Source organism: Carassius gibelio, chromosome B22 (assembly GCF_023724105.1).
Source record: "Carassius gibelio isolate Cgi1373 ecotype wild population from Czech Republic chromosome B22, carGib1.2-hapl.c, whole genome shotgun sequence".
In the NCBI taxonomy this organism is placed as follows: Eukaryota; Metazoa; Chordata; class Actinopteri; order Cypriniformes; family Cyprinidae; genus Carassius; species Carassius gibelio.
In genome coordinates, this window is record NC_068417.1 from 36,268,161 (window position 1) to 36,340,249 (window position 72,089).

Consider the following 72,089-nt stretch of genomic DNA (forward strand, 5'->3'; position numbering starts at 1 on the left):
ACAATGTAAAACAAAACACCACTTAACTAAATAAAACACAACACTAAACAAAATAAACCTCACAAAAAAAAAAAAACACACAAAAAACTAAAAATAATAATATTAATAAAAAGTAAGACAAACTACAAAAAACACAAGACAAAGAATGAAACAAAAACACAGCACCAAAGAAGTAAAACAAACCCAACACACACACAAAAATAAAAAATGAAACGTAAAGCACAACACAAAGCACAACATAATAATGCCTGTGATTTGTGACCATCCAACAGATGACTACTGAAGAAAAAAAACGTAAAACACTACTGAGACAGATATGTCACGCTTGTGTATTAAATTCAGCAGCATGTATTTTCTGCCCAGTCTTGGCATCGGCCTCAGCTGTGAACACAGTCCGCTGTCAGCTCCTCTGAACTGCACACATGAGCGCACAAACACCCCCATTCTTGTGGGAACCCTCTTCCAATTAAACATTGTGGCGCTGGGCCTGTAATTAGCGTTTCCAGTCAGTTGCTGTCTGCATGTTGCATAGCCCAGACAGGCCTGATGCTGAACGGCACACTATTTGTCCAACAATTATGTCAGGTCCCCGTGTCACGCCACAGACGTGACCAATTAGCCGAACCTCTGCACCGCGCGAGAGAAAGAAAAAAGGGATTAGTGCGGAGGAGATGGGCGAGGATGGAAACAGGGTGAGAGGGAGAGGAGTGGGTGGAGAACGAGCCGAAACTAATGGGAATAAGAGAAAAGAACACATAGAAAGGCTTCGCCGGGAGGGAGGTGCAAGGCTGCGCTCTCTCTCTGTACTCTCTGTATGTTCTGAGGCTGTACTGATCATTTCTTTAACCAAAACAGGGGCACAGTATTCATCAAAGCACGCTGGGTAAAGCTCGGTCTATTAAAATAGTCAGTGAAGCCTGCATGTATAATGCATTATGGAGGTTGATGTAATGCATCACCATGTATTCGAAAATGCATTTTAATACATCTTATAATCATTTTGTAGGTTCCCGTGCAAAAATATTGTAATGTGCACGAGAGAGTTTGATGTTAGCATGCTGCTAAGATAACGCAGTACTATAATTAGCATTAAACCAGCAAACACAAGTAGAGTCACTTTAAAAGTTAGTTTAATGATACTTATCAGTATTAAATGAAATACTCAAAATAAATAGATAATTACAAATAATATTAAATTTTTTAAATATTTTTGGTTGCCACTGAGATTGTCACAGAAGATTCTGAGATTGTTGTCCGCATAAAATATTTATTTATTTATTTGTTTAATTATTTGTTTTGTTTTATACATGCATGCATGTGTGTGTGTCATACACACACACACACACACACACACAGGCGCGTTGTAACATTATACATTTTATTATATTTGTTGTTTTTGTATTTAATGTGTTTATATGCAGTTTGCTTGTTTGTTTGTAAAATCATAAAATGTCAAATAAAACAAAATACATAATTGTAAATAAAACGATAAGTATTTATAATAAGATTATTATTATTATTATTATTATCATCATTTAAATAATAATAATAATAATAATAATAATAATGTGTGTGTGTTTGTGTGTGTGTGTGTGTGTGTACAGTGCTGTAAAAAGGTTTTTGCCCCCTTCCTGTTTTTGATTTTTTTTAATACTTTTTTATAATAATTGTCACACTTAAAAGGTTCAGATCAACAAACAAATTTTAATATTACACATATATAATGCAAGTTAATGCAAATGCAGTATTTAAATGATGATTTCATGTATTAAGAGAAAAAAAGCTGTCCAAACCTACCTGGACCTATGTGAAAAATGAATTGCCCCTTCCTGTTAAATCATGAAAGAACTGTGATTAACCACGTTATTTTAGAAAGCTGAGTTCAATTTCATTAGCCACAACCAGATGTGATTACTGACACACCTTTTGAATCAAGAAATATAATAAAGTGATAAAGTGAAGCTTGCTTAAAGAGCAACACATCATGCCGCGATCTAAAGAAACTCAAGAGCAGATGAGAAACAAAATAGTTGTCATGTACTAGTCTGAAAAGGGTTATAAAGTCATTTCTAAAGCTCTGGGACTCATGCGAACCACGGTCTGAGCCATTATCCACAAATGGAGAAAACTCTGAACAGTGGTGAACCTTCCCAAAATGAGTCAAAGAGCAGCATGATGATTCATCCAGGAGGTCATAAAAGAACCCAGAACAACATCTAAAAACTGCAGGCCTCCCTCGCCTCAATTAAGATCAGTGTTCATGATTCAACGATATGAAAGAGACTGGGCAAAAACGGCACCCATGGGAGCGCTCCAGGGCAAAACCAAATACTGACCAAAAAGAACACAAAGGCTCATCTCACATTTGGCAAAAAAATGATCTTGATTTGTCCCCAAGACTTTTGGGCTTTTGGAAGGTGTGTGTCCCGTTACATCTGGAGCAAAACCAACACAGCATTTCATAAAACGAGCATGTGCGATTGATTATGATAATAATAGTGAGGCCTGTTGAAACGATGCAAATGCAAATCTGTGCGAACGCTATCTCTTTGTCAACAGAGGTTTTCACATCAGCTGTTGTCAAAATATTTTGCCAAATAGGATGTGCGGTTGTCCCATCTAGAAGCACCTCTGTTTCCCTTTCCAATCTGACGACCGCTCTTGTGTGCACGCTAGCCACTGTAATGTCGCGGCTCTCACCGCGGAGACTGACAGCGACCGGTTGCCATCGCGAATCAAGAGATAGCACACAATACAAGCACTGTGTCATCACATTCCTGCCCCATAATATCTGTCAGGGCTTGCTTAACTCAATCTATTATCTGGCACATCCCAAGGAATGGTTGCAGACGTGGTTTGGTGTGGTAACATTTCCTTTGTATTCTATCTCTCCCTCTCTCCATTCTGTGCAGGCAACAGACGAGTAATCCTCCTTTTAAGGACCTCAGAGCGTATCGCTGCCGTCTTGAAGGAAGCATGCAACAGCACACAGATGCTTGGCAACAAGAGAATGAGAGAAGGGCTCATGCACAGGCTTAGTTATGCAAAACTAAAGAAATTGTTTGTATATTTTCCTAATTTTCTTTTCCCAAGAGCTAAAATCAAACTTGCATTATAATTTGTCTGCATAAACCAATCATTGTCATAATTGTTGTAGCGTTTGGAATCTAAATCAATGGCATGGCTTTGAAAGAAAGAAAAAAAAATGCATTCATTTCTGTATTTTAACATTTGCTTAATGCTCATCAATGTTTTACAGTCACATTTGCGTCTGTTAAATTGTAGAGTTCAACCAACAGGCAGAGATACAAAACAAAACAACAGGAAAAAACTAAACCAACATGCAGAAAAACACAACAAAACAATTACAAAACAATATGCAGAGAATAGGCAGAATAAATAAAACAAAAACAAAACTACAACAACAACAAAAAATAACACCAACATGCATAACTATAAACAAAATAAAAATAAATAAATTAAAACATAAAAAACTAATAGAAATAGAAAAAAAAACACACAAAACCAACATGCAGAAATATGAAAACATAATAAAAAAATAAAATGAAAGCACTAAATTAAATGCATAAATAAAGCACAAAACAAAAATGACAAAACTAACATGCAGAAATAGAAACAAAACACAAAATGAAGTGAAACGAACTGAAAAAAAAAAAACACAACATATACATATATATATATATATATATATATATATATATATATATATATATATATATATATATATATCTGGAGGCCATTTCACATTTTAAAATGTTTATAATATACCCCCCTATAGTTACGAGTGTTAAGCATATGAAGACTGTAAAGCCACATATTGCATAGATAAACAATAAAACATACGTAATAAAACATCAAGGCCAACATATCTCCAGTTAAGCCTGACCATGAAGATCCTCCATTTTGTAAAGTCCAGATCAGTCTGAACTCCACATACTTTCTCACAGTCCGTATCTGCAAGGCAGGTGCCCTGACCTGTAAAGATCAAAGCTTTCCCAACTCAAATACAGGCCAGAATGTTTTATAGATCTTAAAAATCCTCAGGCTTTTCAATTAAGCAAGAATCTGTGGCCCCAGCATGTCTGAGAAAAGCACATCAATTGAAAACTGAAACTGAACATGTCGATACACAAAAGAAATCAGACAGCAAACACAGGTATTTCTTAAATAATTTAATTGCAAAAGGGTTTTTTTAAAAATATTTCTACAAGAATGCATTATTTAATCGCATTTTTTTTTTTTTGTCTTCACCGTTAAATACATCTCAATGCTTTCCAAAACAAAAAGAACAAGGAAAATAAAAAGTCTTGAAATGTATCTTGCTTCTCTCAATATAAGTACAGCACTCAGCAGACATTTTGCTTTTGCACGTCAGTGATTTGTGATGTGATGAGAAGACTGCTCGGAAAGAAAAGAAAAAAAAAAAAAAACATTTTTTTTGCTTGATTCTTACTATAAAAAGAGTAACTTCAAAACTCAGGAAAACTATCACAGAGAGGAGTCGAGGAAAGAGAGAGAGAGAGAGAGAGAGAGAGAGAGAGAGAGAGAGACCATTGGCACAGTTATTGAACCAAAATCATGCAAGTTATGTTCTGAAACTGCTTTGATTTAAAAACAATGACAATAGCACCAAATACAGTCATACATACAAACATACACACACTAAAATCCAGTTATGAGAGAATATACCATCAGACATGTTGAATGTGACAAAAGCAGCTACGATTAGTTCCCGAACGACTCTGTAAGTTAGGAACTTTTCAGGAACAGGGTTCATATACATCGAGATCTGTCATTTAAGAAAAAGGATAAATCGCTTTAGCGTCTTATATTACATGGAGCTCTTGTAATTGTCAGATTAGCAATGAAACAAAACCACAAACAGAGAAGTACTGTGCAGAATATATGCAGTACCGTTTCCCATAGTGCGGTATATAAGCACTGAAACTAGTCTAGATAGAGAGTTTGGTTAAAAGAACATCCTTGTACTGGCTTCTTAACCCATCAAACATGCTATTGCTTTGCATATTCTATGTCTTTCGTGTTTGGCGAGGGGGAAACTAATCAGAGCAGACCGGAACAGAACCTATTCAAGAACTGAAGGCAAATAATCATCTGTTTCTGCCAGGCTGTAAACATTTGCCCACAGGATTAGCCTAGTGTTAATCAGACTGGCAGGCACTGATGACGGGCCCGAGCCCATGGAGTCGGCGGTGCAGTGTTTTATCGAGCCTACACGCAAGAAAAAGAGGTGAAGGATAAATAATATGGAAGACTACCCAACAGTTTCAGGAAGTACAACGCATCCTGCATAGCATTATCGTGAAGTACTATTGTGGTTCAAGAGCTCATTTGAAAACGCCCCCAAAAATCCGGTAATTCCGAAACATGATTGCGAGAACGAACACAACGGCTGGTGAGTGAGCTTTATAATTGGTACTAACAGTTCCTCTTTGTGGTGGTGACGGAAAGGCTTAGCTTTAGCATTGAAAAGATTTACTAGGGATCTGCCCAACATTGATGAGATGTTCAACACTTCTATTCATTTCTCTTAAACCTATTTCAATACACTTCCTCTGCATTTTGTCTTTCTCTTTTCATCATGATGGCATTCCAAAACTTTCTGTGCCATCTTTTTTGAATGTCAGCATTCGAATTCCTATCAGATCTTTAAATAAATGAATCGTTCCTTTTGGCCTCTAGGGATATGTTAAAATAAAATCCTAAAATAAACAATAAATCGCTATCTCTCCATATAATATTATTGATTCACATGTAACTGGAGCCCCTGGTCACAAATCCTTTCATGCATTGGTGCTCCACTGGGGAACACAACTGAAACGTTCATGTACAGAATGTGTGCATAATCCTTATACTCTGCCTTTGCTTCATACACATACACACACAGAAGCACACACACTACAACAAAGTCATACTGAGATTACACACACTCACTCACTCATTGTAGAGATGGCCAGTGTTTTTTACACTGAAAACATAAAATTAAATAAAAAAAGATAATTATGTATGTGTGTGTGCGTGTGTGTGTGTAAAATCAGTATTTTGTCAACTTTCTTAAAACAAGATGGAAATGTATTAAGCAAAACTGCATCAATCTGACTCATTCTATGTCAAAAACTGTGAGTTTTGTTGGAAAATTGCACAATATTGTAAACCTTGTTTTCCGAGAATATATCTCTGAAAACAAGGTTTACAACATTGTGCAATTTTACTTCTCAAAATGATCTTGTTTCAAGAATGTTGCGATACTTGTCTTGTAAAAAGACAAATTTACTGATTTAAAGATAATCATAATAAAAAACAAAAGATTTCTAGCAGTGTAGTACAGGTTATCACAGTCCTTTACTTTTCAAACTGCTAAAGAATCCTGATATAGTGACCGATGACGAGCTAAATGTCAACTCATCGTGGAACAGAAACTAAACAGGTTGAGGGAAAACAACAGAAGAGAATAAAAGGAAACATCGATTGAAATCGTGAAAACACGGCTGAGAATCCATTATTTGAAACTGTGAAAGCATCCTGAGTTCACCAGGTATATTCTAAGAAGTCCTTATGTCAGTTTAAACCTGGTGGACAAATGCAACTTCCTCAAATCCGGTCCTGCGACATGCGTGATCTTTCGCCCTCGGCTGAGCCTCTCCCCTCGGTCCGTTTGAGGCATGTGCCCTTAAATAAAACACCTTCAATATGAAGATGGGGAATAAGCACAACATCACACGCACAATAGAACATCTGCTAGAATTGGAGGGATTTCTGCGCAAAACGCTTCGTGAATTTATATTCACGTCTAGTTTTTGTCTTTTATATTCAAGTTATGTGTACTATTAGTGGAGTATCTCTTCCATAAACAATGTCCATCTGGGAGAGTCCATCCCTCAGAATCAGTTTCAGAGAGAAATGCATTATGGGAGGCTTCCCAGCCAGCCTCACGAAAGAAAATACCACACGCACGCATGCAATTGCCAACCCCACACTGGAGCCTCATGAGGAATGCATGGGATATAGGCTTTCCTCTCCGTTCTTAAAAATAAGTACAAAACAATCTTATCTAATCCTGTCGGGTGTAAAATAACGCAGTCTTTTTACAGGAAAACAGGAAAATGGAAAAGAAAAAGTTGTCCGAGGCACTGCGAAGCCAGTTTCATCTGATTAGTGGAGATGATCTGGGGTCGTCTGTTAGTTCGCTTTAGGACAGTCCTGCCCCGATCTCAGACCTGGACGGGCAGCGTTTGGTTCATTTGCAGTCTCATGTCTTGAATGCTGCCGAGAATCTTCTTTTGGTGGCCGGCTAATGTTACACCTATCCGTAACAGGTCTCTGTAGAAAACAACAAGAGGAAAAATCTTATTGCTACTGTTATACAATAAATAATGCAGTGGTTTCTAAAAAAAGAGGACAAAACTGATGTTATTGAAGCGATAAAATCCCATGGGAATGTAGCCAGGTGAGCAAATCAGTTAGCAAATTGTCGCTAGGTTGAGCAAATAAAACAACCCCACCCTTTGGCTACTGAGCTGAGACAAGTTTGTGGCGCAAAGCCGGTTCTCAAACTGGAGATAGGTCAAACGCTGGTCAATGATCTGCAAGGGTTTGCACCTAAAGCTACCAGATGTCAGATTTCACACAAAGAAAGTGCTATTAGTGTAACTACAGACGTGACTTGGAATAATATTTCACTGCACAACAGTCATTATACTTTAGAATGAGCGTAGTGTAAAGGTTAGCACAGGCTTTGTGATAAAAATGCTTCCTGTTGTTTCACTGGCTGAGGTAACCTAATCCCTTCATGAGGTTTTAGTTTACACAGCAACACATGTAGCTAAAAGCTAGCGCAGACTCTTGTCGTTTACTCTGGTTTTTTGTTTTTTTCACCTTCTGATAAGCAAAGAGGACGTTGTCAGGGAGCAAGCGCCCCGTGGCGGCCCCCAGTCTGTCTGCCCTTCTCATCTCTACAATCGCATGACATTAGCAGAGCAATTTCACACAGTGTAAAAGTGTTTTCTCTCTTTTTCCTCTGTTGTTCCCCATCAAGCCAACAGTGTTGGATAAAATGATAATAAATGGAGCCCATTAGGAGAATAACTAGTCATTAAGAGCACGAGAAAACCACCGACTGGTCCACCTGTCAAGTTGCCAAATTGAAACAAATTACCCCTGCCTCCATCCTTTATTACACTTTAATGGGCGTGATGAATTTATAATTCTTTTCTTTATTAGTTTATTTGATCCCGACTGCTCTCTTCACATCTGTCTAGACATTTAACATAGCGACAAATCGCGGATTTCTTTTCTAGATTGTGACCCATGCAAAATACTTTGTTCATGACATTTTCTGACAGTGGAATGTTGAAATAAATTACAGCAAGATAAGGGAATAATCGCATGCGCAAAAACTCTTTCAATAGCCTTTATTGTCTCTTTGATTCCCTGTTTTAGTTTGCTTGGTCCGAACCAGAGTTCGATTCTACACTATTGGTCCACACCACAAGCATCATTATGAAACTACCCTTACTTTTTACAATTCCCCTATTAGGAGTTACACAAATGTACGGTGCCTTAACTTCTAACTAATGTGGGACCACCAAAACAAAGACGTGCAATCCAACAAAAGAACCGGACACTCACTCTGCAGTCATCTGGGCCACCAAGTCAAAAGAAGCAAAGCCTGCATTAAGGAAGTTGTCTCGGTAGCGGCTCATCTTGATGGCGTCCAGCCAGTCGCCCACAGTGGTGAAGGTGGTGTAGTCAGGCACACAGCGGTCGAGGAGCGGCTGGGAGGCCCTACAGAGAAAGAGAGGAGTGGAGATAAAAAGAGAGAGAGAGAGGGTTAGGTCACGCCAGGCCTCCACCACCGAAACCTCACCCCCAAACCCCCACCACCTCTCCTGGCCTGTAGGGCCTGAACCTGCCACTGTGGCTTACTGGCTGGAGACGTGCAGGGGCCCGCCAGAGAGAACGGCAATGATGCTGTGGGTGTGGGTCCACATGAAGCAGCAAATGTCTGGACTTAAGATGTATCGATACTTGGCATGCTCCAATTCGACATTAATTCTACAAAGATAATGCTTATGCATGACTTGATTTATGCAAAGTAGGTTTACCACCTCCTTTATTGGTCCAAAAGAAACATTTCTTTTAGTTAAAACACCTTTGCCTGCATACACCCCAAAAGATCCTTCTTATAAACGCAACTAAATTTAATGTCATGCATAAAGGCAGGCAGCTTAAATTAAATCAGAGAAAACCAGCAGAGACCAGACTTGATCTATGAGTAGATTGGGGTCTTAATAACTAACAGTGAGGTCTGGGCAGTGGGGATAAGAAGGTAAAGTTTGAGAGCAAAGACACTTCTGTCTGCAAGCTCTCTGCTCTGCTGAACTTAGCTTTCTTTTGATGGCATTAGATTAATTAACAATTAAAAGCATGAGAAAAAAGAAGTTAATAAGAAAGGAACAGAGGCTCTATTGAGGACAGGGTCTGTAGATGGATGGGAAGAGTGATTTTTAATAAGCTCCTGCCTGGAGGGCTGAAGTTTTGTGGTCATTAACCTGGAAGGCAGCTCTTCTTAATGGGGCATTGTTAGAGCTGGTCTGACTCCCATATCTTAAGGACGTTGACTTTAAGTGTGAGACAGGGAAACTGTATGAGGAAACTAAAAGAACAAATGCATAACTAAACTACCACCTAACTCAGTATTGAGCGCAACTATTAACTAATTAAACTCTCATTAGTTTAGTTAAGGAATTGATTACTGAAGATCGTACACAGAGCACAAATGTTGCAACAACAGGAGCCCATCTCTCAGTCTTTCATTAGACTCAGCAGGCAAGCCACCTCTCAATTGACCCTTTTAAAGTCTTGTTACTTGCTAATTAAAATCATTCCCATCTCTGAACTAATGAGTCTTCCGTTATCCTCTGATCATTGCAGAGTAGACAAAGTGTCTCCCACTGTTTCCTGGTCGTTAGAGGCCCTCCCCCAGGAACTAGAGCCTAGAGGCAGGCACCCCAAGGTGGGTCAAAATCTTTTCCTGAAGCTGTTGGCTAACAATTAACTGAAACAGTCAAACATGTGCAAAAATGCTGATCAATGAGCAAAATTTGGTTATATGGTGAGTGACTTAATCTGGAAGGCAGCGGATGTTATTAAATATCTCAAAAAGAATAGGCTCTAGTAAGTGTGGACCAGAACAAGCATCCCAGGTTAAACAATCACTAGCCCTTGGTGCAATTAAACTGAATGTTTTATTGACTGAAGGTCATCGTAATTTCCATAACGTTCCTCAGCTTACAAAATTGTTTGTCAATTGAAAATGATCTGGAATCAATAGGCTCTTAATTTCAAATGCCTCTGTAACTTTGGCATAATTTTGAATTTAAAATGAGTGGACAAGTTTATTTGGTTAGTTGAGAGATGTCCATATATGCCCTTACCCAGAATGTGTGCTGGTGACCACCTTAAGGCTGGCGGCATTGCGAATGAGTTTGTCCAAAGTATTGACGATCTGGGAGAACTTGGGTCGCAAGTTTCTTTCTTTAACCCAGCAGTCTAGCATGAGCTGATGCAAGGCAGTAGGGCAGTCCATAGGTGGGGGCAGTCGGTAGTCCTGCTCGACTGCATTTATCACCTGTTGATGAAAAAAAAAAATGTTTTTTAATAATTATAATTGTGTGTTAGTTTACCCTCAAAATAAGTTGAACAGAGGTTAAGTAGAGAGGAAACCTACATCTTGGTTGCTCATGTCCCAGTATGGGCGCTCGCCGTATGACATCACCTCCCACATCACAATGCCGTAGCTCCAAACATCACTGGCTGAGGTGAACTTCCTGTAAGCAATAGCCTCTGGTGCTGTCCAGCGAATAGGGATCTTTCCTCCCTACAGATGCGAGAGCAAACAGTGTTTTTAATATCAAATGGGAGCTGGACATTGTCATATAAATATTAAAAGGATCAAGACTTGAATGCTGACCAATGAGCTGGTGTAGGTGGGGTCGGTGGGATCATCCTCCAAGAAACGAGAAAGACCAAAATCGGACACTTTACACACCAGGTTGCTGTTGACCAGAATGTTACGGGCAGCCAAATCACGGTGCACGTAGTTCATGTCAGACAGATATTTCATGCCAGCTGCAATGCCTCTCAACATACCAACGAGCTGGATGACTGTGAACTGTCCATCATTTAGCTGTTGGAGAGAGTGGGAAAAAATCACAGATCCATTCATAACAGAAATGTCCGCTGTCTAAGTGTTTTTAACTTTCCAGGATGTGACTCATCAGCCAGATGATTCATCTCTCAAAGTCACAGCCAGCAGCTATGCTATTTGTCATCGCTGTTTAGAAAGTTTAGGATGTTTTTCAAGGGGACAGTTGAGAACATCTCTTTTTAGAAAGAATATATATTTTAGAAAACTAATGGGGGGATAAAGTGTATGCTAGACTGCAACAATGATGGTATTATAGGTGAGTGGTCTCAAACTCAATTCCTAAAGGGGCCAAGGCTCTGCAGAGTTTTGTTCCAACTCACACCTGCTTGGAAGTTTCTAGTGATCCTGAAGACGATGATTAGCTGAATCAGGTGTGTTTGACCTTGATTAGCTGGATCAGCTGTAGCCTTTCAGGAATTGAGTTTGAGACCAGGGGCCGTTCTTCGTACGTCGTTAACTCAGTTAGCTGGATTTGAATGTTGACGATTTGGTATGATCTTGGATCATTTGGTTCTTCGAAGCTCATTCCGACATTGCTGTCAGAGCAACAGGTCCATAAGCAGGCTTATTTAATGTAAACAGGATTAGATTGCATCTTTTCAACCAGAACTGATACTCAAAATATGTCTTCTACCACCGCTACTTTATTACAAGAGTATCATACTGATCCAGGGACAATAGTTTAAAGTAATAATCATTTAAAAATGTATTCAAAAATATTATAAAAATGCCGTGTAGTCCATAACAGCCTATTATAGACAGCCAGTTTTACTGAAATATTTATTTGTCATAAAATTATTACTTCATAATTGTATTAGAGTCTTACACACATGCTATACAGGTAATAGAGTCATGCATAATTTTGAGTGATGACTGCTAATATAAGATACGTCATTTGATGTCACTTGGATGTGTAAATTGATCTCAGATGTAATAAGCGACGTACGTAGAACGGGCCCCAGGGCTTAAAGTATTACTTGCATTTCCATACATATACCACAACTAGAATCCATGCATCCCAAAAAAAAAGACATTAAGAATTAATTTTATTGTGGTAAGCATATCTAACCCGGAGAAAGGAATCCAGTGCTCCGTTCTCCATGAATTCAGTGACAATCATGACTGGCCGACTCTTTGTCACCACCCCTTCCAGGCGGATAATATTAGGATGATCGAACTGGCCCATGATGCTGGCCTCACTCAGGAAGTCTCTTCTTTGGCGCTCCGTGTAGCCTGCCTTCAGAGTCTTGATGGCCACAATGATCTCACGCCGTCCAGGGAGTTTCAGACGGCCACGGCACACCTCCCCAAACTCTCCTACATAGGTAGTGGACAGACGAGAGAGAGAGGAAGATAGGGTGGGGTGGAGAGAGGAGAGGGAACAGTGGAGGAGTGTGGGAGAGAAAGGGGAGAGGGAAAGTTACTGGTTTGAATCAAGGAGCCAAGGGGAAGCGGGGGGAGACAGCAAGAGAAGCCAGGGCTAAAGGTGATGATATTGGAGTATATCCAGGGGGCGAGGGAAGGGGTAGGGTGAGATCAGCAATGCTTCAATTGGAAAAGGTATTGGAGGGTTGTTGGGGGTTGGAGTACCAAAGAGGAAAAGGGAAAAGTAAGGTAACAGAGGAAGGGGTAAAGGGTACAATCAGAGAATGCTAGGGTCTGGAGGGAGTGAGGGTAGAAACATGGGAAGTAGGTGGGGACAGAAGCTTGGGAGGATTGGATGATTTGCGTCTGCAGTCTAGGCCAATGTGTAAGCAAGTGCAAGAGAAACAAAGGGGTCAAGGGAGGACATGGTAGGGGTTCATCACTTTAGAAAAAGCTAGGAAACAACAGGTTCAGGTAGTAGAGCAGCGTTAGATGTTAAAAGCCTTATTTGTTGGATACTGAGATGGGCCTCTTCAACTCATTACAAAATGGCTACAGTACAAGTCATACTGAATCAGAATCCTACTTCTTTTTGGTTTTGGCTTTTAGAAGCTAAACTGGTAATGTTAAGATGTATAACATTTACAAAACAAAGGGAAGTGGTCTCAAGGGCAGGAAGGAGCACCATGGACGGAGAAGTTGACAGGTCACAGGGTCAAGCGGACATTTAATTGTCCAACAGGTATCACCAGGTTCAGGACAGGCTTGGTAAGTTAGCAGGAATGGTAGCTCTATAGTTAGCTCTGAAGATAACCTCAGAAGCTCTGTTTTGTAAGTAAAGCTGTTAGAGACGTTGGTAAGGTGCTAAGGATTGGATTTTGGAGTGGGATGAGTTGATTGAAGTACCGCTTGGTGTGAAGTCCTCTAAAGGTATGGCCTGGGTGTGCCTAGCTGTCTTCCCCCTGTTGCTCAGGAGCTTGTGCTGTTGGTTACCTGCGCCAATGACTTCCTCGATTTTCACACAGGAAACGTCAATCTCTTTGGCAAACTCGCGGATGGCCTCATTCGGGTCCTCGTAGGTGAATGGGTCAATGTAGACCTTCATCCCTGGAGTGACTATAGGGGATTCAATAGCGCGAATAGCCGTATGAATCACACTGTTATATTACACAATATTTATAGCACTGTTAGTCATCAGATGGCAAGTAAATTTTGTAGAGACTTACTGTATTGTTGCAGTTTTTCTGTGTACTCTGATTCTGAGCCATTGCGTTGCTTCCTGTGAACCAAAGACAATACAGTCAGTTACAAAAGGTTGATGATTCCCTATCTTAATGAAGGAAAATATGTATTTTGAAAAGGACCTGTTTTTTCCCTGCCAGTCCCTTAAGGAATATAAATTGAGGTCGATTAAAGAACGGAGAATAATATGAAAATTAAGAGAACAACAGAATCAGCCTCAAGAGACCCCTTGTCACTTCACGATCGGAAGTCAAATCTGCATAAACACCGCTAAGAACAACAGTAACAACACTGGTTGTCTTGATTCTGTTACGTATTAAGGGATCTTTACTGATCTTTACTTAACATTGTTTAATTATCTCCTGTCGCTTAAATCCTTCCTTCACACGTTTTCCACTATCAGTCCATTAAATGCAATGCAATTTCAACAAACCCAACCCCCATCTAGTACATATTAATGCAATCCCTTTGTTGTCTAACTAGTAACCGGGCCAATAATACCCGCTGGTGATTTGTATCTCATTTCCAATTCAAATTCAGTTCCGGAATATGCCAAGGCCTACATTTTTTTCAGTCACAGACAAGTTAAGATACTAAGACACACTGTGCTGATTAGAACCAAAAAGAGTGCAAATTTAGACTTTTTGCTTGATGAGGCTTTAAATACACAGCTGCCTTACGCTCAACTGAGGAAATGGGAAGGTGGCCACGAGATGGAAAGTGCCAGTGCCAACGATCATCGGGACGCTGCAGAATTCCAATGTAGGGCACATGCACATTTGAGACCACTGGCTACAATTTACCAACTACAATATCTAAAATAACTGACAACCTAGAATGAATCTGTTTCTCAAACTACTTTCATTAACTGCTTTCATTAATTGTCAGAAAGGATCTAAGGAAGCATTGTGGGCAACTAAATAATATATGCACTCGAAACATTCGGTATACTTTGAGTTCTATTTTTTTCTGCTACTCTTTGTGAATGTCATTAGGGTAAGTGAAAATGTAACCATTTACCTGAGGCAGACGATGGCAATAACCACAACAACAATGATGAAGACCAGCCCTGCTGTCAGAGACCCCACAATGAGAGGTAACTGCTCCTGTATTGTCTTGTCTGCATCGGCTGTGCACAAAGGAGAGGCACAAAGAGAGATATCATGGGATGCATTCAAGAGAAATGTATTTCTCAGATCTATTTATACCTGCTCTTTTTCTAGAATAGGTATTTTTACTCTTAGATTCACACAATTCCTTGATATGCTTTGAAAGGAAATAGTTTTTATGTGATAACATAGGCTGTTTTACATACCCTGGTGGTTGGTGCTGAAGTCAGTAGGGCTGCTGTAGCGGCCATAGCCTGCCACCGTTCGGGCTCGAACCTGCACAACATACGGTGTGCCCGGCTTCAAACCCTCAATGCGTGCCGAGCTACGCTGGGCTGTCATGGTGTGGGCAATAGCTTCTCCCTGGTCCTGTGGGAACAGTGATAAAACAAGCCATATAAAACCAGCCAGCACCCAAAAGCAAGCGTCTGGCAGCTCTGGTTTAATCTGTCAGTACAACACATCAAACACGAAGCAGATATGTCTGGCTCTTTCTTCTCCTCTATGCAAATCCTCCTGCCTCCATCCCTGCCAAGCTCCAACTTCCTTGCAGTATCAGGGTTCAAAATAAGGGATGAATCATGGAAGGAGTTAGGGAGGAGTGTTAGGATACGAGAGAGAGAGAGAGAGAGAGAGAGGAAGGGTTGATGCTGTTGTCAGGATGAACGATTATGGATAGAGCAGAGGATGACAGTGGTGGAATTGTGATTGAATGCCCTTCGCTTCATTGATTTACACTGGCTCTTACCTTCTCATGGTATTTAATCTCGTAATCCAAGATGATGCCATTTGGTTTTTCAGGGGGGAGCCAGGAAAGACTCATGGTGTTGGCTGAGGCCCCCATCAGGTGGACGGTAGGAACTGCAGATGGAGCTGTGTGGGGAAAATGGGAGAAATCCTATTTTAATGAAAGCTGATTTTTTTTCTTTCTTTGTTCTCACATGTAGAGCATGCTCACATTCAGGATTATCAACAAGCTGCTTTGATGTGTAAGCATCAGACAGCTATTAGTCTTGGGCCCTTTCGGGGCCTCAGCCACTCAAACCGCTCGGACAGAATGCATTCTAAAGTCTCTTGTGAAAACTACCATGACAGAAAAACCGGAAAGGCTTAGTTTCTGTCATATCCAGTCCACACAACCTACAAAGACATGCAAATATATGTATGGGTGCACACCCCATTTGTCCACTCCCTATGTTCTTTGTTATGACCCATGACAACTTCTTACTGTCTGTCTTCCACAATGTCTCTCTCTCTCTTTTTTTTGGACAATTATGCTCTTTCTTTTTCAAATTACTGTTGTTGTATAAAATATTTATTATTGAAATTGTAAAGTAGTTTTTCTTTTTTTTTTTTTAGGAATAATCGCAACCTGGGTGTTAACACAACTTTTTCCATAGCTCCTTCCTTATCTTCGCACCCAGCTTTACATAATCTGTACCGTCCCCGTTTGTCCTCAGACCTGATGTTGCCGTCTCCGGTTTCTGATGTTATCAAGTTCTGTTCACACACTACAGTAGCACTCAGCATCCCCTACTTTCTTGCCTCTGTCTCTTTCTCCCTTACTCATTCTTTGTTAAAAGCGTTTTAATCCCCAGGTCCGGTTCTTTGATCCTTTCCCTAGTAGATCTTTATTATTCTGTCTGTCTCTTTGTCCACCTCCCCAAAAGCTCACTCTCCCCCAACCCAACACCATCAACCTCCTAACCCAGGCCTTGCTCAGAAAAGCCTCACCCTGAAGACAATGCTCCCTGGGCAGCCTGCTTGCTTACTTTCACCCCAGGATTAAGGGGCCTCATCTTTAGAAGACAGTGGAAGTAACCATGACGCCCCTTGAGCTTATGGCCCATATTTATTTTTCCTCTTAAAAGGCGGATGAATATTCAAGCAAAGTCCTGGGAGATAATGTGATCACACACCCTCCTGAATTTTTTTAACCATGGGGTGGGCTGCTGTGTGTGTATGCGTGTCACCCCGGGATTGACTCATGTGCAACAACTGCCCGGGTTATATGACAATGCCTGCGGTCAATCGCTTATAGCAAACAGAGGCATTCGTGGACCTGGGTGCTGGTATAGACTGCTAAAGAGAGGGTTATGCATATGCATAACTCTCCTGAGAAGTCCAGTGTCAATTCAAAACTTGAAATCACACAATAAGTGGCTTTTTTCACAAGGTTAATGCATCTCCTCTTCTCTCTAACCCAGCACACTCTAGCCTAGAGTAGCTTAGCTTTGCTACCGAGCCTCATAGCGCAGCTCTCTGGCATCGATGCATTCTGTGGGCTGAGCTCTTTGGGTAGAGTGCCGTGGGTTGGGAAATCTCTTAAGAGAGGCCATTACACTTCATTATTTCAAACTAGAACATGTGAAGAAAAACTTTTTTGTAACCTTCAAAGACACACATGGAAGATAACATTTGTAAACTGTTGGCGTCTCTAGAACTAAAACAGTTAAGGTAGTTTATGGACCATGACAAATGGAAAGAAATCACTGAACTCACCAGCCTGGTTGGTGGTGATGTTAACAGAGGCAAACTGGGGTGCATATGGACTCTTGTTGGAGACTCCATTGACGGCCTGAATCTCAAAGCTGTACTGGGTGTGAGCCTGGAGGTTTCTGACCGTCACATGTCTCTCAGTCAGCCCAAGGTGGCGGGGAGAGATATCCACGTTGTCATCACATCGTGTGCAGGTACCACGGTCAGGCAGACATTTCTTACAGATGACGTTGTAGAGAAGGTCCTCCCTTCCACCTTGGTCACGTGGCTCGCTCCACTCAAGTACAAGTGACGTCTCATTTACACTGGAGATGACGCTGCGTGGAGCTGAGGGCACGGCTGCAAAAACAAAATATTTTAGTTTTATTAGAAGGTTTAACCTTGGTTAGTAGCTTTCCCAGCAGGTCCCTTAGCAAAGCCGGTGTTCAGCTAGTTGAAGCCACAATGCTGGTTTGGCTGACCAATTGAATTCAGTTCCCTAAGCCCCAACAAAACATCCAAATAAGCAGCGCCTGAGCAGGGGAAACCAACCTGGTAAGCAGGTAGGACCAACAGACCAAATTAGTCTAGTTTAAAATGTTTTTTAAGCAGGGAATTTGAATAAAACTGGTTAAATGGGGCTTCACATACACTTAATGCAGAGCAAGTGCTTTCGTGTAACTAAAATTAAGCGCAACCTTGTCTTTTTCCCACTTGTGCTGTTCATTTTAACATCAAAAATGGCTAGAAATAGCTGTGGTGTTCACTTGGGAAATTGTTTTATTTTTTTGGATGTAACTGTTCAAAATGCTGACAATGAACACAAATGGAAAGGAGCTGATATAAAACAGGAGAAAGGGAAACGTTTTGAAACAATCCCAGTAGTCTTCTGCGTGTTGGACAGAGGGATTGCTTTACATATGGATGAACATATGGACATAAATATGGTGTTATATGGATCAATGTGGCTTTTGAGAGCAGAGAACATAAACAACACTCCTGATGTTTAGATAAGTTCACGGTGGGTGAAACGGCAGTTATTTGAGGACATTACTCACTGGTGCATCCTGAGTCAGGCGAGTCATTGTCCGCCCGATAGTAGCCGGTCCTGCAGGAACAGATGCTGGCGGCACCAGAACTAGTCCGGCTGTTGGGTGGGCACGGGGAGCAGAACCCTTCACCCTGTTTCGACTTAAATGTGCCCGGACTGCAAGCTAAAGAGAGAAAAGGGTTGTTTACTTCAACTGCCAGAGCTATAACAGCATATTTGCTTTTCTGCTACTCATTTTTGGTGTATGCTTCCATCTAGGTATCTTTTCGTTGCATTCAGCAGCAAAATCAATAGCAATTTCCTTTGTACAATTTGCATTTTGTGAGCCCTGCTTGCCTTAATTTAGTTTCTTACTTTTGTTTTCCTCGCCCACAGTATGCAGTCTAATCCTTTCCATCTTGGCATTGTAAAATATGAAGGCGCACAGGTTCTTGCTTACGTATTTGTTTGGCACCGTTAATTTGCTGTTGTTTTCCTCCAGGGAAATAACCCCCTCATGACTAGACGAGTTCCAACAACATACCCTGGCCTTGAAAAAACCCCATGTGCATATGCTAACCGTCGACTTCAATTACAAACACATGCCCGTTAGTCTCAAAACAAGAGCACTTTTCAAAATGAACTCTTTCAATCAATACTCAAACACAGGGCATGTCAATGTTGTACTGCAGGAAGTGTTCCTCTAAGACAAACAAAGCATATTAAAGACTACAAGGGAAAGTGTGAGCTGTTATCTTATGAAGACAAACATTAGCATGTCATTTAAAGGTCTTCGGCCTTTGTGGAGCTCTGACACCATTTGTGGAGATTGTGTACACATTTACGCATCTATGATAAAAGCAGAGGTGCTCTCCTGGCACACAATACCAGTGTGATATTTCTGCTCAAAACGTCACTCAACTGATCAAGTAGTCAGTTTATGTTTATAACAAACAAGGAAAGGAGTATGACGATAGTTCCCAACCTACCAAGCTGTTTTGACAGTAAGGCTAAGAAATGGTAAATAACGTTCTGTCGTTTCTGGTTTCTGGACAACACTGATGATGTTCCTGAGGTCACCTTCCAAGTTTCCCATCTCAAAATGTGCAATATTGACAAAAGAGGGTTCATAAGGGCAGGGATACTGTTAACTCGGGAGCTTATTGGTTTAACTATTATTAAGGGGAGGCCGGAGATAGAAGAAGGAACACCGAAAACAGTTCATGAAAGAGGGTAGGCCTTGTGAGTTTGGGGTTATCGCACATAACGTATCTGTTTGAAGATTAATGGGCCCTCAGTGTTTTGCCTCGCATTTCAGATGTACATAAATCAACCATAATCTTGAGAAGAGAAATGAGACCATCTAGCTCTAGCCCCCATGAAAGGCTGCTTGGAATCCCCCTTCAAAAAACTCGGGCTGTTTTCTGAAGGGTTTAAAGTGCTGATTAATCGCTTCCAAAAAGGTAAGAAGTCAGCCCTTTCCTTTCATCCTCATCCTTCCTCTAGCAGCTCTCCTGACAGAGCGAGAGAGAGAGGAGAGGTGAAAGAAAGCAAAGCAAATGCAAATCCTGTGGATTTCTTTTTCTCTTACTCGTACACTCTCTCCAGTACAGTCTATTGCTCACACTCTATTGCCCAAACCTTCTTTGCTCTCTCCCTCTCTCAATGAGAGCAGAACATAGGACTTAAGGGAGTGATTAGAATGTGTGGTGAAATTGAAAGCGAGGAGAAAGAACGGATAAGGGAAATATGGAGCGCTACGGAAAAAAAAAGGGTCTTGTCAATTTATATTAATGTGAATGTCCTAACTGTGCTCTGGCAGGGTATTAATTAGACCAACGGCCTTCAGATGAAGGCGGGCAATAGAGAGGTGACAGAGAGATTCATCCCTCCTTTAGATTCCGGTTGGCTTGATTAGAGAACATTTTGTCAGGGCACAGCCGCCAGGGCTTTCACCTTGAGCCACCACAAGCAAACAAATGCATTTTTAACAGTACATCAAGCAGCAGATTTCCAAAGGACTGTCCACTTCCCCAAACGGGGATACGCACGTTTGTGATTAACTTGGCAGTAGTATAAAAAGTCCTTAATTACTTTGACAAACACATATATTCTCTGAAGAAAAAAAAAATAAGTATGAGGGTGATGCAAAATTTGCTTTCATTATGCGAAGATGTTTTAAATGGTTGGTATGGCATTGCTATGTGATTCCTAACTTGTTAGGGTACAATGCGGTTAATAGGGTTTTGTGGTAGATTGTCAAGGAGTTGCAACACTATTTATAAGGCATTCTTTCTCGTTATTTTTGCATATTATATGGTTGCTAGCTTGTTTCTTACCATCTATGTGCCTACCCCAAGTGATATTTTAAGATTATCATCCCTAACCCTAATTTTAACCTTAACCCTAAATTTTGAAAATTGTAAGTAAATTGCTTAGTAGCAATTAGTATTATACAGTTTAAAGCAGCATTTATGCTGTTTAAGGTGAAATACATACTTAGGGTTAAGCATTTGTGTAAATCTCCAACCCTCTCTATGAACAATCATAACAGTTATGATGACCTCATACACCACAAATAATCTTCTTCTCTCTATACACAGATGATTTGCCGTTCAGTTCAATTCTTTACTCCAGAGGTTCACTGCTCAGTGGCTCTGTCTTTGTAGTTCTTTTAATGTGCTGGAACCAGCTGTCTCTTTGCGACCTTTCACTTCTGGTGCCTTGACTGTCAGGGTTACTTTTCTTTCTCCATCTCGCGCTCTTCATTAATGTTTCACTGCAGCCCTTGCCCTTGGTCCGCAAATCGATTCCGGTCTCCTCTCACTCCCAGCTCTCCATTTGACCCTTGACCTCCCGCTGTCTGCTCTGCTCACTTTCACTGCGGCTATGTTACACGCTGGCTTAATTTACCTCAGCCTGAACCTGATATGTTTTTCATCAAGACCGCTCCTTTCTCTCAGCAAAATGTTCCACTCTGATAGACATACGGACTTATGCATTGCTTTGCTCTGCTTAAATCGAGGTCGAATAACCAAATTTGCTGTTAGGCTTAACACCTCAATAAAAAAAAGAGGATGATACGTCCATTTTGCTTAATGTGATACCAAGAGAAAAGACAAATTGCACAGTGAGAAAAACACATATATCAGCACTCACCTTGACACTGAGTATCCTTAACTGCAGGCTCGAACCCAGCCATGCAAGTGCAGGAACCTACAGGAACCATCCACTCTCCGTCTCCATTGCAGTAGAGCTTAAGAGGGACAGACACCTCCAGAGCATTCGGCACACAAGTTCCAGGGGCAATGACTAGTGACGTAGCCTCAGCTCCTGTGGCCGTCTCTGGGAAGACGGCGAAATAGGCAATGGTTGTGGAACACTTCTTGTAGAAAACTCGGACGGAGATTAAAGACATGCAGGCGCCCAGGTCCTGGAAAGCCAGATAGAAGCCAGCCTTGGAAAGTGGACCAAAGCTGCGAATCTTGGTATTGACCCGGCCAGACTCCAACATAGAGAAGCTCTCGTCCGGAGCAATGGTGTCCACCTTAACATAAGGGTTCTCCATCCAAAAAGGACTGGTGGCGGTGGCCGAATCCGAGTCGGACTCATAGTAGAATAGATTGAAGGTCTCTTTACATGATCCTGGGATGTTGGGAATACTGTTGCAATCTCGTACGGTGAACTTCATCTCCACATAAACACGGAGAACGTCCTTTCGAGGGATGAAGTCGCTGCGAAGCCAGTTGTTCTGGTTAAGCTCACGAACATTGCACACTTGGTACGTTCGGATAGGGTTCATGGCATCGTCGTAACCGCTAACTTCCTCCCACTGAGAAAAAAATGGAAAATAGAGTCACACAAGTTCACCTTCAGAATGAGCTAACACTTTATATGCACTGCATTGGAGGATTCTCCTACAGAACAATAGCAATAACAAATGCTTTATCTAAAGTACAGTAAAATACGCTTTATTGTCAGTATTACAAATGAAACCATTCTCATTTTGATGTTATCCAGGGCTTTAGAAATCTGAGGTGTTATGCTACAGAGGTACGGCTGGCAATAAATAGCTGCTTCTTAGCTCCAGCCCCACACACCGTAGCTAAGAAACAATATAACCAAGAAAAGAGTGAATGGGGTGGATGAAAGAGAGGGGAAATTACATTTTATGCTTTTTGGTTTGTGCCTTTTCAATTACACATTGTGCGTGGTGTCATTAAGTGGGGAGCCGCACGTTGGTCTTTCATCTGCGCTCGCCGGTTCAGTGCGGAAACCCGCCTGGCAAATTCATCAAAATTACCGTGGAGTGTCAGAACCCCATTGAATAAAGCGATGAGTGGATGTTTACCGTATACCTCGAGTGTGGAGTACTCTCTGCATCACTTCACAATCAATTACCTTTCAATTAAACCATCATGATTACATTGTATTCATGCAGATCAACAAGCTGCATCCAACGCCCTACCAAAATAATTTCCTACTCATCTACCGAAATTACGAACATGCATCTTTTGAAAAGACGGGTGAGAGAGGTTGATTGCATTTAAGGTCAAACCATGTGACACGACAACTGCTAAACAGTGAGTAAGAACCCCTACTAGCAATCTTGGCAGCTAACGAAGGTTTGTACATCAACATCGGCTTGTTTAAAAAAACAGCATACTATATCAACAAGGAATGATTCATATGCATTTCAGTAAAGGAACAATTAGATTCAACCTTGGAAAACCGTCCCACTTCTTTTGATTACAGCACGTTCAAGAAAAGCGATCCTAAATGAGAGAATTAGAATGAGATGTAGCCAAAAAAGGCAAAAATGAAAACTTGCACGGCATCGAAAAATGTTTTGAGAGCGTAGTGTTTGTGTAGAGGTGAAGTCTTTAATTAACACGGAGATATGGATGTTGCACGGACAGGCCATTCATCCCCATGGGCTCAGGGGACCTGAGGTAGACAGGGCTTCCAGAAGTCTCTGCTTTATCACTGCCTTTCTGAGCCAATGGTGCCGAGATCAATAATAAGCATCAGGTCAATGTGACAGGAGAAACAATGAGCTATAAATGGGCATTTAGAGAGAGTGAATATGGGAATGAGGAAGTGGCCCACACATCGCACTCCTTTTGGCATAGTAGAGCACCAAACACATGTAAGATGCCCGATCAATTTCTTTTCAACTCGTTTTTTTTTTTTTTTTTTTTTTTGAGAAATATGCCTATGAAGGCTTTTAAGCTATATTTGCATATTAAACGTTGATATGAGAAAGTACATACTTCAGATTCAATGTAAAAAGTTATGCACATTCCTTTTTCCTCGCTGCATCTCTTTGATTTATATATATATATTTTTTTTTTAGATGAATTCATGTATTTTAGACACATATGCTGCTCTGGAATGCTGTGGTTTATTTATAAATATATAAGTGCATTAAAGCTTTTTTTTACTCAGATGGTTTATCTTTGAAGAATTAGCAGGTCAGGTTTAAGCGACAGCAGGTCATTATATTTATTTTTCCTTAATGGTGTTACAGTCTGTATTTATCGGTGTTTATTTCTCGGGTTACAGGTGTCAGACTAATGACTTATAGAGGTTTTTCTTTCTTTTTTTTTAATTTTAGGCAGATTAAATGAAAAGAGAAAAAGATCTGCTGTGTCACACTGGGATTTATTCCAACTTTTTGCCCCTGTTTTTATTATCTGGGCACAGTTCCCATTTCGGTTTTCTGGGTGCGACATACCATTGAACTTAGTGTCACACAAAATTAAAAACGAGTGTGCCGTAGGAAAGAGAGATATGGAGGGTGCCAATTAAGCCATAGGCTGAAAAAAAAAAAGAAGTCAAAATTGCATTTCACCCCAACAGAAATAATAAATTATATTTTACAAAAATTTTTTTTTAGACAATTAATTATGACAAGCAGGCAACACACTCCCCCACTTCACCCGAATTCTCATTACTGCTATATACAAATGATTAAATAAATATGATTCAAATTCAACAGAATTTATCAAACATGCTAGCTTTTCATGTATTGCCTTTTTTTTTTTTGCAGATTTAAACAAAAACTAAAATACATAGTGTTTTACAGTCATGGGAAATTAATGAGAAAGTAAAATGTCTGAATGCATTACAAAAATGAAAATCTGACGGGAAAATATGCTGATATATGTATTTTATTTTTTTCACAAAATATCCTGTTTTGATCTGAATTAACATTTGTTTTGGGATTCATTTCAGAAGGAGGACTGAAATCGTGCCTGAATGCACTGTAAGTCGCTTTGGATAAAAGCATCTGCTAAATGCATGAATTTAATTTAATTTTAAGTAAAAAGTGGAAAGAACACTAGGAAATTTAAGGCAAGGAGACACTGCTCCCACATTTCCCCTGTCTGTCCTAAAATACAGTGGGCTGGTGTGGGTGAAGTGTAAAGCTGTGTGCATGACAGAGAGCAGAAGGGAAAGCACTGGGCAATGTATATTCTGAAAAGAGGCATCTGTTGGGGTGTAAAGGGGTTGTTCTTGGGCCTATTGTGCTGGTGAGTTTTAGTGCATGAATAAGGGCAGGAGGGATATTTGCAAGAATAATATATGGACGGGGAAGGTGAAATGCCAGTTGATTTGTGTCTTTGGGGCTGCTCTTGTGCCTCGGTGCATTGGTGCTAAGTTACTCGGAAGTAAAGGTTTTGGGGAGGGGTGACTGCAACAGCTGAGATGGTGTAGCTGGGGGCAAGAAGGGGACAGTGGACACATGCAGGACCCCGAAGAACAGGATATAAGGAGGAGAGGTGGAGACCCAAAGAATTAGACAAATCCCAACAAAAGAAGTAAGAAAAGGCAGCAGTGTCTGGGTATTGTGAAAGATATACGGAGGTGAAGGATACTTCAGCTGTCTCTGCCAAAAGCTTGGGGACACAGATTTGACTTTTGGAGAATGAATGTAACACGGCTAGGATGAAATCTGATCTGGGCATTGCCTTTATCTGATGAAGCGTAGAGCTTCCTGTGTTTAACACACTATATTTGAACAAGACTGTAACTGGACCTCTTATAATACCTCTTGAGTTAAAGGTTCGCTAACTATGACATTTATGAGAAAATCGCACGAAACCGGTCCTGGACATGCAAAATTTTTACCCCTCCAATTAAATATTTAATTGGAAAGAATAAAAAATGTAATTTGTCTTAAAGAAATCAAGGCCTATTTTATAAGTTTGTAATTTTAATGAATTTTTATGACAGTTAAGACAACTCGTAAGTGTCACCATTGTAAAGGGGGTGGGGGGCGGGTGTAACCCATTTCTGTAATTCAAAAAACATTTATTCTTATATTTTTATTAGTTAATTTTTTGGAGGAAAAGTGCTTATCTGACATGGAAATAATGGAAATAATGGGAAAATGCCCACAACAAAAATGGAAGAAATTATGAAACAAAATAAAGCTAGCAGCTGTAAAACTCAAGAGGATATATAGTAAAATAAAGTGAAAACAAAATTAAGCAAAACAAAAAGATGAAACAAAATGAAAAGCAAAACAAAATGTTGCAACAAAAAAAGAAAAAGGAAACAAAATGATGAAAAAAAAAAAATTCAAAATAAAACAAAACAACAAATCAAAACAAAAAGAGGGAACAAAGAAACCAAAATAAAAGTCAAAACAAAAAAAGTTAAAACTAACAAAACAAAATAAAATAAAACTAAAATTGCAGAATAAATATTATGAAATATTGGTCTTTTTATAATGTTGAGGTCAAATGTGCTCTGGAGAGAATTCATTGTTTTAGTAGATTCCCCCTGTAGACTTTATTTTGACTGAAGGAGTGGGTTATATTAAGCGTGACGGGCTCGGGTCACCCATAGTCAAACACACAAACGTAATAACTCACCCCAGTTTCAGGATGTGCGGTCCATGCCAGCTCAGTGGTGGCCCATTTGGTGTCCATCAGTGTTTCTGCAAAACAAAAAAAGCAAGATCCACTCAGTTTGAGGAACAAGATTAGCCTAAACAACACGCAACAACAACAAAATAAGAGAATTAAACCGAAAACCTTGAGAGGAGGCGATTTCACACTGTGCAGGACGAGAAGAGCGACAAACAACTGTCTCTGTCCATATTGTTAATAGGTATTAATGCATTGCGGGAAATTCACGGGTGCAGGAATGGAGAAACGCTATCATGCTAATCAACAGTGAAAAGACGGCAGAAAGGGGAAACAGCTTTGTGAGTGATCCAGAAGGCATTGTCAAAGATTTATGACAGCCCTCCTCTAATTAGATTTAATTAGCCGTGTATTTGCTGGGTGGGAAAGAAAAGCTAAGTGTTTCTGAAAGACAACCCGCTCCCCTTCCCACACGTACACACACTCGCACCCTTGAGCTAGCAGCTGTAAAACTCAAGAGGATATATAACAGAGCAAAGGAGCTCTTGAATAGCTCCATAAAACTCACAAAAGGAAGATCTTCACCATTTCCTCACTGCCCAATATGCTCTGCCTGTCTGTTTTTTTCTGTTTTTATCCCACCAGCCATATGTGCAGCTCTCTGTTTTTATTATAATGAAAGCACACTCACTCAGCCTAGACTACCAACATATTGAGTCAACCATTTTACCTTCCGCCACCTGCTTCGGCTGTTTATCCATCGCTGCAGTTACGACTGAACGCTGAGACTGTGTTTACTGCATTAGATGAATCGGTGCACTGAAAATAAATATCAGAGGACGCTTCCTCTAAAGTGAGGGATAAAAACACTGCTACGCCTGATATTAACATTCATTCAGGGTGTAAATAGTTGAAATGGTTGTGACTACATGTAGAATTATATGTTTTTATTATTAGTAGTAGTAGTATTATTTATACCCCCAAACAGCTCTAAATTTGCTCTAGGTTTAAAAATAAGATTTTATGATTGGCTTGCTTGTAAATAGTATCTGCACATCATTGTTTTTTAAGTGTCATGGAGATAATTATTATAGTTTGTGTTAAAATTTTGCATGTTTTTTAGTTTTTGTGTTTTCGGGCTGATTTAAGGTAAAGTTTTAGTAATTTTACTGTGTCTTTGCCATTTTTATTAGGTTTTTTTATTTCTGTTGTTTTTAAATATGTATATAGTTTTTTATATACATTTTTATTTAAGTTTTAGTAAATTAAATAAAAAAATAAAAATAAAAATGAGAAATCTTGCCTTAGAAACTAGATCTGAAATAAAATAATTTATAAAATAAACAAATAAAATAAAAGTTTTCATATTTTATTTTCATTTTTAATTATTATTATTATTATTATTATTTTATTTCATGTAACTATATATATTTATATATATATATATATATATATATATATATATATATATATATATATATATATATATATATATATATATATATATTAACCCTGCTGCACATTTTTTTTATCATTTGTTTGTTTAAACATAATCTAAAATAAAATTGTATTTATTGTAAAATGTAAAATGTTTACTTGAGTATTTATTTTCAATAACAACTATAATAATATGTAATAACAATATCCATTATTTTCATTATAATTATGACATTAAAAATAAAAACATTAAAAGAAAATTGCATTTAAAAAATAAAAAATAACAATGTTTTTTCACTTAACTGTAAAATTACATCATGAATACAAATGGCTGTCTGATTTTCAAACATTAAACCATCAAGCTTTCATTTTGGCAGGGAAATAAAATTAAGCTTTAAATTAAACCATCTTACAGTACTTTGACCATATATCGCGATTTTGATTTGATTCATTGTGCAGACCACTTTACATTATTATTAGCATTGCCAATTCATCCTGATGCTTCCCAGAAGACAGCGAAGCACCGCCCACTCACCTGTCAATCAAAATCACACATACCACTCAGTCTGATTTGACTGAGATCATATCACTCAAGACACATGTTAATACCAAGTTTACATTTTTATCTTCTCTACTCATCTTTGTTCACTCGTGTGATGCACCACAGAAGAAAAATAAATAAATAGATATATATACAGGAAATATGAAGCTGAAGTTGAGAAGTTTCTAGCATGTAGGTGTTTGTACGATAAGTAGACACCGAGTCTGAGGCAGCTGTTTATACTTCAGACAGAACCGGCCATTGATTTCCTGTCAGGATGTCACGCGGTGCGTCATATTGTGTCACTGACTGACAGGTCTAACCATATTCAAACCCGTTTAAAAGAAACGCACAAGTTAGCTGCCAGATGAGATAAAGCTAGCGCAAATAAAACGCAAGACAACCCCAGAGAGAAGCAGCGTAGCGCGAGCGAACCGTGAACGTTCGGGAGCCAGCTTCTGTTTTGTTTGCGTTTTGTAAGCCGAGCATTGTGTCAGCTGAGCGCGCGTTTAGATGAGGAGGCAAGTCCAGGCGCAATGAGAGAGCGAACGCACCCCATCCCGCCGCAGTCAGGGGGGCAAGAGGCCATGCCCTCAATGCAACGATTCATTCACGCTCCAGCAGCGGCACCGAGCCTCCATTACGCCGCGCTACTGTTAAAATGGCTCCACACAGGGAAAGTTTTGTTTGGACGGCCGGGAGACGACAGTTTGTTTCCTGTTACTCTCAGTTCTGAGGAAAAAGCTAAGAATATGGGCCTTTCTGGCAGGACGGGAACCTGACTGACGAGTGCAGGGACAAAAACTCGCCCTTGCTAAACCTGAATGTTTCAGTGTGAAGCTTGGGCAAACTTGAGGCTATAAACTCGATGACATAAAGCACACGCCATTAACTTCAGTCGGTGAGGCAGAACATTTATGAAACTTGAGAGAACAGGCCCGACACATGAATGAACGCAGGTTTACTTATCCCACCTCATGTTGATTTAACAGTCATTAAAAACAATTATTTTAACTATAAAAACCGTACATACACACATATTTATTACAGTTCTAAATATGTGAATTTTTATTACTTTTTGCAAATTTTTTATTGTTATATTCAGTCATTTTTCTTTCAGTTTTTTTTTTTTTTTTTCAAACATATTATAGCATAAACATTTAAATATAATGTCCAAACACCATCACTGAAGGAACATGAATGTGTAGCCGGATGTTTAGAAGTAAATACGGAAATCTGTGACAATCATAAAATGATAAGTCAGTGTTTTTGGTTTAAACACTAAAGGTACATGTTGCATGACTTGCACACATTCGAAGGCAAATTCCCATTCTCAGAGTTGCATGTTAAAACACACACACACACACGTATATTGATGTAAGAAAGGTCAGCTCTTCCATTCTAATCCTCTAATGACAGAGCAGTGCTAATAACAGAGGAAGACAGAGAAACACTTGAGTCAACACACACACATTCTGTGGGTTTACGAGCGCCTTCAAATATTTCTTTGTTCCAGTAAGCAATGGTTTTGTAGAGGGGTATGTGAACAAAACCAGCTCTATTGATACAAAGAATGTTCGGTGGATTTAGAAACTGAGTCAGTGGCGTGTGGGCAGACAGGTGAGAGATTACGGCATCATTTCTGCTCTCAGCTTTACTCGCTCCTATTCTGTTCGTGTCGTTTGGAGATTAGAAGATTTGGAGAGTAAGACAAACTTTGCAGATTGAGGGCTGAAAAAACTGCTTTTGCATAGAATTTTGCATTTCATGAAAATTAAAGGCCAAGTGTGTACTTTCTGCACCATTACCATCACCAAATGGAGCTACAAGTATAAATATATATAAAAAATGTTGTTAAACCAGTTTTCTCCTCTACCCTATTGGTCAGTCGAACAAAAAGCCCCGCCCCCAAAATCATGCTATTTGGTTGATCCAATGTTTTTGTGATGAGCTGGTTGAGGTATTGGAAGAATATAATGTGACAGTTTAAACTAAAACAGAATTCTTTAAAATGGATCAATATAGATCTATCTATCTATCTATCTATCTATCTATCTATCTATCTATCTATCTATCTATCTAGATAAATCAGATCCAAAATAAAAGTTTTTCTTTACATAGTATAATAACATAATATGTATGTGTACTGTGTATATTTATTATGTACATATACATACACTCAGATACAGCATATATTTTGTTATTAATGTATAAACACCACATAATTTTCTTAAATATATGCATTCATGTGTTTGTATCTTTGTATACTGTGTATATTTATTATTTAAACAAAAACTTTTATTTTGGATGCGATTAATCATGCTTAATCGTTTGACAGCAATAATATATATATATACACACACACGCACATAAAAGTATTCAACACATAATGTATTCATTGCATTCCCATGTGTATAGACATTAATTTTCAGGAATAATTCATTAACTCTCTGGGATTCTCAGATCTGTGCATTCCCTCTTGCGTCTAAAGGTTTGCTAGTTTCGTCTCCCGCTGTGCCGTTGTGAAATCGGACCGAACGGCAGGCCCAGCGACCGAAAAAAGAATGTCCCTCTCTGTTTCCAAACTCTTGAGCTCTGTTTTGCCACCCAACACTGAGATGTGTCAACAGAGAGAGGACAACACTGCATTAGACTTATTAAAGCTATTAGACTGACTGCTTTGTGTGGGCTTTTGTTGCTGCTTTTATTAGCTCTTGGGGGGTTAGGTGAAGCAGCAGAAAGTGTGGGGGGGGGGGTATGGGAGAAGGGGGAAAGTCGTTGAAAGAGGATGGAGGGGGAAAGGGGGGATCCTATTTAAATTGAAATGTGGTGAGCGGCCCGGGCTTTTGTGCCACACTGGAGTGTGGTGATTAGAGGAGAAGGCTGCTTTTGGCGAGCTGGCGTGCAACCTCTAATTGGTCGACGCTTCTTGATGTAGGTGACTGGATCTCCAACACCCTGAATCCTCCATGGGAAAGCCATGAAAGAAGCCTCCTCATCCCCATCCGTCCACTTGCTGTCAGTCACGGCACAATGCTTGTCACTCTCCCAGTCATTTACGTACTAACAAGGCACACTGTCAATGCTGCAGATGTAGTGCTCATTTCATGGTGGATTTACCTTCATTTTTATCTAATAAAATTGCCTGAAAAGTCTTTGCTGAATTTGTAATTGTATCGTTGAAAATTTTAGGAAATCGCAGCTTTCTGCCACTTGACTATCGTTGTCATGTAAAACATTTAAAATTTGTGCACTATATATCTTTTACTTGTATTCAAGCTATCGATTTATTCAAAGATTTGAGAATTTACTTGTGAGGAAAGTATGCTTAATTGTATTTAAAGCGCACTTGTAGTGTACCCTAACCCAATTTTTTCTTGTACACTTGTAGATATCAAATATTAATCAAATAAAAGGTAAATTAAGTGTACTTAAAGAGGATACTTAAGTACACTTAAAAGTACATTTTAAGTCATTGTTTTATTCATATTTTGCACACTAATTTCAAAGTTCAGCTAATTGCATTTTTAAAACATTTAAGCTATAATTAATCTGAAACATGCAGTTAAGTGTCCAAAAAATAAAAAAATAAAATAGGTTTACCAAAAATGCTTACCAGTATATTCAATATTAAATTTTAACCATATTTCAAAGATAATAGACGTACATTAAAAGTCCGACTTAAGTGGGTCAGAAAACACTCTATAGTTCAGCTAATTGCATTTAAAATGAATTTAAACTATCATAAATTTGCAATAATCATCTTCGGAACACAGTTTAAGATATTTTAGATTTAGTCCGAGAGCTTTCTGTCCCTCCATTGAAGCTGTGTGTATGGTCTACTGTCCAAAGCTCTCGGACTAAATCTAAAATGTCTTAAACTGTGTTCGGAAGAAGAACTGAGGTCTTACGGGTTTGGAACGACATGAGGGTGAGTTATTAATGACATAATTTAAATTTTTGGATGAACTAACCCTTTAACTGGGTTAGTTACCCTTTAACTAACCCTTTAACCCCCCCCCCCCCCCAAAAAAAAAATTGGCTTACCAAAAAGTATAGTATATTCAAATAAAGTTTACTTAAAATCCTACTTAAGTGGGTCAGAAAAAAATTCATATAATTGCATTTTAAATAAATTTACACTGTAATAATTTTTCAATTAAGTGTCCAAAAAAATACATTCAATTCGCACTTAAGTGTATTTTTTAAAGCATATTATTTCACATAATAAGAACCATTTAAAAAAATATATGCTAATGTGTACTTTTTCACAGAGGACTAATCCGACTGATTTCAGTAATTGTTTTTTCTTTCTCTTTTTTGGCATTGCATGTGGTCGTCGTGGAAATCTCAAAGACTCTTTTAACTGTCACAACACTGGTTACGATGACAGCATTTGACAGGAAGGTGACAGAGCATAAGTGCGTCTGCTACATTCTTGTTTGTTGTGTTAATTAGTTCTTCAGCTGACATTAGAAGACGTTGGGATCGGCGCGAGGTCTTAGGGGGGTCTGATTTTGAAGTTGACATCATCAAGGGAAATGGGGTTGTTGAAAACGAGCCCGTTTGCTTTGATCAAACCGAGTCAGACATGTCGTTGACGCTCACAGACAGCACAAAGACGAGCATGCCGGGTTCATATGGCGAGCAAAAGACGAGCCACGACCGAGATGAATATTCAAGCCCTGTTCCAGTTTGCATGAACCCCGTAGTGCGTTCCAGTTCCAGCTTCAGCTCTAGAAATGGGCACTGCACCCCTCCTTACGCACATTCGTTCTCGTTTCTTCCCTTTTCCAAGGCCTGTAATTACAGAGGGCAGTCAATCTGATGAACAGGCAGCCCCTGGGGTGACTGTCTGCTAACCAGGTGTGCTCACAACTATGCGTACACAGTGTCTAAATGCATGTCCTTATTACTAGCATACCCAGTGAGACCTTTTCCAATGTCCCCTTCTCCCTGTGAATAACTCGAGAGTTATGGATTTTCATATGTGACTGACATTTATTCCTATTTATACATAAGAGTAGTATTAAGTACCTTTAAGATGCTACACTTAACATTTTAGAGGTAGTTATGGTATAAAACATCCCTTTAAGGATATTACGACAAGGGAAATACTGTTGTATTCCATTTTTTTCTGAGATAAAATAATATTATAATATTTTTATAAATACAATATTATATGTTATATGACATATATAACATTTGGTTACATTTGGTAGTGGAAAATAAATAAATTAAGTTGAGGGATATATAAAATGTAAAATGTCCTTTTTAATGGAACTGGGGCAAGGGATAACATGTTCTAAATTTTTTCACCCTTTTTTCCTAGTGTATGTATTACAGCATTATAGTATTGTAATAAAGATATTATTGCATGGTTATTCAATATAGAAAATGTTTGGTATTTAAATTTCTAGTGGAAAATCACTATACACTCAGAAATAAATGTATAAAAGCTGTCATGGGGTGGGAAATTTTCAAAATATATATTACTGGACCTTATTTACACCTGGAAGATGCACGTTAGTACTTTAAAAGGTACTAGTGTGAACCTTTATGGGTAGATAAAATAATAAAAATAAATAAATAAAAAAAAACTGTTCCACCTTAAAGGGTACAATGTTTGCCTTTTTCTTCTTAGAGTATATATATATATATATATATATATATATATATATATATATATATATATATATATATATATATATATATATATACAGTATTATACCATTGTAATAAAGACATTATTATATGGTTATACAATATAGAAAACATTTGGTCTTCAAATTCCTATCTAAAATCACAATACTTTAAACATAAATGTTGTCAAAAGGTAACTTTTGTAATTATTTACCCCTAAAGATGCATATTAGTACCTTAAAGGTATATATTAAGAACTAAAAGTACATATTAGTACCTTTTGAAATGCTACAGCCCCAATGAGAGCTTTTCTGAAAGTGTATATAAACCGTAAGTCATGGTATAAAATGTCCTGACCACCTTCGCCCATTGTGGTCAATCACCATGAATTGGGCATGTGTCCCCTAAAGCACTTAGTGAAAGAGTTACGATACTGCACATCAGTTACTCTGTTGTGGCTAGATAGGACACAAGATGCGTTGAGATGGAGATAAAGCACAATCAGCTATTAATGAGCACTTAAGCTAACACGCTGGCGTATTCCGATACCGAACGCTGATCCGATTACAGATTTCACACTAAATGGGAGCTGTCTGTTAGACTCACATTGCTGCAGGAGTACAACTAATCAATGCGTTCATGTTTCTTCTTCTAGAGGCGAGTTATTGTGTTAACAGGAATGCATAGGCCTCATCTGTGTTTATAATGTTAGTTTGGTGTTTTTGGTTAGATATGACACAAATGTGTTCTCCACTAATCAACATCTAGCAAGGGTTTCAAAATGTAAAAGCTTGTGTACTTTTTGGTTCTGTAGTTCTTCCTTAAAAAAAGTTACTGTATTGCGTCTTTGCTACCACTGACTCTTCAGGCATTGTTACACAACTGTAATGATAGTGTTTGCCGATCACAGCTGTACTTTTATGATGTATGATGTGTGGATTCCTCATCTGAAACACTAGCATGAACGTAATTTATGCGTCAGAGTATGTGATTCTACTCACAGTCATGTTTCAGTATCGTATTAATGGTCACATGTTTATGACATCCAAGTAAGAGTTCTGTTTGGGGGTTTGTACAGAATTAAAAACTCTAGAATGATAGTTTAGACACAAAAGGGATGTGGTTATGGAACAAAATATGAGATGACAGGAGAAATTATATTTCAATGCTTTTGTATTTTGTCGCAAATATAGCGTGTTTACCTTATAAACTCAGTTGTCGCGTTTTGCGAGTTTCTCAGGGGAACGCGAAGTTTCTTCATTGAGTGCAAATGTTTTGTGACTTTTGCGACTCTGAAAACATTCCGCAAACACAAATGCGCACAAGTGCAAAGTTTCTCTGGGAAATGCAAACTTTTGTGACATAACACAATCTAGTACTTTTAAATGATCAATCAGGATTAACTGCATACATATTTCAGAAATATTTCCAGAATATACACTGTGTGTGTGTGTTTATATAAACATAATAAATATACACCGAACACACACATATAGTATGCACTCAAAAACTTTTATTTTGGAGGCGATTAATCGCGATTAATCTTTCGACAGCACTAACACTTTTTCATCGAATTTACGGATATTAAATGCCCTATATTTGAATCATTCTTCAATGTTAAAATTGTCTGCATTTTAGAATGTCAGCAAATACTTAAAGAAAAGAAATGTGATGATGGAATGATATAGCAACCTCTTACATTTTTAGGTTCTTTAAACTAGCCATCATTTGCTGGGATCTCAACTGCTCTTTCTTTGGGATCTCAACTGCTCTTTCTTTCTGCCTTTTTAATGTTTCATTCACACCTTTTCTATCTCTGTCTTCTTTTCCCAAGCGTCTGAGGGTGTATCAGTCAACGGGAAGTGTTTTGACAGGCCGACGCTGATCACAGCCATCCTTTCCATCCACTTCATTCTCTTTCATTCCCCCCATATCTCTGAAACCCCTTCTCTCTTTTCTCCCTGTCCATCATGCTCTCCAGGTCTCCATTACTGTCAGTGGGGAGCAGGGCCAGCTGAAATAAATATAGATGACTCAACTAGCCAGTTGAAAAATGCAAGCCGGTGAGAGTAAACAGGTTTACGGAAGAAGCGGAGGCACACCTTGACTCCAAAAGCATTTTGTAAATGGCACTGAGAAAATAATAAAACATATGTTTAGGTCACAAAAGGTCACCGTCATGCAACACAAGAGCTCAGCAGAAGTGCCAATTTGCTTTATTGTGCTCTATACACAGAAATGCTTTCTATTCAGTCCAAAAATGGTCACCATGGTGTCATCTCTCTATTATTTAAAATAAATAAATAAACTCGGAGTCAGAAATATATATATATATAAAAAAAAAAAAACACAAGTAACTTTTAGAGACCTTTGCATTTAATAACTTTGCCTTTAGATGTTCCATTTAAATGTGAAATAGAGCTTTCTAAAAAGACACAAATGTTCAATAAATAATTAAATGGAATACTTGTAAATAAATAAAAGATGCCATTGAACATTGCTCATCAGAATTGGAAGAGTTGGAAATAGTTTGAACAGTAATGTAGCTTCATGAAAAACAAACCAAAAGCCTCCAAGAAAAAAAAATGATTTTCAAAATAAGTGGAGAAAATTGCAATCCGTTGAGCATGATGAATCATGCCATTGGCTGAGACTAGCGTAAGCACATTTTAACCAACAGTCAAACACCTCTCCCTCTCCTCAAGCGAAAAGTATAAAAGGACCATAATCACGATAACTATAACTATAATCACGATAACTATGTTTGGGACAGTCAAGCTTTGTCCCAAAATCTGGCAGGCGGTACTGATGGAGATGTTTTTACATAAATCAAAAACAACCTGAGTGCACTAGCATTATTCATATAGTGCTATTGAGGCATGTTGCCATGAAAGGTCAACACATCTTGTTTATAGAAATGCCCAACCAGAAGTTTGAAAAGAAACCAACCCTGAGAAATTTTCACTGGAGAAACGAATGTGACAACTAGCCCCGGTCTCTCCAGTGAGCCTTGCGCCCTTCCTCAAAATCCTGAATATGTTGGTTTTGGAGATATCTTTGTATCCCCCTCCTGTGTTTTGTAATCCAAGCCAAAGAACGAGGCAGGAGGCATGTCTGACTTCCCCATACCTCCATTCCAGGTTCATTATGGAGGTATTTTGGCACCGCGCTGCCCACTGGCCTTTCCTGTCAGCTGCAGAGAGGAGCTGTCTGTTGTAGCTGCTGTCCAGGGACTCATCTCCATCCTCCAACAGCCCGTTTGCCATACTCGCCTCCCTTTGACACGTTCATTATGCCACTGCGGAGGCAGCCAACAGACATCTAGGCTAAATATATGGTAATAGCACGATCCCTCAGGACCACCGGAAGGCATTTGCCATGCTATAACACTAAGGAGCTACTTCAGAGTAGGGCAGAAGTTAAAATGCCCCCAAACCCTCATTTTTTCCAACCACTTTTACCTTGAGGTAAGATGTTTGTGAAAGGATGCTGTGGATGACATCAGACTTGACATCTCGGTATCTGACCGATAATGGCTTGCACACAATGCGAAAGAGTGAATGGGGATTATAAAAATCACTGTTTCTTTTCCTATGACAATTTTTATTTTTAGAGACAAAAAGGTGGAAGTAAAGCTTTTCTATACTGAGTGGCAGGTGTAAAACATACTAATATAGCCTACATAAAAGACATTTGAAATAGGGGTTGACCAATATGTGTTTTTTAAGGCTGATACTGATTACTACAGACCAAGTAGAGCAATAATCAACATTTTGACCATATATATGTGGTGTAAAAATGGAAATTAAAAATTTGGCACTGATGGCAAATTGGTTTTGAAAATGAAATGAAGCATAAAAATGCTTAATATCGGTACCGATAATCAGCAAGGCCAATAATCGATCGACCCTTAAATAAAAAAACTAAACAAAAAAACATTAAAATATAGCAAAAATAGTTCAAGTCTAGCATGCCCAAAAATGAGGAAACCTTAAAAATATTGGGTTCATCCTTGCAGTCTCCCGGAAGGATCTAAAAATGTAGTATGTATAAACATCAAGGCTTTGGTTAGAATATATTTTTTGTATTTTTTTTTATGGTTCTGCTTCAAATTATCTAATGAGATATATGTCTGGGGTAAATTACTCCTGATATAGTCATCAGCAAAATATACAGTCTCATCTTACTATGCAAACATACAAATAACCTCTAATGGCTGTCAAATATGAGATTTCTGTTTTGCATCACGGGGCAGCTGTTTGTTAGCAGCTACTGGACTGATGTGGTCCACATTTCCAACATTCCAGTGGCTTTTGATCGCTTCGTAATGTTTCAAATATACCATCTGGGGCAGCCAAGGAGGTTGCGATTCCTTTTCATTTCTTGGGAAAAAAACCCAAGCTGCGAGGACAAGAACCTTGCTAACTTCCCAGTGCTGTCACATATTAGCATTGGCAGCAACTGCTGAAGACATGGGAACAAATCTGTAGCTCAGTTTCGGCTGTCATGCTGCATGCTAATTATCAGGATATGTTGTGGTTTACCTGCCAGAACAAAGAAAACATGTCTAATGGCTCCAACTAAACCACAGCGTAATAGGAGTTATTATGTTAAGTTTTTTGGACTTTTTTTTGACATTTCTTGCTACATATGACACATTAGCCTGAGGCAGTTCAGGCTTCTTTTGACTAGCTATTCTCACGTTAGCTCATTAAGCCCAGAGCCACTCATTAATGTTTACCTGCCCACTTATTATCTGATTCAGGTCAGAACTGCAGCAACAAAGGAAGGTTAGGCAGTTACCGAAGCAAAACTGTGGATGGGTAGGGCCTTTATGACTGCTGAGCCGACAAATAGTCGCACAAAAACAAATATACACCCACACGGAGTCTCTGAATATGCTCAATGACTAAAGCATGGTTTGGAACTGTCCTAAGTGGAAGGGACACCATCATTCATGCTATATTTGAGAACACTCTTTTTGGAAATTTCTACCAAGCTCTGGCACTTTGGAAATATGTCAATAAAAGAAAGTAGGGCGCAGAGTTATGCAAATTTCAGAAGCTCCCACAGCTGAATTTACATGTATATACACAAGCACAGGGTTATGTTACCCCATAAAGCATGTGCCTCGATCAACATTTTCCCACTCAAGCCAGAAAACTGATAATTCGGTGGGAATTTTGTTCAGGGACTGATCCAGGTATGTCTTAACTAGGTGAATCATAATAATGTACCGAGAATTGTATTATTTGCTAATTTGGCAACATAAGATCACTGGAAAAACATAACTCTAACTATAAAAATCACTGGAGTTTCCAGTTGAAATTAACACTAGTGACTGAAAAACCAACAGTATTTATTCCAACACCATGTGTATTGCTTTTCTAGTAGAAGTGGTCAGATATGTCCTTTGAAACACTAGTCATGATAAATGAGCTCAAAAATGTGTAGATCCAAACAAAAAAAAAATGGCGCTCTTGCTTTTGTAAACACTATTGGTTAGACTTAGTGTCAGGTTTAGCGTAGGTGAGGTGTTATATATCCAAAATACAATGAAGCATTAACGTTTAAGCACCACTTACCTGATATCACCTGTTTCAGCAAAAACTAAACACATGCTTTTAGCGCCACTACGTGAATACTTCAATATGAACGTGCCGTGAAACAAACGAAAACAAACGTAATATAACTTTCCAGAAATGTCACCACAGGCATGATTTTCCAATGCGCCTGGATTCTAATTGAAGGTAATAGCTTGTTATTTCTGTTTATCTTGTACCCTCCCTGTTGGCTAAAGCAAAAAATTTATAAAAATGTTGGTTGCGATTCTCCCTCTTACTGCTTATCTGTTAGATCTTTTCAGGCATGTTCTTAATTGCTGCTCAGTTAATTAATCTCACACTTGGCTGCAGTAATAACTTGACTCGTTAGACCTCTCTAATTGGTTTTCAGCTCTTTAACACACAGACACGGCTGCCTGGAGTGTATGGAAGATGGTCATCTGAGTTCTTTATTCATGGACTCCATCCCCGAGACAAAAAGAAACAACTGCCTGATTAGGACACATGGGCGTCTAGGTCATTGGCGAACACACATTCATGCACTTAAGTGTTTCACTTACAGCAAAGTGATTCACAGATTGTGACAGGAGGTATTAGCGATGGAAGTTCATTTCTGGGCAATTATGCTGGAGAAGGTTGATAACCTGTTGACACCCAATTCTAGGGTGCCCCATATGGCCATGGGTTTAGATGTCTCTGAACAATAAAATAAAAGCCTTGATGCATGTGAATGTTTATATATATATATATATATATATATATATATATATATATATATGTGCCACTTGTAAACCTCCGGATATAAATCAGTATACAGTGCAACTGTGCTGAGTAGGCTACAGTTCTGGGGCCGTTTATTCAAAAAAAAATCCATCTCCACAGTCTTTGCTGGCCATGCTGGGTCAGGCGAAATACTTCCTGCCTGCTTCAAATCATTAACCTAGACTTTATGGGTGTCACTTGCAGTTCCTCGCCTCAACGAAAGGAATGGTGCAATTTATTTGCATTTATTACCTTACCTTCACTGCCATCTGCATTCCATATTCTATAGGGTTATAGTTCATCCTAACAACGATTTAGACTGGATGAACATGAGGGTGAACAACGGATGACAGAGTTTTTATTTTAGAGAAAACTGTACCTTTAACCCCCAGAGCGGGTGTTTAAACATCACTATATTTGCATAGACAGTAAGTAAATCAGGTGGAAGAGAGGTAGGCCAAAGCTAAGAGGTATATCCCCAGAGGCTGATTATGGCACAGATGCACTGATGAAGGGCCAGGGGAGGCTCCGTCTGCCTGCCCGCCTAGAACTGTACTGTCAGGGGCTGACTAATGTATTATTCACCCTTCATTGATGTGTAACTAAAGCCAGCGGCTGGGGAGCCTGGGCCACCAATACCCCCCACAGACGGTAAACCCCCGACAGGCTACTGAGCTCCATTGATTTATGGGTCTCAGTAGAGGGCCTGGTGAGAAGGCTGAGGGAGGCAGAGAAGGATGGAGAGAGGTCTGAGTTAGACATGAGATGGGTCTCATTCTTTATTCCAATATATGCTTTCAGTATGAGGTTATGTAATATATAAAACACTTTTAGGCCCATATTGGGTTATGAAACACTTCCCACTCATAATCTGTATAATCAAATCTATAAAGACCAATGTGGGTGTATCTGGAGCCATCGCACTAAAATGACACTGTGAAGACAGTGGCGCTGATGGAAGAACTAAGGCCAGTGGACACATGAGATAACAGAGTTGAATAAACAGGAAGAGTGTACCAGCAGGGCTGCAGTTGGGCGTCTATTTACAGTGCAGGTGACATGAAAGGCAAAAGCAATCTAAAGTCAATCATTGACTGATAAATCAAACACGGTGGCTTTAACGGTGTCTACACTGAACCAATAAAGTCTCTGTATTGTGGTATAAATCTACAAGCGCTGGTTTGTTGCAGTGATGTGATGTGCCTGAGAAGCACAGAAGGCAAAGACAACGACTGGGAAAATATTTTATGTGAGAACGCCCTTCAATTTAGGAAGTACAGGTGCTAGAGATGCAATTGACAGGTAGAGAGATAATGAGAAGTCTGGGAATTTTCTGCCGTTGATCTCTTTCACTTGAACACTTGAACACACACACATGGATGCACTTAATCCAGCACACACACAAAGATAGACATGCCGTCACAGAGACTCTGCGGCCTCAACTCTAATTACAGGCCTGCTAACCACACCTTGACTGCCTGGAACCTGCACATGAACTTCTGCAGTTCAGGTATGTTACATCTCTTGGTGGTCTCAGAGCAAGATGATGTCGACATGGAAGTGCTCATCAAAAGAACCACAGGGTGTGTACTGAACTTTGGCGTAGTTTACTCATAACAACAAGTCAGCTGTACAGGACTTCCATCACTGGAGGACTGACCATATTTACTGGTGACAACCCTGTACTTACGAGTGTTTCATGAATGTACATGCTTCCCTGAGTCTGAACTTCATAACCTGAGGCCAGGTGAGTAATAAAGATGCAAACAGATGACACAAAGAACAGAGAGATCGGACAACAAAGTGCTCATCCTTTAATGATAAACATCTATGTAGTGGGCTGACGGCAAATGTTTAGATTTTTTGGTTTTCAGAAACCTAGTGTGGTAGGATATGTATTTCCCCACCATTTCTGCATTCCGGAACACTCAAACTTTTAAACAAACAAGTTGCTCGCTCTCTGACTGACCATCTGTCCAGGGTGGTGCCCTGCCTTTGGCCTGAGACACTGGGATAGGCTCCAGCATCCCCGCTCCCTACAAAGTCTAAGCGGTTTGGAGAATAGATGGATGGATGATGGGACATTTCTAGTTGCTGTGGTGACATAGCAGTTAGACAAAACATTGTACAACACATTCACTCATGGCTCATTTCCTGTTCTGAATCAATACAAGTGGCAAAAATGCTTAAGGAAAAAGAACAAATCTCTAGATATTACCCTCTTGATATATGAAAGTGTCTTCGTGTTTTAGGGCACCACTGCAGTGTCTTGATTAATTAAGCAGGCACAAAGCTGTGCCCGGTGTTGAACTCTATAGATTACTCTTAAGTGCTTTTCTTACTTAGCTAGCTCCTTCAAACCAAGCTGTCTCAAACTGATGGAAAGATGTATGAATAAGTAAGAACAGTGACAAACTGCTTCCTTAATTAACCAAGGAAGGGGAATGTAGTCCCTAGACATTTCGATCGCCACCTATTTTGATGGCAGGGCAGTATCAACAACCATCTCCCCTCAGACTGCTATATTGACCGACGGCTGGCTAAATTGAATCGCTAATCATCACCATCCTTTTAGGTCATTTCCCAGAGGACACAACGGGGCAAAAGTGGCAATGAAGCTGTTTCACTGTGGTGCGTCTCACACTCATGATACAAATATGGCCCCTCGGTTCACCATCCCCATCTGGTCATGGGATATTTTAATTTGTTTCTAGTGCCAGCTCCATTTCTCGTCAATATGCTTGCTTTCACACCCCACGAGACTTTGCGTCATGTCAGCATGCTGATTCTGCTCCTGTTCTTAGTTAGAGACCTCTGCTTGACTCTCCTCCAAGCCGTGTATGAGATGACGATGGTTCGATGACGAGGCTTCCGCACCTTCATTATTTTACATAAGATGTCAAGACTGGGAACCTGCGCTGAGATTTTCGTAAAAGCCACGGGCATCAAAGTATCAAGAGACTGAACTTGTCAAATCTATCCCGCAAGAGCTTGACTTACATTGCTTATAGACATAGCCCTTAGCTCCCATAGGAAACTGTGACAGGATAGAGTTGTAAGAACACACACACATAGTCACAACTCTTATCATTGACTGGATACAACAAAGGTGGGTAAATAGGCCCTGTCCCCAAGCTTCTAGACCTGTTCTGGGATTCCCATATCACTGAAGGAGTGAGATAACAGATAGGGGGAAATAATGCAACAATTAGAATTATCTCTCTGATAAGAAACGGCCACATAAGGTGCCCAGGGAGAGTAGGGGAGAGGGAGGGCTGTAAAAAGATGGAGGGAAAGTGTAGAAAAGAAGTGACAGGGATGTGGAACAGGGAACAGTAAACAGAGCAGAGAAAGAGGTGCATTGTCTTTAGCTTCTCTGTCTGGATAAAGCCCACCTGTTGTGGGGAGAGGCCTCTATGCAACCCACACTTGTCCTCTGGGTTTTCACCAGGTTGTCATCCCTTTTACGCTCGACATGCATCTAGATGGTGTTACAAATGAGTATACCAATGAAAGGGGTGGCAGTTTCAAGCCACCAACTGTTGCGATATAAGAGATAACATCTGTCTGTTACACTGGAAAGCTATTTTTCCAGCCTCGAGAGTTTCTTCATTCTGTATGCAGACTGTATCCTTCTTTTCTACTTTCCTGCTGTCAGGTGGACCTGATCTCATGTGCAGGCTCAAGGCCGTCATTGATTGATGCTCGCCAGCTTTTCAGATTCATTAAAACCCCTTGCATACCCCTCGCCCATCAAGAGTTTGTTAGGCTAGCTCAGAATAAGAAAGTGATAGGTAGAAATACGGACAGAGAGAAAAGGCAGAAACAATGATCTCCTCTCAGGCATAGCTAGGCCGAGCAAGTCAAATTTAAGATGCAGAGATAGATCCGTGGCAGCTGTCCAAGACAGAAGATGAAAACTCTGCTCTCGCTGTGCTCGGCCTAAATTCCCACTGCATTCATAACCCCATCCGACCAGCTCCGGTGTATTTCCATTGTCTCTCCTCTCAGCACCTTTTCAGATGAACTGCTCAACCAATACTGTACCAAGTGCCTTTCGGATACCGGACAATTCTCTCAGTCTTTCTCTGTCCCTTTGTTCGCCTATGTCCTCATCTATCCCGTTCAGGTTGAGGGCACTTTAATAACAGATAAGCCACTCGTCGCGCCTCGCAAGTGACTTGGGGGGTGCGTGCCGTACCTTATATCAAGGGGTATTCAGTCCTCCTCTTGGAGACTGTAACACAACTGTATTTTTTAATCAACACTCCAATCTTTGATTATCTAGCTCAGCTGCTAGGTGTATAGTTAAGGGTTCAATTGAAAAGTAGTTCACCAGGAGCATGACTGCCTGCCTTATATCCAATGCATCTAATATTCTCTAGACTTTGGACACAACTAGAAAAGGGCAGTTCTGAGGTCTCTGCAGAAACATGTCATTTCATCTCCAAGGTTGCTCTTGAGACGTGACGAGCGCCCTTTTTCCATGGCAGTTCTGGCCTATGCCTGCTACACAAGAAGTTGACGTGAAGATCACTGGACAGATACTATATTCCAACTCACTGGATCTTCAATCCTGTCACTCTTAAAATGCTGGTAATGAGAGGCTCTAGAAAGCTTGGCACATTTCGAAAGGGCAGTTGCCAGAAAGGCTAAGTGAGAAGGAAGTGTGATCGATCAAGCCTGACAACGAGCCATAAATGAATCAGCCACAAAATATTCATTCAGAATCCCTGATTGGATGGGGATGGTGACCCTGCTGAAACTGGATGTGGTGTGGGAAAAGCATGCATGCTTATACTTCCATAAGCTAAATCACTAATAAATTACTGTGCAATTAACTCAAACATGCATGGCATTCAAACAAAAATGTTATCTGCACAGTGAGATCGCCATCAACGTCTTGAAGGAATTCGCCAAATAAAATTGTGGCACAAGCATACGTGGCACTTGCTTCGCATTTACATGAACCGTCTGATCCACTTCCAGCAAGCTGAATTTCAAAACACTCCCAAGTACAGCTCAAAAAGACAGACTTGCGATGCCTTCAGGGACTTTTACAACACGTCCTTTTTCACAAGTACCTGCATTTGCACAGTGCCGAAGTGCCATTGCTCTCACCTCGAACACCAAATGGAGAGGTGTTAGATCACGTAAGCATTAAAAGAGTTCCTGTCTAACACCAGTTCGTTTTGTGTTGTCAGCTAAAACAAATTACGCTCACACAAGCATGCCACAGTAAAAAAAAAATATATATATATATATTAATAATAAATGAATAAATAATTGGTAACGCTTCATTTCACTGTGTCCTTGTTACATGTACTTACTATAGAATTATCAATAAACCTAAACCAAAACATCATCCTAATCCTAACCAGATACATAAGTACATGTAGTTAATTAATATTACTCAGTCTTTAAATGAATAATTACACTGTAACAAGGACACCTTAAAAGAAAGTGTCACCACCAATATAGTTATTGCAGATATTGTTGTAAAAATAAAACTTTGAAACTTTATTTTTTTGGCAATTTTTTAAAGATTTTACCATTTAAGTTTATGATTATTTTATTGTAAGAATAGTAATAGCAGTGTTTTTTTTTTGTTGTTGTTGTTTTTTTTTTACAGATCTTTTTTTACAGAAATCACAACACTTAAAGATTCCAGCCTTTTCCTCTTCCTCAGATATACCAAAAGGCAAAAATGTTACCAGTCAGAACTCAAATCTGTAGATTACCAAAATGAATGGCTAAGAAAGTCCACAGATGTGTAATTGAACAGCATGACTCTAAAGTGCAAATTCGAGTCTAGATTTAACAGAGAGGGTGAAGGGCCAGCTTGCTTTTGGGCCCCTGCCCGAGGCTCTCTGTGTTTGATGTGGAGATTGGGAGCATGTTTTAACCATCTAGAGGCCTGGGCTGATTCGTAGTATGGAGTTTAGAAGCCATCATTAGCCCTAACACCCCCCCCACCCTGTTCGCACATGCCCGTATTGCTAATCAAAGCCGACATTTGCACCTAGCATTAGCATTAGCCGTTTCCTCCAGGGCTTCTAACATCACACATTCCCCCAATTGAACTAGGGTTGAGAACTAACACTGTCTCTCCCTAAGAGTTTCAGTACACTATATCACTTAAAGCTTCAAATATATATATTTCAAAAAATTTATATATTCCAAAAATGTAAAAAAAAACTCTCCGCTCTGTTTCTTTTTTTTTTTTTTTTTTTTTTTTTTTTCTAATCAAATTGGCTCTGACTGTAAACTCACTGAACCAATGCACGCAAGCAAAATTTGAAAACTTTTAAAAATCCCTGTGGCTGAGTTGGAGAGGGAAAACCATTCAGATGGAAAGGAAATTTTATTGTGCCTGTCATCATGTGACTTTGTTTGGGTATTCTGCGCTGCCGCCCCCCTTTTCCAGAGGGCGTTTGGTAGCAGATATATTCCCTGCCAGCGCCACCCATCTCGCTCCTGGACAACCGAAGACAGAAACCAAGCTCCGATGTCTCTTTTTCTCTCAGTCCCTCTTTCTTTCGGCCCCTCTTTTGCTCTCAATCCCTCTCTCTCATTCCGCTTCAGTAGCTGCAGACAGCACCGGGGGGATTTTGGCAGTGTTCGGGCCCAGACACATTCTCTCCTCACACTGTCGTGAGTGTCAAAGACCTATTTTTTTCTGTAAAGGCCTTTGCGTCAGCTGCCAGGATGGGCCTTTTGAGTGGACACTCCAAAAGGAGCGAGTTCTACATTCCAGTCAGCGTCCCGTCCACTTCTTCATCAATTAACAGAGCACTTGGTTAAATATTGGCCTTCAGTGCACGTTATTGTTCCACGCAGAATGCCGCTGAATTTTACAGCCAACGCATTCCTGTGTTCAAAAGGTTATCAGCACTAATGTTTATAGGCTAGCGGTGCGGGCTTACGCGGAACACCACAGTCACAGCGAGCCACTCCTGATTCTTCCTGGTTTTCATAGCATCTTAAAGCCCGAGTCTGAGACCCCTTTGAGCTCCTTACGAGAGTCTGAAACAAAGCCCGTGGACATCTGTTCACCCTATTCTCTGTTTAAGATATGACCTTTCCATAGCTCTCACGCAAGACTAATATATAAAAGCAAAAATTAATAGAACATCTATGAAAATAAAAGATTAAGCCATTAAATCTACTACACAAAGGGAATTAATAGAAGGCTGCACACTAAAGTTCGGTGGAAAAACAAGGAAAAACATCCCACCCAATAATCAGAATGGGGTGTTCTTAAACTTTTAAAATTTGGTCTTCTCCAATTTAGATTTTTTTGGGGGGTACAGTATGTAGGTGAGGATATATAGCTATACATACATATATATATATATATATATATATATATATATATATATATATATATACATATATATATATATATATATATATATATATATGATTTGATATTTTAGATCAAGTGCTGGATGCAATATATGAATAGATATTATTCAAACTCAAAACTTTAAAATTCATGCTTTGTTCAGCCTATATAAGAGGTGAAAACAGTTTAGCAAAAATCAAACAAAATCTGCGTGTGACTGTGTCTGTTTACTTTCCTGGACCGAGCTGTGCTCATGTTTAGATTGAAACGGCTCTTCTGTAATTGAATCAGTCGAGAAAAGGGCCTCTCGGAGGAGTGTAGGCCCTGTGTACGGTGTGAAGAACAGATCGATGCTTTGACCTCTTTTTAAACCTTTTGACCGCAGATTTTACAGATCGATGAAGTCGCGTCGATTTGCAGAATTCGGGTGTTGCGCTCAACACATGCAGACCAATAATACTATTACTAATACTGCTATTAATCATAATATTTATTATTATTATTATTACTTTGTTATAGTATTTACAGGATATTAAAATAGTAGCAGCGAAATAAAATAGCTAACAGCGGTACATAGCATAGTCTATAAATTACTGTCGTTGACGCGTAACTTGTCAAAAACATTAAAAAATAAATAAAATTACACAATTAAAAAAATATTTTAGACTAAACTTTATATGGTTTTTAAATGTAAAGTAGGCTACAGTGCATGTTCGACTGTCAGTATTTATTTGACATTATTCATCATTTCTCGTTTGCCATCAGCAGCTCCATTTTAAACGGGCCTGTCCTGCGCTTTGATGGACGCTTCTGAAAAGCGCAAACAATCTCAGTCCGTGCAAAATGCTTTTAATCAAATGGACACATCCTGGCGTGGAAAATGTGTGAGAGTGGATTGAATCGTTTTCTGAAAATACAAATAAATGGTTTGCTTACGCTGCGCGCTCAGGCCTTTCTTCAAGCTCACGTTCCGGCTCTTCTGCAGTGAATGTGCCCTGTTATTATTCTCCTGTTTCTCATGTTAATGTTGTTTACCCCCATAATGAGTCTGTTGTTTCGTGAGGGCTCTGTCTGCGTTAACTGCGTTTACTTCTCAATAGCCACTTCAATGGGACATGAGGGCAAATACACTCCGAAAAAAGCAGAAAATGTTCCCACAGGCGCAGGACGCTTGCTTTTAACGACTAAAATACTGTAAATACAGTATAAGAGGGGGAAAAGATAGCCAAGAGTAAAGTCAGTATTTCTGCACGTTTATTTGAGGTCAAATGGTCTACATTTCTCTCGCGTAATAATACAGTTTTACACATCTCTTAAATTAGTCTACAAGACAAAATAGGTTTATCAAGCACGTATGTGATAAATAACAATTACAGTAGGGGTAGTCTGGGTTAAAACCAGACCTGACTTGACTTAAATGGTCAAGAAAAGACTAAAACGCGTGTGATTTCAGATTCTAACAAGGAGTGACGCATATCTAATTTTTATAGAAATCAGAAGTGCATTAATAATCACATTTAAAGCGTGTTGGACAGCTTTGACAAGAGACCTTTTATCAGAAGAACTCCAGGGACCAGGAATATGGCATGACTGTGGTCAGCCTAAATTAAATTCGTACCCACTCCTAAAATCTATTAGTATAAACGGACACATTAGATGAGTAAACCCTAAACAAAACATCGAGTCATTCGGATTATTTATTGTTATTACATGCAACTTGTTTAATCATGCTTTTCATTAAACAATATAAGTATGATACTTGACAACAATTAGCGGGCAGTTAATATTCTGCTTGATTCACGAGCTAAACGAGTAACAGTATATCAGAGGCCATTTCGAGGCCCGCGTGCCTTTCACAGAAACATCCACGCATTTTGCTCTGATATGTTATCGGACAAAATTACAAGTCACGTAAGCTAAGTTTATGTAAATGACTTTTGCAAAGCTAATATAGAAATATAAACCAAGGCGGCGGGAGAAAATAAAGTAATTACATTTAACTAAACAACCCGGATGAACTCCAAACAACTCAACATCCGTCCACTTCACTCGTTCAGAAATATCAAATAAACAAGGGGAGAGATAGATCCTCGCAGTTAGTTAGTAAGAATATACTAGGCTACTAATCTAGTATAATAAACACTGAGCAGTAAAACGCAAGGCAAGCATTTACATCTAAAAAAATAAATAAAATAATAATAATAATAATAATAATAAAGATTAACTGTGGCAAAAGTGGCTGTCGTTATAGCCTATCTGATAATATCGACATTAATAGTATCGACATAGGAGTTTTATTAAATAATAAATGCTGTTTTAAAGATTTGACTCACAATAGAAGAGTCTGAGCAGCGGTACAAATAAGCAAGTGTTCACGATTTCACGCTTGTCGGCGATTGTATGGTTAAAAATACCAATAAAGAAATGAATAGATCGACATTGTTGTTCTCCCTGAAAATCTTTATTGGTGTCAGAAGGTCCCTCGGTCTAACAGGGGTCCAGACTTCGAAGAATTAACTGAATCAAAAGCCAACTGCACTACCGATCCGAGTCATTAATATCAAATAAACGACTCCTAATTGTGATTAAAAGAAACGCGTAATTGATTCGCAACACGAGAGCAACCTCCAGATACAAAGGCGCTAATAAAAAGCCCGTTTTGGTCAATTTATGGGTTGCGCGAACGTCTAATGGAAAAGTAAAAAGCTCCGAATTCGCCATGTGTCTTTTGAGGAGCCCCGGATCTGCGTCTGTCTGACAGTGCGGCTCCCTGTAGGGACATTTCCTTTAGGAAAGACAGAAACTATTGTGTTTGTGAAAGAAAATAAACATCAATCAGGAGGGAGAAGGAGTTCTGCAGTGGGGTCGCATGTGTACTGGTGTCATTCATCCCCAAGAGAGCATCGGAGCGGGCGCGTGTTACTGCATTGATTAGAACGGAGAAACTAAACGCTTAAATCCCGGTTATTATTGACGGGGTCCGAAGCGCAACTCCTGTAGACGCGCATCGATAGGATCGACCCGTGACTCGCCTCCCAGACTCTTGGGTTGATAAGCATTGCGAGAAAAAAAAAAAAAAAAAAAAAAGAGAGAGAGACAATCTTACCTTCAACAGCCGAGGTTAGAGGCAGCAAAAAGCCGCATAAAAACAGCAAATAATCCATTGTCATAAACCAGAGACTTCGGACATGAAAGTGGAGCTCCAGGAGGGGATTGTAAAATCCTTCAGACCCTCAGTCCAGCTTCAGAGACCTTCTTCTCCAACTTCACTTGTCTTCTTCTCAGCTGTTTCCATAAAGCGCAACTGCAGCCGTGTTTCTGTATAATCCAGAGAAATATCTAAAGCTCTTTAAAACTCATCCAGGGGGTCAACGCTCCTCCAGTGTGTGTCATTCATCAGTGGAGAGCGTGTGTGTCCGTTTCTAGATGTATCGCTACACGGAGAGCAGTTCTTTAAATGTCCGTTCCTCCTCAGATAGCATTCTTTTGTAGTCCAATAATAAAGCGCGTCCCGTAAAAAAAAAAAAATAATAAAAAATAATAATAATAATAATCACCTTATAGCGGCTTTACGCGTAAAATCCCTGAGCGCGTTTCACCTCGCGAGCGCTGACCGTTCCTGCTCCTCTGCCTCTCCATGCGCGCTGCAATGAAAACCGGCTGCTCTGAAATCAAGGAAAGAGTGAAAGAGGGAGAGAGAGGGGCGGTGGGGGGAGGAGTTTCCGCTCAGAATCAGCTGTCAGTCACTCCGCGGACCACGCCCCCTGGCGATCTGGCGCAGTTGGCAGGGTGAGAGCGCCGCTCTGCGGGTCTGAGAGCGTGCATGTCTTCAGACTCGTGGAAACCAAGAAACCTAATGTGTATGCCGTTTTGCAAACATTGCATGTTATAATGTGCACACGCGTATTATTTTAATAATTATCAGAGTTGCACTTTTACCACAGTAAGCATATCTTAAGCTTTATTGCGAGATTTATCACAAAGTAGGCTGTTGCATTACAGTAGCCTATAAGTAAAGCTTAATACTTGCACGCACAAATATATTACAGTAAATAATCACTGTGATCGTTTTATTATGTTTAAAAGTACAGTTCCTGAATCTGGAGCCGAAAACAGAAGGGGATTGTTAAAGGTTTGGCGAAACGCTTCAGATGTGCCACGTTGGCCTGTCTGATCCTTTTTTTTTTTTTTTTTTTTTTTTTTTTTTTTGCGCGTGTTTTGATTGATGATATGACACTAAAACTACTGTTAAAATGTGTTTTACATGAAGTGGCTATATGTTGTAGCTACTTGTGCGCATCAAAATTCTGTTCATCTCTTTTTCACAGACTCAAATCCCACCGCTTTTTCTCTCTGCCTTTTCTAACTTCTGGTAAGAGAAGTAGATAGCGATTTTGAGGCCTCCTTTAAACATATAAACTGTATCAGATGTAAATGAGTTCTTTTAATTAACAGTATTTTGTTAAAGTTGTATAATGCAGTAGTAACATTTTATTACTAGTTATTACTAGTAGTCTAATGTTATTACTTCTACTACAGCTGAATGGTTATTTAATTTGTTACTGTGGGTTTACATTCTAGGCATTGTTTTTCACACATAAAATTACTATAACTTCATTTCTCCTCCCTTGATTTATTTATATTTATTTTAAATATTATTTATCTTCAGTGTTAGTTTAGCAACCAACTTTGAATCTCATGCCTCAAATTCATAAATGTCCATTGTACTTAGAGTACAATCAAAATATGTGTACAATCAAAAAGAAAAAGAAAATGGTTTGCATGAACAAAAAACAACACAAGTTAAATAAAAAGAGCACAATCAAAGAGACTATATATTTAGTTTTGTTCATGCAGATTTGTACATGCAGACTATTGAATGTTTATATAATTAAATACAGTAAAAGTGAATTGAGGGATTATATAATTTCTCTTAAGTCAGTGGAGTAATGCTGAAATGATAATGCATGATCCCGCTCTGTTATTTGTGCTGTAGCAGTTCGAATAATGCGTGGTCTAGTCTTTTGTTAGAAAACTGTACGGGGGAGCACTGGCGTTCAGTCTGCTAGTAATGAAGGCATGCATCGATATCTGTGTGTTCGTGAGTGGAACTGAGACAATGCACTTTGACAGTGTTTTTAAAACAATAAAAAGCTTTTCTGAAGTAATTCTCATAATGCATTGTTGTTGTTTTTTAATGAGTGTTTCAGTTTCTCTTTCTGGACTTCTTTTATTCTTGCTAAATATATTGTGACATTTATGATTAATACTCTCGATGCATTTAAACATAAAAAGTGTATGGCCAAAATAGAGAATTATCTAGAGATATGTAGCAGCATGTTTAAGTGTAACTACAGTGTAATATGCATTACTCATGAGAATATTAGAAGATAATATTGTTTTGAGGTATAAATAAAGGCTAAATATAAACGGACACAGTAAAGAGCCTTGATTCACACCAAATGTTGAGTTTAGTTTTAGCTAAATGCTGATTGCCAATAAAAGCAAGAGTATCTCAGATCAAATGTAGATATTTGAACTGCTTGAGAGGCCAAGTGCTTCAGGAGTTTGGCGCAATGTGGTGTTTATATAGCTGCATCCATATCTATTATCGTTTTGTCTTCAAAGTTATACTGTCGTCATAAATCAGTTAACCTAAGGCTGAATCATTTTTATTTTATTCACTAAACCAAATTATATATAAAAAAGAATGTTGCACTAGATTTCAACTTTCTAAAATTAAAAAAATATATATTTATATATTATCAAAGTTCAATTCCTATTTTACCAATAAAGGTCCAGTTAAATATAGCGATAAAGCGCAAAAATACACAAGTGAGTGAGTCTAAGTGCAATCAAGAGTGTATCAGTTGTAATTCCACATCTCTGTAATATATTTAAAAAGCTGGTTTTGTATGAAGACACAAGTGAGATTTGATATATTGTGTAGGCAGTCTTATGTTTTAATGAAATCATTCGTGCGATCTGAAAGAGGGTTGGGTCATGAGAACAGGGATTAGCCGCACACTGAGGAAGTCTTCTAATATGAATGTTTGCAAAAGTAAAAAATTATGTGTGTGAAGCCATAAATATGAGGTCGAGCTAAAACTCTGGGGCCTATTTAGAATGAATGGAAAATTCAAGTTAATAGACTGATTGGCTCATTGCCTTTAGGTTCTGTGCTGTTTTGCAAAACTTTTATTGCTTGGTTATTTGTCATTAAATGTGAACTGTTTTTCAAGATTAAATATTATTTGAATTCTAGATTTCATTTAGAACTTTTTTTTTTCTCTTTTATTGTCCCTGTGAATGGTAGTAAGCATTCTGCGTATTTTCTAATAGCAGAAAAGTCTGTTTTTGGTCTAAGAGCGGGATTTCTTTAAAAATTATTTTAGTTGCATGTCAATGGAGTGCTTTGAAAAAACAGGCTCCACACCTGGCATTCATTACAATCTCAATAAGTAAAGTGGCAGACATTTTATTGCCATGTGGACATATGGAAATTTCTCAAACTTACACCCGATCCCCTTCCACTACTGGCCTGCCTGCACAACGCCACCACTGACTTTGATGCTAGACTAACAAACACTAGCGCTAAAACAATATGGGTATGAGAATATTGTTTTCTTCTGGGTATATGCAGTGAAAATGTGTAGATGAACTGCAGGCTGAGAGACAAACAGCCCTTGTCTACCATCGGGACGATGCTACTCAAGTTAGTGTCTGCTTTTGGGAGAATTCTGCATGGTTCAAAAGAAGACAAGAAAAGTTGGTTTTGGGCTGGAAAAATGGTCATTGCATTGGCTCCTTAAACATGTTGGACCAGGAATGAGTAATGCCAGTGTCCTGGGGTGTAGGATTAGAAAAAAAAAAAATCCAAGTTTTGGAAAAGTTACAACTTGAAATGTTTTCAACGATTTAATTACAATTTAATTATAAAAATAAAATAAAAAATTGTGAATGAGTAAAAATGTATTTTATTTATTTTATCATTATTAATCAATTATTCTGTAATAATACATTTATTAAAATAACATTAATATTAATAAAAAATTATAGATTTGTTTGTGAAAAATAATAATAATAATAATAATTTGGCCTATGCATGATGGTCTTAATTCCATTTGCATGAAGTTGCTCAAATATATTCTCAGGATGTATGGGCAGGATAGACTGATGTGTGAGGGGCTTGTTTGAGGCTAAGTTACTGTATGTAGAAATGCCATTCATGGTGTTGTTGGAGGGGAACTGTTAATTGATGTCCCGGCACCTCCAGAAAGCCTCCCCCGTCTCTTCCTTCAGTGACCTTCTTCCCATCGCTCTGCACTTCAAACAGCCTAATCTGTGAACTGAACTGATCTCTCCAACACACACACACACACACACACACACACACACACACACCTGACATGTATGGACTCATGTGCATAAGGGCATGAGCGTGAAATGCTGGCTGACAGGTTTCACCCACTTTAAGTACAGGGTTCTGGAAACGTATTGTCCCACAGAACAAAACATAATTGCTGTGCCACAGAAAGCAGGCTGTGCCAGCAGACAGCACTGATACAGTTCCCACAACTGAATCCCAGCAATCAGGTTTATGATTAGTGCCAAAGGTCTTTCAGATAGTTATGTCTACAAAAAAAAAATTGCAATATACATAAACATAACAATGTACAGTGTGGACAAGAAAAATAAACAAACAGTCTAATAAATGTGCCTGATATATACTTTAAAGGACACTATAACAATAAGAATAAAATTAGCCTTTTTCATTTTATAGTCTCTATTACGCCACGCTGACAAATAGCCACTAAGACTCCACCAAAATTGTCCACAAACAGTCTAATCCAAATGTAAATACAAAGCGGCGTCCCATTCAATCTCATTCCTCCTCTCCTATTTGACCTCTGACCTCTCGTACATATTCCTCTAAGCGAGCCCCGTCTTGCCGTATTACCGCTGTGAAACCCGGCTATTAAGAGTCGATCACAATGGGTCAATGTCAACACCGCGTCTAAAGCCTGAGAGGAAGCGGGACGTTCGGGGGCAAGAGGGAATTCACTTTCATTTCCAAATGCACTGCGGATACGATCACTGGGTCATTACGGGATTGAGGTGATCCGAAGGTCAAGGGAGTTGATAACTTCTTCATCCGGAAAAGTCCATTACGTATATACAGGCATTAAGAGCCCATCTGTCATCAAAGCCCGGATCTCGTTTAATTCGTTTTATGTTTTATAATGGCAAAGTCATTCTTGCACCTTTGCGAAAAGCTGTCTTTAGTGTTTACTGTAATGCACCTTCCCACAAGCGCGTCTGGTTCGAATTAGAGCCATGCTACTTCTAACATGCTCCCCTATGGCTGTGCGGCGTGCGATCAAACCACCCGTATTTCTCGGCTCAAGAGCTCAGGGGTAATGGGAAGCAGAACCGCTGGCGATGTTTTGGCAGAGCAGAAAGGCCCAACCGCCCTGCGTCCGACTGATGTTCGCAGGAATCTGTTGACTGATGCACGCGTTCAGGAAGGAGAAATCCCGACGTGACAAAACATCCACACACTTGATCATTGTTCTTTGTCTCCAAGTGTCAGATCGTTTCGGGAGCCTCATTAATCTTATTGTAGTTTGCTTCATAGCAAACACCTGGAGATATTGAGCAACGTTTATGAACGCAGCCAAAATGCAGATAAAGTTCATCGCGGATGCAGGAAACTACATCCAGCTCAATAAATATGCCACGGTCGGGAAGATATACTGAGTTAATCAAATCTCAAGCCAAAAGACTAAACCAGAGCTTTAAACATTTTTGGATGCTGGGTGATGCATTTGACCGGTTTTTATATTTTCATTTCATTTAGATAAACGTTTTGATAGAATAGAATTAGTTTTTAATGTTTTGAAAGAAGTCTCTTATGCTGTCCAAGGCTCTTTTAATTTGGTAATTTGGTAATATTATAAAATATATTGATTTCTATTTGAATATAGCTTAAATATAAATATATATTTAATGCATTTTTTGTGATTTGTTTCGGCGAGTTTTCACAATAGTTTTAAAGGAAAATCATATCTTTATTCAGCAAGGATGCATTCAGTTGATCAAAGGTGACAGTAAAGACATTTATAATGTGTGTGTGTGTGTGTGTGTGTGTGCAATATTAAGCAGCACGAACTAAGAACTTTAGGAAATCAAATGTCTTCATGAATCATATTTATATATTATTAGTATTTCTAGCAAACACATTTTAGAAGAATATATATATATAGAAGTCCAATAATAACGTTGATATGTTGCTTTGCAGTAATTAAAACCAAAATCTGCATAAAATCAACCAACAATGATCTGTCGAATATTATAGGTGGTACTTTTAAACAAACGTAATATTTTGGAAATTTACTTTGGAAGGTGAATATGGATTATTGAGTTTTCAATAGTGGAACGGTCTCTGAAATATTTATTTGACTTTTGACTTTTTTTTTTTTACTTAAATATATAATATGTTGAAGTGCAGCCTTCAGCAATGCAGGCCCTAAAAATAGAGTCAAATCCAAGCACAGTTTCCCTTTTTTGTTTTGATTACTGCAGTCCAGCGTTTCTCATTTTATTTAAGATATACGTCATTCCCCATGGCAAACACAATAATAATTAAATGATTAAATAATGATTAAAGGACGACAGAATTTTCATTAATTTTAACATCTTAAGTTTTAGTCGGGTAAAGTGATGAAATCCTTGGAAACAAGTTAGACGTGACAAGAATCGGGCAGCAAAAATCACACAGAACAGAATCAAACCGTTAGGATGTCAGCTGTCATGCATTTCATACAATAAAATCAATCTATCTGAACTTAAAATGCTTTATTGGTGGGTGATAATAATAATAATAAACATCATACACGTTATCTTAAACATCACAATTTGTCTGAAAAACGATGTGCCACTCCATCCTGGATGTATATTTTGTGAGTTATGCATATACACATGTTAATGGCTGGCTTTTGGCTCTCATATTCCGAGTTCAGCATGGAAACTATGGTTCATATCAGTTGTAGGCCTGTAAATCTCACCAGAGCGTGTTGTGACACACAACTCCTACCCAAGAAAAAGGGGGGGATTCAAGTAATGCACACGTACCCCCACCCATTAATACGCACACCCGCAATCAGAGAGCCGTCCTGTTCTGTGCATCTTACAGGTGCTGGAAATGAGACTGACAGATAGTGATCCATCAAACGCCGAAGATTAACTGCTCGCAGCTGATGGAGAACTATGAAATAATAAATCTGATAGAAAACCGCCCTTAAGCAACGTTTGTCAGAGCACAAGTCCGGAATTGAGCGGAAAACAACTTCAATTAAAGTTTTATGTCAATACAGTTTGTTTCACCTCTGAAGTTAAGGTTGCTTGGAGTATTTTCATGGGCGAATTGTAGTCATTTTAATATTCATCCATGCAATCGTATGAAAGTTTATAAAAATATATAATAATAATACATTAAAATAGTTTAACTGTATCGTTAACTGTAATCTGTTTTTCACAGAGCTGAAATATATGTTTGGTACTGGTGTCATACATATATCCATAAATACCATTATTTTGTAAAACTGACTTAAAAAAATGCTCAGAATTCTGTGTGTTCATGTGATTCAGCTTAAGAGACTGCAAATTTGTTGGGAAAATAATTGTGAATGAGAATTTGGAGAAAAAAAAAAAGAATCAGAATTGCAAGATGTAAATCAGAAATTGCGAGAAAAGTCAGAATTAGGAAATATAAACTCTCAAATTTGAGAAAAATGTGAGAATTGTGAAAGGGAAATTCTGAATTCTGAGGATAAAAAGTGAGAATTGGCAGAAATAATCTTTCAATTATGAGGAAAAAAAAGTCAGAATTGTAAGATGTAAACTTGAATTTGAGTAAAAAGTCGCAATAGCAAATTTAAAGCCAGCATTGCAATATATAAACTGAATATTCAAGAAAAATGTCAGAATTAAGAAATAAAATTTAGAAGAAAACAAGACAGAACTGCAAGCTGTAAACTAAATAAACAAGATCTTATAATTGATGAAAAAGTCGCAATTGCGAAAAAAAAAAGTTATAACTGCAAGATGTTCATGTGAAAAAAGGCAAAACTGCACGATGTTAACTTTGAATTCTATGAAAAAAAGTTTGAATTTTGAAATTTATAAAATTTTAGTTGCAAGAAAAAAATACAATTGTGAGATGTAAACTTAAAATTGCACGATAAAAGTCTAAATTGTGAGATGCAAACTTTGAATTCTGACAAGAAAATTCATAATTGTGAGATAAAAGCTTAAATTGCTTGAAAAATGTTAGAATTGCTAAATATAAACTTTCAGTTAGGTCAGGTGTTGGTAAGTTCGGTCTTGGAGAGCCACAGTCCTGCAGAGTTCATCTGCCTGTAGCCCTAGTAATCCTGAAGACATTGATGAGCTTGTTCAGGTGTGTTTGATTAGAGATGAAGCTGCTCTCTACAGGCTCTCTAGGACCGAACTTGCCTAGCCCTGAGTTAGGTGAAAAAAGGACAAAATTCGGAGAAGTAAACTAAAGTGCTAGAAAAAGTCAGAATTACAAGATCTAAACCCGTATTTGAGTTAAAAAAAAATCGCAATTGCAAAAATAGAATTGTGAGATATGAAATTAATTTGCAATAAAAATGTAAAAAATACTAAATATATAAAATTAATTTGCAAGAAAATTTTCATATAATTCTGACATGAAAACTATATTACAAAAGAAATCGCAATTGCGAGAAAAAAGTAATAATTGTAAAATATAAACTCTTTTTGCAGGAGGAAAGTCATAAATACAAGATGCAAACTTATATTTGAGGACAAAGTCGCAATTGTAAAAAACTTAGAAGTTAGAACTGCAAGATATAAACTAAAAAAAAAATGGAATTGTAAGATATAAACTCAATTTGCAAGAAAAGTCAGAATTGCCATAGTTGTCATAATTGTAAGATACAACTTGTTTCTGAGGAAACAAGCGAAAATTTTGTGATACAACTTTAATTTACCATATGAAGAAAAATACATAGTTGGGAGAAAAAGGAAGATTTACATGATAAACTCATAACTACAAGACATAAACTAAAAATGAGAATTCTCAGATAATTACCTTTCAACTACCATTTATGAATTACTGAGTCACTTTCATTTTTATCATTATTTAATATTTGTATTATTATTATTATTATTATTCTGTGGTTGTTAAACGCTTACATACATTGGGAATTTTGCATGAGTGTGATTTTTTTTCTTTTTCCCAAATGCAGAATTCACAATGAGTTCAGTTTGGTCACGCAGATTCAAGCGGAGGTCAAGTGGTTGAAATAAGAACGTGTGTGTGGTCATGGAGAGATTGCTTCAGCCATCTCCGCCGCAGTACCTTAGGGAAGGTGGTCTCACAATCGGCAGAACAAGAGCGTCTGGAGTTTCTCTTGGCTCCTAAGCTGAAATATAAACATGCAGGACGCCTGGCGTCACCGAGCGAGCACCTGGTATTTCAAAGCGGACCCTGGCTGTGACAGTCCGCAGGCTGGCTGGACTGCCTTATAGGTGTTGTTTCCTTTCCTTGGTGTTTTAAACATCACCTGGTACCTTGTTTAGTCTAAAATATACACCACTAGATTGCCACAGACTTCCTGGAATCAGTCTCAGGACAGATGCTGTATAAATGCTATGTTCAGTTTATATATATATATATATTTACACATACGTTTAAAAAAAATCTACTAAATAAATGCACTATTTTACCCTTAAGACTGTCACAAATGGCACCATTTATTCTAAAAAAAGGACATGAATGAAGCAACTCAAGAAAGCCAATTAAAAATTAAACTCGACCTGCTATATTTTACAGTGTCGGATGGAAAGAGGAAATAGGACGCCCTCAAATAAAATGTTATTTGTCAAAATTGACATCATCCTCTCTGAAGACTGGGTGTATTTGTTGGTACACTTTTGGCCCCCGTCCAACCGTATGATGTCACATGACAGATTGAACGGTTCAGCGTTTGGCATTCCTCACTGTTGACACGCAGCGAGTAAATACTGGGTTTCTTTCAGCGCCGCTCGGACACTTTCCACGCCCACCCACCGCTAAATAAGCCCAAGCTGAAGCCAACCTCTCCACCGTGGCTTTATACAAGCCCTGCTATCTTTCTAATGCCTACACGAGCAGAGTTAGTTATTCATGAGGATGTCCGAGTGCTGCCAACAGATCATTCCTGATTTCCAGTCTATTTTTCTCCTCTTGAATACTCCCATTGTGTTCTGCTGTACACCTATTCAGCCCAGCGCTGGCTGCCCAACTGTTGTCACCATGACTTTATAAAGTAGACAGGAAACAGTTCAAGAACCGAGTACCTTCATTTTTTTGCAGCACAAGTGCAGAACCAATGGGGGAAACTGCATATCATTTGTAAATGCAAATTGGCAAATTAAGTACTGTTGTTTAAAACAACCAGGAACTGTGGAAAAACATCACACGATTAGCAAAAATCAGGCCACAATTTCTGCATGTGCCTCTTCTATCTTGGCAAAGATGTTCGTTTGAAATGCTTGTTTTTAATAGTCTCTGTCAAGGTGGGTTTTACGCGCACACACACACACACACACACACACACACACACACACACACACAAAAGAAGCCAGTTGCAGTGTGAACACATTTTGTGGACAAAAAGGCATTTCACAATCCAGAGAACCCGTTTGGTGGATGAATACATATCTCATTTGAATACTGAGAATTTTGTGATATACTGTGTATATCTTTTTGATTTAATCGGTTTTAATCTGTATTTTTTTAGGCAGTCACCTTATATGCACAAAAATCACAATTTGAATTTTGAATTTTGAGCATAAAATCTCCTGATTTTGATTTTCTGAGTTCTGATTTCATGTCTCTAATCCAAAGTGCGACTGTCTTTGATTTTCTATCTATGAAACAGTAAATGAAACAAAAAATATCGGAAATATCTTTGCGACTTTAAATAAACATTAGCTGAAAGAAATCACACATAAAACACTTAAATCGGTTTTATTTCAGTCTCTTTCTAATAGTTCTAATTTTCATTTAAAGTTGCCTTTACTAAATATCCCAAAACTGAAAATAAAAATAATAAAAAACTAAAATAGATCTTTTCTAAATAAACCAAAATGAAAAAGCTGAATGAAAAGATAAACAACAAAGTTACAAAACCCTGAACAAAAAAAAAAGTTTCTATATATATATATATATATATATATATATATATATATATATATATATATATATATATATATATATATATATTTATATATATATATATATATATATATATATATATATATATTTATATATTCGTTTCATCAACTATTTATTAAATCAGAAACGCAAGGGAAAATACGTTTTCTCTACATAGAGTTGAGATAGAAGTAACACACAGGATTGCACCCCCCTCCCTTTAACGACTTTTCTTCTTTGAATTTAAATGCGCACTTGTGAGAAAAGTTTAGGAGAAGACAAGCTTGAACAGTTTGGAGTTATCAAGGTCACTGGTCCTCCCTCACTGTGTCTATTTTCATTTGCTCAAATTAGAAAAGGACAAGCCCGTCCTCTGTGCTGGGGGCAAAGGTGTATCTGTATTAAAACACACAGCAAATTGAATTCACAGTTGATGAAACAAATAGATTTTTTCATATTGAGTGAACTCGAATGAAACGAGATGGCCAGCTCGGGGCAAGAATCTGTCCCGTCTTTTAACACTGTGCTCGGCGAGATAATTAATGAATGTTTAGAACACGATCTTTGAAAGAGAAATGCTTTAAAACCTCTCACCCCCGCGGGGCCAGATTCTTACCTATTACACGCCAATAAGAAGCTATTTTACATCAGAATGAATCGCAGCGTTAGGCTGAAATGACCCAGTAAAAATAAATATCCCAGCATTGGCCTGTTAAACTCGGAGATTTATAGCGTATCAAATGGCAGTCTACATTAAAGAGACTTTCAGCTATTCTATTCTATTCTATTCTATTCTATTCTATTCTATTCTATTCTACTGGACTAAATATATTTAAATATTTCCAGTAATCTGCAACCCCCACAGCAGGTTAACTAAGAAACCTGGAGAGTAGTTAAAATGCTTTTCTGACGTTTTGGAATCAAAATGAAATAAGATATATTTTGGAATCAACTTTTTGGAATCAAGATCAATTTGTATATATATAATTAGTGAAATAAATGAGTTCCACTAGCCAAATGTTCTATTTTATTGAAACAATCAGAATTTATTACATCTGAATGAACATAAATGCCTGTAATCTCCACTCACCCGCTTCTAAAAAGCAAGTTAAATCAAAACAAACATTGATTGGCTGCTTTAAATGTCAGTCAAGCTACCTCTTTCCGTGGGCAGACATTATGCTGATCTAATGTCTAATACAATATAGACTCTAAAATCATTTCTATTCTGCCAATGACATCTTCTTTTTTTAAGGTCCAATAATGAACCATACTGCTCTAACTGACCTCAGATTTGACGTTCAGATCAACAAGCTGCTCGAAGTCACCCAGAAAGCAGCTTGGCTCTTAACTAAGCGCCCTGCGGCCGGGCACTCATCCTGTTCATGGATGTCATGGTCCTGATTCCGTGGCAGGATGGGCACCAGATAAACCTTCAGGCTTCACTCGGGGGAGGAACACCCACATGGCGGGTGTGGGCAAACGCACTGACGCGTCTCCCGCCATCAGCCAGATGGAGGTCTCTGTCGGAATTTCACACCCTATTGACAGTGTCTTTCTGTCTGTTCTTCTTGTCTGTTCGTGCTTCTGTCTACTCAGTTCTGTCTAATTGGGAAAAGAGGTCTATATTCATGGCTAAATCTGCTGTTTTGAGTAGATTTTTCTGTGTTTGGGGATTAGATAAAGATGAGATGATGAAAACTAGAAAATACTGGTGTATGGCTGTGGTTCTCTGCACTCTTTACATAAATTCATTACTTCAAACATTTGTGCCCTGTATAAACTTACGTTCCTTAAGTGAACAACACATAATTGTGGCATCCTTTCATCCTTTCAATTAAATGTTCCCTCCTGGTGGATTGACCCGCCCAACTCGATCTGGGAACGTTTCCCAAAACCATAGTTGCTAACCTGTTTAGTTGGTTGGCAATGGGAAATTGCATTGCAACCAACAAAGTTGCTAACTTACTTAGCAACTATGGTTTTGGGAAACGCACCCCTGAGCAGTTGAGTCCTTAGCCATCTTCAAGAAATGACTAAAACACATCTCTTCCATCTTTATTTGACCCTGTAACTCTAGCACTCTCTATTTGTTTTCTTAATGCTTGTTTTCTTAAAGAAAAGGCCTCTAACACTAGCTTTCTCTATACTTCTTCTATTCTATCTACTTGTGCTTTTGTATTTTTGCTCTTTTTTGGTTTAGAATATTCTTTTGTCATCATTTGTAAGTTGCTTGGATAAAAGTGTTTCCAAAATGTCTATATATAACACAAAAAAAGAAGAAAAAAGGTTTATTTACTACTAAGTTAGTACTTAACACATACTGAATATTCATTTATAAAAAATAAAATAAAAAAAGATTATAACTATAAATTTTGCCCGCCAGGTCAAAGCCGTGCTGCCACCAATATGGAGAATAAATAATAATAATAATAATAATAATAATAATAATATAAAAAATATATAAAATATAAAATAAAAATAGCAACAGTGCTTAATTAGCGCTAAATTAGTACTTAATACATAGTAAATATTCATTAATATTTAATACCTCTAATTTTTGCCTGCCAGGTAAAAGTAATGTGGTGCAACCCACAAAGAAATGTGATCCAATCAACATGAAGAATAATAAGGACGTTTTTACTTTTACTACTATAATCTTTTTTAACAGTCAAGGTTAGTCCAAATTGAATATGTCATGTAGTGCAACCTTCTCCGAAAAACTTTTACGAAAAACTATTTATGAATAATAATATGTATAGTGTATACATTAGATGTGTTCAAGATGAATGGGAACTATGTTATTCATTATTACTTCATAGCTACGCCACATGACAAATTGAAATGAATTGTTCTAAACTATAGAATATTATACTGTTAACTCTGAATTATACAGTATTTTATTCTAAATAAAACCAACACAACAATTTTAAGTGCTTAACACATGCATTTTACAATAGATTTTATATCTATACTGTATATCTTTGTTGTAGACTCTCTTATTTGTCATTGGCCAATCAAAGCACAACCTAATACACAGACACTCTCTAGGCTTCCAGGGCAGCCAACCAGGAAAGCCCATGTCTGAAGCATGACTGGGTGGGCGGCATGATGAGATGAAATCGGTGGAGAGGATCTGAGTTAATTAGCTTAATCAGATCGGTTAGAGGGGGAGGGGCAGTACGGTGCATTGGGTGTCCCGACCTTCAGCTCTGAGATCATCAGATGCCCATGGCGTTAATCCCCCAAATTGAAAGGTGCCCGCTCATAGGGGTTAAAATGGCACCAGTTTCCGATCCTCAGGACGAGACAGCGAAATTGAATTTAGGTGCCAAGATTCCCTTTCGCCCAGTGCTGATTGAATTTGCGCCCACAAATGCGATCTGGTGTAACTGGCAGGAGGAAGAAACACCGTGATGCTGCCGACTTTCCACTTCTGCATTCGTAATTATGAGATTGTTACGTTTAAGTGCTTTGTTGTTGGAAAGAACAGGATTCAGGAAGGACACCAGGTTCAATCTTGCCTATTTCTTGGCAAAATTGTATTAAAGCCAAAATGTATTTAGTCAGTATCCAATTTTGAATGAAATGTAGCTTATGCCATTCGTTGTCAACCATATAAACATTAAATATGCTGTTGTCAAGAGGGTGTGGCCGCAGACTTGCACTTACACTCTCAGACACTTGTGCTTCCGCAGGTGACGCCACTGACAGTCTTTTGCATTTTACATTTTGTTCTATTTTTGTTTGTTTGTTTGTTTGTTTGAAACTCAATCCTGAATCAACGTTTTTCAACAGTAGCCAGGTGGTGAAGACGGGAAAATAGAAACTGATTTACAATGTCCCTTGCAACTATTACATTCACTCTCCGTTACCTGCGGCGTCACTTGCAATCGACACAAATCGTGCGTGTTGCGAATGGATAAACAATTAAAACTAACTTAGTAATACAACAAACAGAGTCCTGCAAGAAAAAGACAAGCCCGTCGTGGTAACAGAACAGCAGAATATGAACACAATGTGAAAAGTCTCTTGTTAAGTATTTTCCTCCCGTAGAAAACCATAATTAAAACCGTAATTAAAAGATCAAATTCAATATATAGTTATGTACTAAAAGGCAAGCATATGGTTGTGTTTATTCTGGGCTCACCTGATTGCCTGTACTTATTAGTTATGTATGTTTTAATCATGAAGAGGAGCATATTGAGTTTGGTCTTAGTCCATTATGCCACATTTTGGGGTATGGGAGGAAAACACTATATAGATATTTATTATATTAATAAACTGTATATTGAATTTGATATTTTTTATCTTAATACATTAAGCCATATTAAGTGCTCATATTTTTCTACAGGATGAAAATGCTTAATGAGACTGTGATGAGTGGGGCGGGGCCGAAAGCCGTGGGAATGGAGCGAGGGTCCCACGAAAGAGCTCCGGAAGGATAAAAGGAGGAGTAACGACAGTGAAGGATGAGAGAGGACAAGGCCTGGATTTTATATTGTGTTTTGGTTTTGTTTGTGTGCGGCAGTCGTCCACAAGGGGCTGTCGCGCTGTTTTGTGTTTATATTGTCATTAAAGTTTTATATAAATTGTGTTCCTGTAGCTCAAGTGGTAGAGCATTGCGTTATCAAGCGCAATGTTGGGGGTTCGATTTGGGGTTGGGGGTTCGATTCCCCGGGAACACCTGATAGGTAAAAATTGATAGCCTGAATGCACTGTAAGTCGCTTTGGATAAAAGTGTCTGCTAAATGCATACATTTAATTTAATTTAAAATTTTATATGAATGTTCGCCGGTTCCTGCCTCCTTCTTCCCGACTCACGCACGTTATTAGTTTGTTAAAGAGTGACTTTGCACATTGTGTTTATATTCTGCTGTTCTGTGGCCACAGATTTGTGGGTCTTGTCTTTTTCTTGCAAGACCCTGTATGTTGTATTACCACCACAGCGTCTTGTCTCCATTGGCAACACGCACGATTTGTGTCGATTTAAAGTGTCGTCGCAGGTAACAGCTGGTGCATGTAAAGATTGCAAGTGACATTGTAATTCAATTTATTGAATTACAATTTTCAATTTATTGTGCAGAAGCACAAGTGTCTGAGAGTTCAAGCGCAAGTCTGCAGCCAGACCCTTTTCGTTATTATAGCTATACTCTCACGGCAATATACTGTATAGTCAGCTTGCTGATGATTCTGCAATCAGTCAAATAAATACTGCTTCTGCTGTGTTAAATACATGACTATAACAGCAAGAGCAAGCAATCTAGATAATGCTGTGAGAAAAAAAGAAAAATAAAATTACTACAAACTTAACAACAGTCCCTTCTGCAATGTTTAAAGTTTATTGCTCAAATTACAACTATATTATATATAAATTATATTTACTAGTTACTGTGTTGTATTTACTTTTCTGGATTACAAAAGATAAGTGTTTATTGCAACTTCCTGAAGAATTTCTAGAAAAGTACACCAAAAATGTATATAACTTCAAATGTAAGAATTATAATTTACAAAATGAAAATTATCTGGATTCACTAAAAGCTAAAGTTAGCCATTAGATTTGTAAATGATTAGGGGTTATCTTGATGTTGATGTAATAATCTTCTGAAACACCCTTTTTGCGATTTTATCAGACAGAATAGAATGTTTTCAAGCGAGACAAGACAATTAATACCACGAAACCTCCAAAATTAATCAAACCCATTGCAAAAACATATTGATGTTTGTACTGTTGATGTCCCACTAAAATTATTTCCTGGAGGATGATGTCACTGAGGAACTAGTTTTTGCCATTTAAAGAAATATAACAAGTCATTTAAAAAAAAAAATATTTTCAGAAAACATGTTTTATTTGAAACATTCGATGAGATAGAATAGCTGTAAAAAAAAAAAAAAAAAACTATTTTTTCCACTATAGTAATGAAAATATTTTACATTTCCTTTAATACTTATTTAAAGAAACTTAACAGATCTAATGTATTAAGACATACATGATGGGGTATGAAAAATACAATTATATTATATACTTTGAATACTCTTCTTGATATTATGGTCTATAGATTTGTGTCCCTCTTTCGTGGTAAGTCTATTTTTATTTTTTCAATCGCTGACCAGGTGGAAGCCAGGTGAAAATCTGTGAATCTTCAATTCTAATGAAACCGAAGCCAGATATGTCATATGTTAATGTCACAAATAAAGAATTCAATTCTGATCATTTCTCTGGTATTTATTTGGCAGTTGGCGGAGGCACCTTCCAGCAGCTAGAAGATCAGGTGGTCTGTTTTAACTCTCTCTCTCTCTCTCACACACACACAAAGTTTCAAGCAAATCTGGCCTAATTCCATAAGTGTTATTGCACTCTAATCCTAATGTTATTCCCAGATCACATCTCCAGGGTACAAAACAGGGTTTATTCAGATGGCCTGCCATTTTGTGTGTAAGTAATTGTAGCAGCACCCTTGGGGGGATTCGATTAAACACTACCACTGTGCGTTAAAACCATTACCTGCAGTTCAGAGTCGAGCTAATCAACACGCAGTCATTCTGATGTATATATGCAGCCGCTGAAGTGCTATTATAATATCCTTTTGACATAACTTGAAATCGCACTCACTAATTTGATCAACCTCACTCAAACTCAGAGTTTCAACCAAATGCAATGAGCCTTTGCATATCAAAACACCTACTTAGTACCATCCTTGTTCCTCGAAAGATGATTTACGCAGACTAGAATTAAAGACAGAATTATGTTTTTGTCTTTAAAGCAGAATTTGCATATCAATCATAAATGTGCAGCTATATGCACACACAGTATAGCATTTTAATGTTCTTTATTCTTCAGTTTACTTAGAGCTCATTTAAAAACAATAACATTTAAAGAATTGTTCACCCAATTAGCTGAATAAGGTTGTTCAGCAAGTTTTGCTTTCTTAATTAAATTAGTTGTTTTTGTCCATTTCTGCTATGCACACCACAGTGTTCTTTTTTATAATATACATGGCCATATAAGCTTTTATAACTTATATAATTTGATACAGGTCTTTTTTTTCCCCATGCACACAAGTAAGTAGGTCTGTTAAGAGGTCACTTTCCTCATCAAATTGAATTTTTATTCAGGCTATTATTTATAAACCAAACAGCACACATGCTGAGTTTTAAATACATAAAACTGAAACAATGAAGCCGCTTGAAGATGCTTTTCTGATATTGCTGAGGTTTGAAATGAAATGTGGGCTCTTGTAAGTAGATTGCAATGTACTTTATCTTGTTGAAACATTGGAAGCTCTGCCAATTCCTGCCGTGAGAAAAAAAAAAGCCTTCAATACAGTAAAAACAGCAGCAGATGGGTTTCAAAACTCAACTCGAAAAAGCACTTGTCCCATAAACTTGACCTGACAATGCAAATACACAATGCAGTAAAATATTGCATAATTACTATACTGATATATATATAACTAATTAGAATGATTTCAATCTCTTGAAAGGTTCAGAATGTGTTCACATTTTGATGTGTAATTAGGTTAAATGAGCTCCGATTTGAAAGTGTTCACATTCTAGGTGATGTCATAAATAGAATGATTAGACGTGGTGCGATACGGCTCTTTTTCTAATAATCCATGTCGAAACGAAGCTGAAGAGCAACAGGATTAGCTCTAATCACTCGAGGCCTCTGGTTTGAAGTGTTCTGCCTCTTCAAACTCTTCAACTTAATAATGCTTTTCGAAAAATCGGAACAGTTTATTGCGAACAATCAACGTGGCCTAATTACGACACGTTTTGCAACAAAATTTTCCACCCGACAAAACGCATAGTGCTTAGATCTAGTAGGACTTCCCCATTATGTTGTCCTTCATAAATTTTAGTCTAACAAACAAACACTAAAAATTATTATTTTTTTTTTATATATCAAGTCAAGTCACCTTTATTTATATAGCGCTTTAAACAAAATACATTGCGTCAAAGCAACTGAACAACATTCATTTGGAAAACAGTGTCAATAATGCAAAATGATAGTTAAAGGCAGTTCATCACTGAATTCAGTTATGTCATCTCTGTTCAGTTTAAATAGTGTCTGTGAAATCATTTGCAATCAAGTCAACGATATCGCTGTAAATGAAGTGTCCCATTATGTTATTAAAAGTCTTATTCTAAATAAATAACTAGTTTGTGATTGAAGAAATGGAGTATGTCACCATTTTCTCCCAAACTGATAATATGCACAACAGAACAGCTTGTTTTTATATGATAATCTGGGGTTTTCTGATGCCAAAACCCTGACTCGTCTTCCCTTGAGGATCCTAAACCCAGAGTCGTGAATGAGGATCCATTGAGGTGTTCCCCTGTTTTGCACAGGATGTGATGGAGACCAACTGGCTTTTTACAGCCCCTGAGCATGACTTCCTTCATAAAGTCACCTCTTCTGGGATCTCCAGACCTTGTAAAGCTGACCATTTGTCCCCGACAAATTAGCTCTGCCTCAGTGGAGCACCGCAATAAAAGCCCTTCACTCATCTTTTAGCAGCTCGATGTTGCCTTGTCATGTCCGGCTCTTCCTCGCTCGTTTCTCACGTTAATTACAGGGAGACGCTCGCTCCACAAGGACGAATCTTAGAAAATCAATTTATCGAGGAAGTTTATTACTTGTTAATTTAATTTCAAAGTCCTCATTTTTCAATGGCACTTCCCTGTGGTTTTGCCAATTCCATTCTGCTTCGTTTTACAGTGCTTGTTTATATATATTTTTTTTTTTGTTGTTTTTGAGCACTTTACTGTGTGTCTTTTCTAAACACAAATACAAATTTGCTTCAAAAACCGGGCTAATTTCTCAGAGAGCCGGTAATTTTCCTCATGAACTCGGGTGTCTAGACATTACCACAGAGCAAGGAGGTGTGAGGTTTACAACACTGCTGTCATTTCAAGTCATTAGCTGTCACTTTTCACTCTTTCAAGGAAGGAAAGAGAGAAGCCCCCCATGATAAGAAACCGCGTCAGCCATTTGCCCTGGAGTGCGAATCTGCATATCACAGGTTTAGTCTGGGATGAAAGGGCTTCCTGACAGCTGCTCCACCTTAATCCGGACACTGACTGAGACTTTTAGAGAATATACCTTGCTTTGATTTTGTGTTTTTGGTTTAATATCTCTAAGGGGTATGATCAATGTAATCAAAGAGGGGTTTTGCAAGAACTGAATGCTTTAAAAGCATTTGAGTGTCTGGAATTGATTAAAGATATTAAACAAAAAGATGGGAATTTCTGTGACAATACCTAGAAAATGTATCGTTTTAAGACTAGAAGTAGACTGGGTGAATCCACACTAAACTAAAAGAAACTACACTGCACTAGACTAAATTAAATTAAATTAAATTAAATTAAATTAAATTAAATTAAATTAAATGTACAATAAAAATACATATTCAGTTGAAATTATAGTCAGTATATCACCATTTAAATAAAAAAAAAAAAGTATTTTATTTTTTATTTTATTTAAGGTGTATTTTTTTGTACTGGTCAATGCACTTTTTTTATTGTTGTATACTATTGTGTTATAGTAATATTTTTAAATTTAAATGCTTTACTGTAAAAAAAGATTTTTAATGTTTTTAAGAAAGAAGTCACTAACCCTGCATTTATTTGTTCCCAAATACAGAACAAATTAAAAATAAAAAATAAAAATAAAAAATAAAAATAATATATATATATGCTATTTAAAATACATGTTTATATGTGAATGTATTATAAAATGTAATTTATTCCTTTGATAACAAAGCTGAATTTCTAGCATCATTACTCTACTACTACTACTACTAATAATAATAATAACAATAATGAATGTTTTTTGAACAGCAAATCAGTATATTAGAATGATTTCTGATGGATCTGAAGTGAAAAAATAGTTAGCTAGGAATTTCAACTATATGTTAGCTAACAGTTTTTTGGATTTGAAAAGGCCTCTTTAATGACCTTCTTTCGTTGAATGTGGTGATAAACAGTGTTTCTGTGCTGTCTGTAATCACACGCTCTGTATTTTGTAGAGTCACTCATGGAACAGGAAGTGAGAGAGACTGTGGTCTCAAGAAGACACCAGGCACCAGGATGTGAACCTTCCTTATCTAGCTGAGGTCATGCTGTCAGATCGCCATCAGTCGAGTCAATTTGCTTCGGAAAGTACATTTGTATACGTGTGTGTGCGTGCGC

General features: G+C 38.3%; 1 protein-coding gene across 6 annotated transcripts; it reads right to left on the reverse strand.

Moving 5' to 3' along the window:
• Positions 1 to 4,178: 4,178 nt before the first annotated feature.
• On the reverse strand, positions 4,179 to 51,300 carry LOC127987520 (ephrin type-B receptor 3). Of its 6 annotated transcripts, none has more exons than XM_052589870.1 (16): positions 50,754 to 51,300; positions 26,359 to 26,423; positions 21,635 to 22,307; positions 18,504 to 18,659; positions 17,470 to 17,805; positions 15,716 to 15,840; positions 15,174 to 15,336; positions 14,879 to 14,987; positions 13,843 to 13,895; positions 13,523 to 13,732; positions 12,321 to 12,568; positions 11,015 to 11,230; positions 10,772 to 10,921; positions 10,479 to 10,672; positions 8,671 to 8,826; positions 4,179 to 7,362 (listed from the first exon to the last, which is right to left on the reverse strand). In XM_052589870.1, exons 1-16 carry the CDS (start codon positions 50,815 to 50,817, stop codon positions 7,254 to 7,256), a joined length of 3,027 nt encoding a protein of 1,008 aa, XP_052445830.1. In that variant the 5' UTR covers positions 50,818 to 51,300; the 3' UTR covers positions 4,179 to 7,253. The 6 variants fall into 6 exon arrangements, with proteins under 6 accessions (XP_052445830.1, XP_052445829.1, XP_052445832.1 ...); XM_052589869.1 differs by having other exon boundaries at positions 13,523 to 13,744; XM_052589872.1 differs by having other exon boundaries at positions 13,610 to 13,732; positions 50,754 to 51,299.
• Between the last annotated feature and the right edge of the window lie 20,789 nt (positions 51,301 to 72,089).

Coding starts and splice junctions, on each gene's coding strand:
- LOC127987520 (XM_052589869.1), bottom strand. CDS start 50,817: ATGACAATGGATTATTTGCTGTTTTTATGCGGCTTTTTGCTGCCTCTA. Junction 18,660..21,634: donor TAAGGATACTCAGTGTCAAG/GTGAGTGCTGAT, acceptor TTCTCTCTTTAG/CTTGCAGTCCGGGCACATTT. Junction 8,827..10,478: donor GTCACCAGCACACATTCTGG/GTAAGGGCATAT, acceptor CTTTCTCTGTAG/GGCCTCCCAGCCGCTCCTCG.